At 43.6% G+C, this 72,089-nt stretch overlaps 1 protein-coding gene across 1 annotated transcript; it reads left to right on the top strand.

Moving 5' to 3' along the window:
* The first annotated feature begins 14,464 nt into the window (after positions 1-14,464).
* On the top strand, positions 14,465-57,825 carry LY86 (lymphocyte antigen 86). The gene is made up of 5 exons (XM_045006622.1): positions 14,465-14,756; positions 44,528-44,614; positions 45,701-45,829; positions 51,708-51,760; positions 56,362-57,825. Exons 1-5 carry the CDS (start codon positions 14,636-14,638, stop codon positions 56,443-56,445), a joined length of 474 nt encoding a protein of 157 aa, XP_044862557.1. The 5' UTR covers positions 14,465-14,635; the 3' UTR covers positions 56,446-57,825.
* Positions 57,826-72,089: the final 14,264 nt, after the last annotated feature.

Below are 72,089 nucleotides of genomic sequence, written 5' to 3'. Positions count from 1 at the left end.
CCAAGCAGCACTATCACCCTTCCACACTTCTGGGAGATGGTCATCTAATCAGGGTCCCCTCCACTCATGAAGCTGGAGGGAGCCATTGGATCCTGATCTAGCAAAGCATTTATCTTTACATTTGTGAATAGCCCCTTTGACTTCAAAGGGAGAACCTGTGTTTAGAAGTTAGGCATACGCTTACATGTCTTGCTTATCGAAAGCCATCTACTCTCTGACCTTCTGCCTAACTGAGGCCATAAAATTTCACCCAGAGATTCCTGCATCTAGCTCAATAACTTGTGACAGCTCACTGTTGAGCTGAGATGCCACGGCAATGTTACTAACCCATAAGACAATAGCTTGTGATATAGATTTTAAAGCCAACAAATCTTTGGGCCTTGTTCTAGATCTGAGAGAGAAGAGTCCAGTAATTAGGACCTTTTATTTTAACTCTGGCAAACATCCATATATCTAAGGTGCCATTGAGAATTAACATACCAATGTGGAGGCCAACATGACTTTTTGGGGGGAGAAGGGAGAGGAGAAGGGAGTCGGAATTGAGGGAGAAAGAAAGAAAGAAAGAAAGAAAGAAAGAAAGAAAGAAAGAAAGAAAGGGAAACTAAGTTTATAATGCAGCTCAGCTGTAATCTTAATAATGATAAAGTGGTTGCAGCAGCTCTGAAGTTATAATACTTATCTTACAAATGGGGAAGCTGAAGGACACTTTAGTGACTTGCTCAAGGTCATATAGCAAATTAGAACCTAGGCTGCTCACAGTCCTGTGCTCTAACCACTAGACACATTGACTCAAGAGCTATTGCTACTTGAATTGACCCCAGGAAGGTTTCTATAGAATAAGATTGTAGCTTTGTTTTTATACATCTGTATTTATCAATTTAGGAATCAAATAAATTATCCATAGAAATGACTATTTTAATTCCTTCTTTCAGGTCTGGTGACCCATACACACACTGAGTAGTATCTTGCTCTGTGAGGTGTCCCATTTCTTTCAAGGTGATGAGGGTAGCAGAATATGGCCCTGCGACAAAGTTCCTCCTCTATCTCGGTGGGTCCTGAGCTTATTGGCGGATTTGCTTGCCTCAGAGATTTACCATGTGGGTCGGGGAACAGCCCAGAGACCTTCCCCTCTGGTGGAACCCACAGTCCAGGTCAACTCCTCCTGTGTCTGATCAGGAGTTGGGAGATTTGGGGGCAGGCCCACCCTCTACTCCAGGTTCCAGCCCAGGGCCCTGTGGACTGCAGCTGTCTATAGTGCCTGCTGGTACAGCTGCGTGACAGCTACAACTCCCTGGGCTACTTCCCCATGGCCTCCTCCCAACACCTTCTTTATCCTCACCACAGGACCTTTCTCCTGGTGTCTGATAATGCTTGTATCCCTCAGTTTTCCAGCAATATGTCTTCTCACTCTCAGCTCCTTGTGCCTCTTGCTACCACTCCTCACATGCACACTACAAACTGAAGTGAGGTCCTTTTTAACTTAGGTGCCCTGATTAGCCAGCCTGTCCTAATTGATTCTAGCAGTTTCTTCTTAATTGGCTCCAGGTGTCCTAATTAGCCTGCCTGCCTTAGTTGGTTCCAGCAAGTTCCTGCTTGTTCTGGAATTGCCCCTGTTACCTTACCCAGGGAAAAGGGATCTACTTAATCTGGGACTAATATATCTGCCTTCTAACACTCTCCTCTAGCCATCTGGCCTGATCCTGTCACAGGCCCTTAATTTGCAAAAGAGAAAGTTACAGCACAGTGTATCAGTACTAACCAGAGAAATATACGCCTGATTCGAGGAAAGGACAAAGCCATGATCTCCAAAATACTATTAATTGAGTTTTAATACGTTATAAGTTTGTTGAGCTATTCTGGAGGTTTCACCTAGAAAATCAGACTGGTCCCTTGCTTTAAGAATTATAGAATAGTTGGACTGGAAGGGACCTCGAGAGGTCTTCTAGTCCAGTCCCCTGCACCCAAGACAGGACTAAGTATTATCTAGACCATCCCTGACAGGTGTTTCTCTGCTCTATTTGTGGAATCTCCATCATTGGAGATTTTAAAGAACAGATAGACAAATAGTCTGTTTCCCTTTCCTCTGCACAGATTGATTAGATTTTTATTTCACTCATCATCATGAAAGAAAAAGGTCTTTTAAGAAGGCCAGTAAAAACCACAAAGGGCCCTTAGAGGATCTCTCCCATTTTCACACATTGCCTGATTTTATTGTATTTTAATTGTAAATATTGGCATAACACACTCAGCCACTTAAGTTCTATAGTGGTGCTATTCTCCCTCATAGAAGCTGGCGCGTGCCTTGAGGAATGTAATAATTAACAATACTTTGCACTTATAACAGCACCTTCTACCCAAGACTCGCAAAGTGCTGAACAAACATTAATTAGGCAAGTCTCACAACACTACACACAGGGTAAGATGAGGCAGAGGGAGGTTACATGACTTGCCCAGAGTCATTCAGGAAGTCACTGGATAAGCTAGGATTAAAACCCAGGGGTTCTAACTTGAGAGTCCATACTCGATTGCCACGGATTATACAAATGTTCAAAGTATGATCCTTTGTGCTGTGCTCCATAAGCTTGGCTCTTGCTCAGCACATTCCTGTTGGTAGGGCTCGGACTATGTCTACACTTAAAACACTAAAGCAGCACCACAGCAGCTGTGACGCTGTATTGCTTCAGTGTAGACACTTACTACAGTGACAGGAGGTGTTCTCCCATCACTGTAGCTATTGTACCTCCCCAAGAGGCAGTAGCTAGGTTGATGGAAGAATTCTTCTGTTGACCTATAGTTGTCTACACTGGGAGTTAGCTCGACTTAACTATGTCTCTCAGATCCAAACCCATGAGAGACATGGCTATGCCAACGTAACTTTTCAGTGTAGACCAGCCCTAGGATACCCTACTGGATTCCTTTGGCTTGACTCCTTTTTGACTGGAGAAATACAAAGTTCTGGTCTACACTAAAAAATTAGGTCGAGCCAGCTATGTTCTCAGGGGTGTAAAAAAATCCACACCACTGAGCAGCATGGTTAACCCCTGGTGTAGACAGGTCTAAGTCAACAGAAAAATTCTTCCATTGACCTAGGTACTGCCTCTCGAGGAAGTGGATTACCTATGCCAATGGGAGAACCCCTTCTGTCAGCATAGGTAGTGTCTACATTGAAGTGCTCCAGCAATGCCGCATTTCAAGGGTAGACTAGCCAACCCACTTGTAATTTCAAAATGCGATGTTCCTCAGAGTAGATAGTGTAGCCCTTGATAATATCACCCACCCTCTCCTTTCTTCCATTTGATCAACAGTGTTGACATTTAAACTATCATCATTAGGCATCAAAGTTTAGTCATCCTTTGAGATGAATAGGGCAGTTCACACTTCTCAGAACTACTGTAGGCACTGTGCAAACTCAAGCAGACATTAACAAACTACATTCACCCCACCACCTGCTGTTGACCTCGCCTCGCTACATCAGGATAAAAACTGATAAGTAACTTCCATTAGCTCTCTTGATATAAAAACACACCTTTTCAGCAGTGAAGAGAAACATAGGGCGGGTCTACCCTAGACATTTACATCGGCACAGCTGCACCAATGCAGCTGCACTGCTGTAGTGCACCTGGTGAAGATGCATTAAACCAATGGGAGAGAGCTCTACCGTCGGCTTAATAACACCACCTCCACAAGAGGCGCTAGCTATGTCTGCAGGAACAGCTCTCCTGCCCAGGGGTGGCTCTAGCAATTTCGCTGCCCCAAGCACGGCGGCACGCCGCAGGGGGAGATCTGCTGGTCGCCGGTCCCGCAGCTCCGGTGGACCTCCCACAGACGTGCCTGCGGATGCTCCACCGAAGCCGCGGGACCAGCAGACCCTCCGCAGGCACGCCTGCGGGAGGTCCACCGGAACCGTCTGTCGCCCTCCCAGTGACCGGCAGAGCGCCCCCCACGGCATGCCGCCCCAAGCACGCGCTTGGCGTGCTGGGGCCTGGAGCCGCCCCTGCTCCTGCCAACATAGCGCCGTCAACACCGGCGCTTAGGCTGGTATAACTATGTCACGCGGAGGTGTAGTTATACCAAAGTCATTTTGTAGTGTCAGCCAGGGTTTAGTTTTAGAGTCCAGCATTATCTCTCTCCAGCATGCACATAGAAATCAGAACTGAGACTGGACCTTAGAAAGCAGAATGTCTGTTCATTTTATCCAGCCAATTTAAATAGACTCCTCCCTTGAGTGGTGCATACTCAAGGAAAAAATAGCTAGACTCAAGCCTGGGAGAAAGTGAAAATAAAAGGTTTTCCTACATTAAAAAAAAAAAAGATTTATCTCAATGTCCGTAATTAGTACATCTGATGAGAGAAGCAGCAAGGAAACAGCTTCAGGTTGAACGCATCACTTACTGACTCATTGCCATGAAGCTACGCTTCAACAGAATTTCTGGTGAATGGCTATGAAATATTCATCAGCTCATATTTGCAAATGGCTCAGCAACATACTGACTAAATGACCTCCGATGAAGCGCCCACATTAAAATGGAATAGCAGCCTGCTGAAACAAGGGAGCTACAAACTGCACGTGTTTTGTCAGCATGGACAAGCAGCAAACACAAACAGAAGGAAATCTAGTTGGAATCATCATACTGACAGTGAGAAACAAATGAGGAGAGAGCCTGTTTATTTCAAGGAGACCGACTGGCAGTGCTGCCTACTGCAGCCATGAATGTGGCTACCTGGACTCATGTGTTCAGTCATGTCCAGGTTTTATTTTCAGCCTTCCCTCAACATCAGAAAATTAACACAACAGGGAGGGAGCATTCTATAGTTTGTTCTCCTTTCTGCACATTCATTGGTCGATCTTATTAACACCAGTGCGTGACACACCTCATGCACGTAGAGACCACAGATCAGTGACTTCCTAATACAGGATGCGATCTTGTGAGATGACCGAAGTTAATAGGAATCAGGGTGGTTCAGCACCTTGCAGTATGGGCTCAGCTCTTTGCAGGATCAGAGCCATAGTTTGCATTCCTTCCCTTTGCATTTTGGAAGCTCACTCTTCTTCTACACACTCCTTGGACATATCAGACCCATAATTAGCATGGATGTCTGCCTAAATACCTCCATCCATGCATTGGGTGCTTCTGAAAGAACACTGATACAGAGGAGTGCTTAGGGATGCGGGTTGTGAGAAAGTGGATTTTACACTGGCATTGTTCTTCATCAACTGTCTTCATGCACGCTGATCATTTTGGGAATTGCAGGAGGCAGGGGGTGGATCCTCTATCGCCATTTAAGTTCCCATTAGTATTCAGGAGGTGAGATTTCCAAGGAGGTTTCCAGCTTTGCACTGAATTGCTAGTGACGGTTACTGCTTGTACGGGAAAGCTCCACATAGGAAACTGTGTGGTGAATGCAAAATAAATTGGGAAAACCTGCCAAGTGGTGTCAACACTCCACAATAGGCAGAGGCATCAGGGCTTGTCTTGTCTTTTTCTAGGTAGGTTCTCAAAAATCAAACTTTAAATAACCTTTGATTCCTTGCCCTAGGCTTTGCAGAAAGGTGAGACACTATAGCCCGAGCCCGACTGAAGACACAGACCTTCTTTTTTTTAATTAAATGCATTGTGTTAGGGAAGATTTACATTCAGGTCAATAACTCTGTATTATAGCAAGATATACTATACACTACCATTCAGAATTTAAACTAACAGTACCACCTGGCGGTTGATATAGAAATAGCTTTTCTTCAGTGTTTTTTTTTTAAACACTAGTAACAACCTTAAATATTTATATCTAACGTTATTGTACATTCTAGTAACAACCTTAAATATTTATATTTAATGTTACTGTACATTGCAGCCCACCCAGCTACACACCATCCACTTTAACAGTGGAAATGCCAAAGGGGAAGAAAAAGTAGTCTGAACAGACTTCCAATATTGATCCCAATCCAAACCTATTGCCACTGGCATTTTAATCTAGGATTTAAGAATGAGGGGCTTGGGAGACTAACCAGTGTCTAAAAATCTAGGAGGCATTGCTGGAGTTTATTTTTCACCGTTTATTTAAGGAGGTGAGAAAAGGAGAGGGACACCACATTCCGGCACAATTAGGTGCTGTTTGACTAATGACAGGCTCTGAAATGACCTGACTCCTTTTAGACTCCCAGTTACCTTCTCTTGATGTCCACAGATTTGGTTTAAAGAACACAAGATTGTTCCCACAGTGCAGTTGTGATCCATTGGTAGACATAGCCCCATACATTTCCAATGTGCTCGATTGCATGTACAGTAGATACTGAGGCAGCAGTGTCCAATACTTAGAGCAAGGAACTGGGAACATGGGGGTTCTATTCCTGGCTTTGTGACCACCTTGGCCATGTATCATGGGGTGTATATACTCCATCCTGTCCCAGCAACCAAGCAGCTAATGCAGATACTGCCGGCCAAAGCTGACTGGCAGACTCATAGCAGCTGGGGAGATTAAAAGAGCTGGGAAGCAGAGGGACAGCGTGGATGCCAGAGGAGCAAATGGGCTGAAGAAGGGAACTCCTGCCAGCAAGCTGCTGAGAAGCCACTCAGAGACAGCATGCTGAGAAGGGGCATCTGGGCCAACAGGCTGAAAAGCCTACAAAACCCAGAGGAGATAGGAAGGAGCTCAGGGCACAGTGAGAGCTGTTGAGTCCCAATTCTGCCTGCTGGCTTAAGGGCTCTGAAATGGAACCCAATGGAGTGGGTGCGCCTGGGTTCCCCTACCAATCCCTGAGGGACTTAAGAACTGAGGGGGTTTCCAGGCCCCCTGGACACCTGGACCAGTGGACTCTGACAAGAATAAGGAGAAAACCCACATACCCCAGCAGGACCCGGGCAAGGCAAACTGACTGACCGCTTTGCCAGAGCAAACGCTGGTGTAACACTCCACCTGGCCAAAGGGGGTGCTTTTGCATCAGCATACCAGCCTCACACCATCACCACCTCGATGCCTCAGTTTTCTCAACTGTAAAATGATTGGCAATAACTTACCTACCTTTGTAAAGCACTGAGATCCTTGGATGGAAGGCAATGAAGAAGCGCAAAGTATTGTGTTATAGTTCTAAAGTTACTCCTGCAGTACTGCACTATTTGCTCTAGTTGGTGGGCTGTTCCATGACCATTATACTCGATCCCAGGGTACAATCCTGGCCAGTTAATATTAGGCCTGGTCTACATTTAAAATTTAGCTACAATGCTCAGGGGTGTGAAAAATCCAGATCCCTCAACACCGTAGCTATACCAACCCAATCCCCAGTGTAGATTCAACTAGACTGACAGAGGACTGCTTCCATTGACCTCACTACTGTCACTTGAGGAGGTGGAGTTCCTACAGCAATGGAACATCCTTCCCTCACTGTAGACTGCATGTACACTATGGGGTTATGCCAGCATAGTTATGGCACATAACAGCACTGGGCCACTATAATCCCCGCAGTGTAGACATGGCAGTTGATTTCTTTATAAAGGATTTTAGAAAGATATTGAAAGAGGTCCTTTAAAGAGCATCTTCCAAGCAAGGGAATCGTTAAGTTAGATGTTTTTTAAAAGGCTTGTCTCATGCCACAAGTTGTAAAATCTAGTAAGGAAAAATATCTTATTGTGTTCACAAGTAGAGCTAACCAAACATTTTTTGTGGAAACTCTTTTTCTGTGAAAAATGCAGATTCGAGTTGACTGAAACAATTTGTGTCAATGTTGTCAAACTGTTCTGGTAAAAACCAAACCAACCCAAAATCAAAAAATGAAACATTTCATTCTGAAGTTTTCAAAACAAAATGTTTCAGTTTTTTTAATTCAAAATGACTTTTTTTGAAATTCACCTCAATTTCATAGACAATTTTTTAAAATATTTTTAAAAACCCAGCTTTTTTTTTAAACTTTTTGTTTCGAGGAACATTTTTTTAAAAATTGTTTCAGGTTGACCAAAACTAACCTATTTCTTTAAAAAAAATCAGTACTTTAAACAAACTGAAAAATCAGTTATTCACACCGCTATAATAAATTTAAGGGAAAACTCCTCCACAAGTATTTATTTTGGTTTTGTTTTTTTCTACTCAGACGTATTAAAAGACACCTAGGCTAAAAGTTTCAGCTTTGGATGTCCAAAGTTAGATGCCTAAATATGAATTTAGATACCTAAGTGGCCTGTTCTTCCAAAGTTCTGAGCACTGTAACTTATATATAAAGTATTGATTTACGTGTCTACCTTTAGATCCTCAATTTTTAAAATGTGTGGCTTAGGTTGAAAGCCCAGATTGGCCATAATTAACACAGGATCACTTCACTGTGAGTGATCATGACCTCCTTGAGCAGCTGCATGACCCCTTGAAGAATGGAACTATCAGCATCAAGAATGAAACTCGTTTACACAGATGACACGGCCATTTTAGACAATTTTCCCTCCTTGTGGATGTTTATCCAAACCAAACCCAAACCTTGCAAGGGTCCTCTCCAGTAACTGTGTGACTGACTGGATAGAATTTCATATGATTATACTCAAGGTATGTCTACTCTGCAATCATGGTGCGTGAGAGCAGTTCGTGCAGACATCCCTCAGCTAGCTTTAATGTAGGTAGCTCTCAGGTACCAGTAGAAGTGAAGCTGTGGCAGCACAGAATTCAGTGTGGACTGTACAAATCCGTCCAGAACCCTAGGTAATTACTTGAGCAGCGTCACTGCTACTTTACCCAGGCTAGTTAGATTATTTGGGCACCACCCTGATTTTTCCCACCACCTGCCCCTCTTTCTCTAAGTCAGCTATAAAGAGAATTTGATCCAGAACAGAATTGACATTCCTCACATCGGAAAACTACTAGGGCACTACTGACTCTGCTTCATTTCTGTCAGAATGTCTCAGTAAGTATTATTAAAGAGATACCTGTCTGCTTGTATATGTATTTCTTAGGCAGCGAGTGGTGCTGAATTTACTCCATGGAGGCAGCCATTCCCCCCTGAACATACAGAAAGTTCAATTAGCTAAAATGGAACCAGACTCCCATTGATTTCACCTGGAGAAGCAGTAGACTGCAATGAAACACAAAACAATATGCTTTAGTTCATCTGTCTCTGCTGTGGGAAGCTGTCATTTCTTACAGTCTAAGCAGTGCTGATTCACATTGATCCAAAGTTGCACATCATTGCTGCAATGTTGGCAAACAAATATAGTCCACCTGGTAGGGTGAATGGGTTTTAACAGAGGCATTGATCCACTGCGGTTTTGATTCCAATACCAGTTTAAACACAGTGGATTGCCAAACAGCTGCTCTAGCTCATGAGCACACGGTCATGAAGTCATTGCAGAAGAAACAGACTCCTGACATAATGAAGCCCACAGAGTGCATTGAAAGCCAGAGGCTGTTTTCTTAGCTAATTAAAGATTGCTCACCAGAATAATTTCACACCACATCACTACCACCAACATGCACAGCAAGTCAAACCACTGAGTGTTGGAAGGGGCAATGCAGGCACAGTGGAAGATCTGACAAATATTGTAATGACTCCTTCCAGTCGGTAAGAGTGCTCCAGAGATGCCAGCAAAATCTTTCTCACTGGGATACAAAATTCAGAACAGGAGAATGTTTTTTCTATTTGCACCATTAGCTGTAAGTTGTTACTTTCAGCATTAGGAGAGCTTGAAAACCTGCATGACTCAAAGGTAAAAATTTCATTCTGGTCTTGAGCCTGTGAATCTTTGCATTGTGAGCAACCAGAGCTGACAACCGGTGACCACAAGTTAAATTTATGCATTTGGTATAGTCTCTGCACTGAGCAATAGTAAGTCTCAATTTCCCTGCCAGCCTCTTCCTTTATTCACAAGGGCACAAGGTAGGAAGGCTGAGATACCAGCAAAGAATGGACGTGTCTGAAGACACTAATTCAAAATGGCACCTTCTTAACGTCTCAGTTCCTTGAATATATAGTTCATATAATTCATGGTGGCTAAGTCCATAAATGGCTATTAGCCAGGATGGGTAAGAATGGTGTCCTGTGGGGTTGCATCTTCCCTATGCTGCCTTGGTGGAAAGTTACGGCAGCGGACATCAAGGACAGTGGGGTGAGATAAAGTTGTTGTGAGAAAGTAGGGAACTGCCAGAGGAAGGCAGACGCCAGGTGGCCTAGCTGGGATCGGTTTCAAGGTGATAAACAAGTCCATAAATCAGATGAATTGCATGGGAATTGGAAAATCAGTAAGCAAAGGGCCATGCGTGTGAAAAGCGTGTGTATCAGACAAAGAACCAATCAGCAGCAATGTAATGTTGGTGGGTCTGACGTTTGCTAATATGGAGAAGCCTATATAATATGATGCATTGTACATAATAAACGATTCTGCTTGCAATCATATTGGTTGTTGTGCTTTATCCCGGCCCGCATGAGATGCACTGAGATGCAACAGTGTCCCTAGCCTCTATTCGTCAAAGGATGGAGATGGATGGCAGGAGAGAGATCACTTGATCATTGCCTGTTAGGTTCACTCCCTCTGGGGCACCTGGCATTGGCCACTGTCGGTAGACAGATACTGGGCTAGATGGACCTTTGGTCTGACCCGGTATGGCCGTTCTTATGTTCTTAGTTATCTCTGCTCATTTTAGTCACATCACAAACCTTGCGCTCCAAGTACAAGATGCACTTTTTTGTTGTTGTCATCTCTAATCTAACCACATAGCTGCATGCCCATGTAAAAATACAAAACAAAGCACTACCTGCACACACAACTCTCATGCTGGGGAGAGGATGAGAGAGAGAGCAAACCAACATGAGAGACGTTAGTCATATCATTTAACAAGCTACTGGAAGATGCTCCATACTACAGTAATGAGTGACAGTGCAAGAATCTATACAGAACAGAGTAGCGACAACTGTAAGTTTACTACTCCTTACTCCTGTTAGTGGTGTTGGCTCTGCAAGGCTCTCAGAGGGAAACCAAGGGTACATCCACATTGCAGCTGGGGGTGCAAATGACAATTTGTGTACCCAGGCTAGCTATACTCACTGAAAATAGAAGTGAAGATGCCGTGGAGCTGGTTTCAGCACCATCTGCACAAGCCCACAGAAACTCCTGGGTACATACTTGCTTGTTTGACCAGACACGGCTTCTCATCCCACAAGTCACAGAAGTCTGGGAGGGCTGTTCATGTTTGAAGGAGTAGTCCACAGAGGAGATGGGATTGGTAGTAAAACTCTTTCTAGGAGGGTCAGCGTGTCCCTTCCAGGATGTTTGTCTATAAAATACTTGTTATTTGGTACAACCTGGTACATTCCAAAGGCACCTACAAATGATTTTCAGATATAACTGTTAGAGCCAGTGACAGGACAGTGTCAGAAAAGGGTGACTTTGCTTCATCTAAAGAGAGAAGGACTGTTTTGCCACATGGTCCCCTGTGCACAGTCTGAGTTCCCTGAGCTCATCAGCAAAGCCCCTGTCCTACCCCGGCCACATTTAAGTCTCTGGAAGAACCACTTGTCATCCTGCCTTCTGTGAAGCAGGATGACTTGTACCAACAAAATCTGTGCTTGTTGCTCTGCTTCCCCCAGTCTGTTGATCCATGGACTGTGAGCTTCTCAGTGCGGGGACCACCCATCCTTGCATGTCTGAAAAGCACCTACTGTATTACAGCACTGCCATGAACAAAAATAATTATTGCATATCCCACTTTGGCAATAAATCCTATAATCACAACCTTGACCCAGGAGACTAAAGAATAAGCCCTCTGACTAGAGACGGTTGGGAATTGTTTGATGAAATAGTTTTTGATCAGAAAATGCTGATTCATCAAAAACAAAAAATATTGTGGGAACATATCAGTTTTGATAAAATTTCATCAGAATTGTTTCTTAGGCCCATGACAGAATTTATAGTCAGAGACAGAAAGAGATTTCCCCTACCCCAGAATAGCCTGCAACTGGGATGTGAGACACACAGGTTCAACTCCCTGATCCACCCTCTCTCTCACGTTACTACAACATGCCAGGTGAGTGCCCTGACCATTGGGGCGGGGGATCTCTCTCACTCTAATTTTTTCACACAAAAAAGCCAGACAGCCTGTGGAATGGGGAATTTTTTTTAATCTGAAACATTTTCACAGGATGGGAAAACCATTTCTGACCAGTTAGCACTCTGATCCTTTTCGGAATACAAGCGAGAACACCAGCGTTTTGAATTAAAGAATGAAATCCAGGACCAGCACCATTATGATCATTCATAATGTTTGGCTTGAGAAGTCATGGTTGTGCTTTAACAGCTTCTATCCATGACACTTTGCAAATTGCAGTAGCACTGAATATACAGGGACACTCCCAAGTTTCACCTGTATGTAGTTGTTAGTGAGCAGAGCATTTTATTTTGAATGGTTTACATTGATTGTGTTATAATCAAAATTAAGCACAGCCTGTACACCAGTAATTCCAGATACAGTTTCCCTATCACGTTCCCTGCGTAATTTCTTTTGCTTTAATCAGACATCGCTATTGGGTGTGTTTGATCAATTGTTCGATCAAACCAAACAGATCTATAGCAACCCCGCTCTTGGCCAGGGTGCATGTTCTGCATGAAGCACAGTTGCCTGGGTTCTGAACCTGACCACAGAGTACATGCTTTACTATTATACTAGTGCCTAAAGAATGCAAAACTAGACATGGGCCTGAACCACATGATTCAGATCTGGCTTTCATGGGCTGTATGGGGAGCCATAACACACACGAGTTTTTAACAAAGGACAGTGCCAGATAACTGTCACCCTTACTTGTACATTAACATTAGTGTATATTTTAAAGATTCTGTCCACAGTGAACGGGACTGGAAACTTTCTTTAAAGAAAAAAGCTGTGATTAATCCCCCAAAAATTAGGGCAGGCAGAGGGTGGCATAACACTGGAGTTGCAGATCTTACTGGCCAGCTCTGGTAATTGAAATGTCGGGTTTTAAAAAAAAAGACACCAAGGTTCAGATCCTGGTCTGATTGAAGTCAATGGGAAAACTCCTCTTGACTTTAGTGGGGCCAAGATTTCACCCCCCAGGAGTTGCGGAACCGAAGGGCTCCCGTTGTTAAGTATTACTTCCCAATAAATTGTTGCGTGCATTTTTGTTTTCTCAACCATATATGTGCTTCTTTTTTGTTCCTCCTGTAACTCTACTCAATGGCAGAGTGACAGACAAAGGAGAGAGCCACTTTTCTAAAGGCATGTGTCATTAATCTAACACACGTGCCACCTTGCAGGATTTGAAATAGAGAAAATACAGTGAGTCAGCCTAATATTTTACCAAGCCCATCAAACCACGGGGCCAGCTTCAGCCTTGGCTCAGCTCCGCCAAATAGACTTGCACCTACCTGCTGCAGGGCTGAGTTTGGCCTGAAGGTTTTTCCCAGTTATGCTCCAGTCCAAAAAATTCCTGCTTTAGCAACTAAATTTTGAAAGCCAATTGAAAATCTTGATTCTCAAACCCAACAGATGTTTGCTGGAGCTAAAGCAGCCCTGGTATCTTTACTGTGTATTCCTCACTGTCTTCCAGAATTGCTAGTTTACACATGCCACATTGTATGAAACAATCAGCCTGGATTACAAATGTACAACTTCAGTTGTGTGCATGTATACAGCCAGTACATATGCAGAAAAATCCAGAGCTCTGGCTTAAAAGAGAGGCAGAGGAGGAACGTTCATCAATGCAATGCCAAAAATAATTAAATCAGGACTTGAAAGGTGAGTCATCATTGCACACCTGAAATAATTTTTAGCACAGCCAAAAGTAACGGAATGCTTCCTGAAGCTGTGTTCCTAAGACTCAGGCTCCAGGGGAATCAAGTCTACTGAACAACAAAGCTCTGTTCTCTTTAGCAAAGAAACTCACTGCTAAAATAAATGTTGTGACAATCAAATTCAGAAAGTGGAGCTTACGTCCAAGTGGAACTTAAACTCAGTGGAGAAGAGTGCCAGATTAGGGCATTTTCTACCTCCAGGTGTCACATGAAGCCAGCAACCCTTACTCACCTTGAGTAGTACCTTCCTTTGCAAACAGTCTAATTGAAAGTAAACTGGCAACTCATACAGCAAGGTACTACTCACTGTGAGTAAGGGTGGAAGAATATAACACTTAGTCCTGTCATGAGTGCAGGGAGTGGACTACAAGACGTCTCAAGGTCCCTTTCAGTCTAACGATTCTATGAATTTTGCTTACAGTGTTTTGCAGCCTGAAATGTCAAGTTAAGATTGTCTTACACTCTGACCCCCCAAGTGCCCAACTACAGCATGAGAATGGAAGGTGGGGAGATTAAATAGTTATCTATCTAGTTCAACAAAGAATTAAGGCTGCGGAGTGGAGCTTTTCCAATGAGAAGGTGTTAGTAGATCATTCATCATTAGCTTAAACTAACATGAAACAGAAAGCAGAAGTCTGAACACACGGAACTAACACACTCAGAATTCTGATTAGCCACTTGCTTACACTACGTTGTTTCAAGCTGTGAGCCTGTATTGGATCATTTAATCCTGGTGCAGGCGGTTAATATAGTAACCTCTTACAGTTGTCACAGTCATTGGAGAGAGGAAGTGGAAAACTACCCTCCTCGCCTTGGTGACAAGAGAGAGAAATAATTACAGAGACCATCTCACCATCACCACCATGAAGATGCTTAATGCTGCCATTCTCATTTTAGTCCTGTTTTATCCCAGTCTCAGCACAAAGTGGCCTACGCACACAGTCTGCAAGGAGAACAATTTGGAAATATATTACAAAAGTTGTGGTGAGATCTTTAAAATTCCATTTTATATTTACAAAGAAAATAAAGTTGTTATTGCATACCAGGGAGGGTTCCCATTCCAGGTGATGAATGAAAGGGTTAAGTTTCTGAGCAAGCCCTGATTTTCTAGTTGGAATGAGCTTAGTCGTTCAGTATTTTTGCTTCATAAAAACCTCCTGCTGAGATCAAAGATAACAGGGAGAAGAAACAAATCATGTACATTCTCCAAAGATTAATAAATAGCTGCCAAAAATAGAGGTAATTTGGCACAAAAAGGTTGTGCAACTGGGATTTTTATCTTGAAGTTAGACAAAACCCTTTAATCTTCATCCTTCTTACCCCTCTTGTGAAATCGAGGCAGGAGGCTGTCATGGCATAGATCTACTGTTTTCCTAAGGTAAAGTTTGGCTGTGGAGATGCATGTTTTCTCTTCCCCCACTTAGAGTGACAAGAGACCCGGTGTGACAGTAGGAAGGAATCAGGCTGTGGAAAGCTGCTACCATGCTTAGCTAGACTGCAGCAGACATGCTTAACAGAGGCATTTCCTGTGGACTGTAGGTTTGTTCTTTAAATCTGTTGAAAAGGAAAGGAGCAAACGGCGCTGAAATAGCTGAAAATGAATTCACTGAATGGTGCTTCCTTTTCAAGTTGGTTGCTTTGCTGGCCTTGCGTCTCTTCTCTCGTACTGATCTGCTTTACTATTGGGACAAAGGGAATTAGATTCACAGACGCCTCATTCATATTACGCACGTGATGTGAAAAGTGATTCATGGCAAATGAACACCCTAGAGTTTGTTTTTCCAATTCATCCAGACACAAAGGGTTCCCCATGAGGCTTTTTCTCCCCTGCAGCTCTCCTGCAGCTTTGCAAATCCATTAAAAATAAAACCAGCAAGTGGCAAGAGGAGTAAATAAATATTTGTAATAAAATCCTTAACCAGCCCATTCCTATGAGAACAAAATCAGGCATCACATATTATAAATGGATCTACTGTTTTAGGAAAAATTTAATTAGATATTGGATGGAAGCTTTACCATTACCTTTATTTTTACAATAATTCCTTATGTGAATTAATTCCCTCCCCCTCCCCGACATGTCTCCGTTAACAAGTAGCGGGCTTTACAGAGGCAGTGGGCTAAATTTCGAGTAGCTTTAAATCGTGAGAAGAATTGCTTGCTGGGTGTATGTCAGTCAATGATTCTCCCACCCAACTCAGCTTATTAGCCAAAATGTGTTGATTTAGCGCATACACCTCAATTGCTGTTTCCCCATACACAGATACTTTCAGCCAGAATAATTATTTATATTGAGAACAGCAAACAAGAAAGAACATAATTAAGGTCCCCGTGACAAAGCCCTATTCTGCTCTCACATCCGTGAGAATCAGGCATAGCTTTAGAAGGCAGTGGAGTTACACAGGTGTAAAACCAACATAAGAGCTAAGGGCACATCTAGACTTCGAGCTACGGGTGCAATTCCCAGCTCAAGGAGACATCCCTCTCGCTAGCTCTCATCAAGTGAGCAAACTCAAAACAGAATGTCGCTGAAGTAGCATGGATGGCAGGAGGAGCGAGCCACCCCGAGTACTTGCTTAGGGTCTCAGACAGGGGTGTACTCAGAGAGGCTCGCCCCTCTCGCTGCTCGCACCGCCATGTCTACACTCTTTTCTTAGTGAGCTAGCTCAATCCAATGTCTCCTGGTGTTGGAATTTACAGGACCAGCTCAAAGTGTAGATGTACCCTAGGTCAGCTCCAACATGTATGAGCTTGATTGTCCTCTCACTGACACTGGGGCAAACCAGGACCAACTCCAATGAGAGTAATGACATTACTCCGATATAAGAGACTGGCATTGGGGAAAGGAGAATTGGGCCTTGTGTCTCCACTGACTAGAGCTGATTAAATATATATATAAACTTTTTTGGACAAAAAATTGATTTGACTAAGATTTTTCATTTTAGTCAAAAGTTTTGGGGTTCTCAACAATAGACTACTCCAGGGATATACTACTGGTAATGCAAGAGGCAACCTCACTTTTCTACATGCAGCTGTAAAGGGAGGGGGGCTCCCTCACCCTGGATTTCTCTTTGCAAGCAGCCCTCGCATACTCTTACCCTAGCTTACTTTATATATAATGTTTTATGCAGCTTCATGTTATATCATCATAAAGTTTTTCCCAAGGTTTCTCATAGGGTGAAAGGGTGGGAAGAGAGGTCTCACTACTCTGAGATTCTGGACTTCTTTGCCCTTCCTTCCAGCCCTCCTCTTTCCATTCATATCTCCCATTTAACAGGCCCCAGCTGACGAGATGAATCCCCTTCTTAACTGGTTGATCACTCCTAATCAACTGTCTCCCAACTTGGCCCATGCAGGGATGCTTACAAAGTGCTTAGATTTGTGAGCCCCCCACCCAAGCTACTCCCACTGTGTCAAAAGCCCCTTCAGCTATTCTCATCTTTCATCTGTGTTGATAAATTGCTTTCCCAACGGACCTTCTGGTGCTAGGTCTAGAATATCTTTCAAGCCAGGCAACTTTGCTTGTTACACTGCATAGACTGATGAGATATTTCAAATGCAGCAGTGCCCAGAAACCACAGGGCTGCTTGTCATGTCAGAAGGATAGCTTTTCATGGTGTCAGTGTGAGGTCAAAGGTTTGGAATAAGAGCTTAAGTAGCTGCCTAGCCCAGAAATCCTGGACGTTGGTGGAGTGGGAATAATAATAAGTACTGCTGTACATGACAGGCATGTTCTCCTGAATGGCAGAAGAACATTAAAGGTGAATTGCAAAGCAAAGTGGAACATTCATTTTAACCCCACAAATCCAACTGGGAATATTCAGCCCAGAAATAAATGTTAGCCAACCTCTGTAAAACTCTTCTCCCTCATTCCCTCCCAGTCTGAAAGCCTCAGGGTACTTCCTCTGAAGAAATCCCAGAATGCATCATTCTATGACATCAGATATGGGTTACAATATGGCTATTAGGGTGAGATCCTGGCCCAACTGAAGTCAATGGAAAAACTCTCATTGATTCAATGGGACCAGGATTCATCCCGGCTATTAGTGATTTTACATCCTGGGATATTGACAATGCTGGAGGAAAAACGAAGTGGATTTCAGGAAGTGATAGAAATTTTTAACTAAATTAGTCAAGATTTTATTTCTGTGCCCAGTGCCCTACACAGCCTGATTAGTGGGGCTTAGTTCCAGCATATAAATCTGGTATTAAATGTTCGTTTTTGCTTTGCAGTTCACCAAGATGGCAACTGACTAAAGCCAAAATAAGGTCAAATGTTACTATGCTGAGTGCAGTGTAAGACCTAGACAGACAACTGAAGATAGGTAGAAGCAAAGAGCATCTCAATTAATGACAAAGAGCCATGAACTGCAAGAAAGGCACCCAAAAAAAATCCTGATCAGTAATTCCATAGTTAGCTGAGAAAGCTGTGGCCCAGAGAAGTAAATAGGCTGCTACATTGTCTCCCAGATGTAACACCAATACTGTGAGCACGTGGGATAACTAGGGATAACTATAGAGTCTACCAGGGTATAAGTGATCAAAGTGAAGGAAGATCTATCATGACCACAAATCACTTCAGAAACCTTGGAAGACATATTAAGATAGAAGTAACACAGGCCATCTTCTTGAAGATCCTTCCAATGCCAAAAGCAATGAAGAGAGAAGAGTTATACGGAGGACCAACTGATGGATGTGCCAGGAGTATAGAGAGATTGATTTTGCATTTATTAGAATGTGGAACAATGGCAGATTGTGTTCAGCAGGATTTACTAAGTCAAAAAGGATAGCTTTCATATATCTCAAGTGATTTGGCATTCACTTGCAACATATGAAATAAGGCAAAAGGAATTAGGAAAAAATTAAATGTTTTAACAGGCTCAAATGCCTCTGTCATATGTAATATATATTCAGTGTCTACAGAAACACAAGACAGGGATGAGATCCAAGGTCCATTTAGTTTTGTATCCTGTCTCCGACAGTGGCCAGTACCAGATGCTTCAGGAGAAGCTATAAGCGTGAGGCAGGAGGCAGATGTGGGATAATTTGCTCCCAACATTAAATCTCATCCCACTCTCCAATAGTTTGAGACTGGCATAAACCCTGAAGCATAGAGGTTTAATATCCCTTCCACAAGTTTTATCATTCATTATATATGAAACATCTAAGACGAACTCAAAGTTATCAAATGTGAAGCTTCACTGCCAGTTTAATCACTTGTTTATTACTTCATAGTCTGTCTGAGTGCCTGTTTTATACAGCTTTTCAGGAAAATCAGGCTAGAAACATCATAATATTTTAAACTCTTTGACTAAGTGCCTGAGTGAAAGGGCAATTTGACAAAGTGACTAAAAGCTTCAGTCATTTAATCAAGTGGTTTGTTGAACAGAATAGGCCAAATTCTCTCTCAGATTCCATGGGGATGGGCACATCAAAGAAATAGAGTTAAGGCCATCCCTGGTGAAAACTTCATAGATTTCAGGGACTTGGATTAATTTAGTCCAATTACTGTAACATCGGTCTAGTCTCCAAATAGCTGAGAGTAACTAACGTACCCTCTTTGGGGCAGGGTACAATAATACCATTTTTATTATTTGTATCTGCCTTGTGATTGGAAGATTAACTGCATTTTTACTCTTGGTCTCCATGCATATATTCCTGGATATTAGACAATATTTTGTTTAAGAAAGGGATCACCTCCACAAGGGAGAGGGCTTCCAAGAAGCAAACTGCCTGGCAGACAAATATAGTCAAGTGATTCTTACATTGTTAACACCATTTTGCTTACTAAGTGAAAAAGAGGAACCATAACAGGAGAGTTTTATCCAGAGATATGAAAGGAATCTGCAACACGAAAGTTTGACTCCGATCCCTTTGTACTTCAGAGTGACCTCTACCATAATAACGTTCTTGATCTCTTCAGTTTACATTTTAAAAGGTAATTCTCTGGGGGAGGGGAGGAGAAGGTAATGTAGTTAAGTGCCCTGAGCAGATTTCAGTGCTATTCAAGTGTCATGCTCCTACTCTGAAAGTGCATGCAAACAAAGCTGATGGAGCATAACTCTGACACACCCATCAGCGGCTGCTTATAGTGTGTTTATATAACTGTAATTTGATTAGTTCATGTTAATCAGCATTCTCAAGTGTTCCAAGGACACCGTCATCAGAGAGTACACTAGGCACTTGCTGCTGTAGATATCCAAGGGGGTAATGTATTTACCAAGTGCTTTTATAACATAGTTTCTTGAAGAGTCTTATGGGTAGTCAGTGTTTGTACAACTGTTCTATGTTGGTGTCAACACTTGGAGACAACTAGTTTCAGCTGATTGAACAGTCCCTCCTAGACATACATCCTCAACTGATTAACCAAAATCCCAAAACCAAGGTCCAGATTCCAGAGAAAACAATAATAAAAACAAATGATAATAATAAGTAAATAAAAAGATTTCAGAGTTCATTCAAAAGCATCTGGCAATCCAGATTTGGCCCACAGTCCACTTATTGACTACCCCTGTTCTAGAGGATGGGATAGAAGTTTTTAACAACCCTCATCTCCAGCTTGGAATCTGGAGGCTCTCTGGAAAATAAAGAAACGAGTATATCAATTATTGAAGACTTCGCTTCCAGTACGTATTGAGCAACTACCAGGGAATTTCAGGGAAAGCTTCAAAAGGGATGATACAAAGCCTTTATTTGGGTTGACATCTGGAGGGAGACCCAGACCTTATAGAAGGCCATCGGGCCCAACTTGGTTTTCTCGCTAGCAGAAAGAGTGTTTAAATAAGAAGCTGATTTCACACCTCATATCTGTCTTTTTCTTTAATTTTTTCAAGTCAAATCAGGCCCAATGTTCATGAACTGAAATTTCAGGAGAAGGGTAAACAAACATATATATAACCTTAAATTCAATAACCAAAATAGTCAAGTGGGCACACTTTATTTGCAGCACTCAACTGACTATCTGTAGGTATACCATTAAAGCACCCCCATATTTAGGAATATGAACAACCATTAGCTTTAGTTAGGAAGAGAAGTTATTGCTCTCCTCTTCACAATTTCTAAACTACTATGGAGGACTTAAACTGGAAATATTGGCTGGGAGCTCCAGGGGCTAGACATGGCTTTTGGGCTCTATTTTCACATAGCAAATTTGCTGCCTATGTTTAAATGGGAAAAAGTAAACCTTCATGTAGCTCCTCAACTCTTTATGCAGGAACATGCCAAACTTCAGGCAGAAGGATTTCTACAAGAGTAAGCTTAGTCCACTGCTGTGCCCTAAAAGGTTGCAGTTTTGTACCCTTTGTTATCAGTTTTCACTGGATTAGAACCACGAATGGAAATACTCTCTCAGATTACACTGCATTCCTATAATCTGAGTGGGACACATTCTGATTTGAAAGGGTACAAAACTGTAACCTCTTAGGAGTGGACTAAGGACTCTTAGCAGTGGACTAAGCAGACTGTTGTAGAAAGCCGTTTGCCTGAAGTTTGGTGTATTACTATGTAAAGGGTTGAGGAGGAGCACAGTGAAGTTACAAGTAACTCTACTGACTTCAGTTGACCAGTGTAACACTAGTCAATAGAGTTACTCTGGTATAACTGAGTTCACAGTCTGGCCCATTGTGCCCCAAATAGTTAAAATGAACTGGCACATGAAATTGCAAGCCCATTAGCAAGAATTTTTAATGAATCTGTAAACTCAGGGGTTGTACCGTACGACTGGAGAATTGCTAACATAGTTCCTATTTTTAAGAAAGGGAAAAAAGGTGATCTGGGTAACTACAGGCCTGTCAGTTTGACATCTATAGTATGAAAGGTCTTGGAAAAAATTTTGAAGGAGAAAGTAGTTAAGGACATTGAGGTCAATGGTAATTGGGACAAAATACAACATGGTTTTACAAAAGGTAGTTCATGCCAAACTAGGTAACAGATTTTTTAGACAAAGGAAACACAGTGGATCTAATTTACCTTGATTTCAGTAAGGCATTTGATATGGTTCCACATGGGGAATTATTAGCTAAATTGGAAAAGATGGGAATCAATATGAAAATTGAAAGATGGATAAGGAACTGGTTAAAGGGGAGACTACAACAGGTCATACTGAAAGGTCAACTATCAGGCTGGAGGGAGGATACTAGTGGAGTTCCTCAGGGATCGGTTTTGGGACCAATATTATTTAATCTTTTTCTTACTGACCTTGGCACAAAAAGTGGGAATGTACTAATTAAGTTTGCAGATGACACAAAGCTGGGAGGTATTGCCAATACAGAGAAGGACCGGGATATCATACAGGAAGATCTGGATGACCTTGTAAACTGGAGTAGTAGTAATAGGATGAAATTTAATAGTGAAAAGTGCAAGGTCATGCATTTAGGAATTAATAACAAGAATTTTTGTTATAAGATGGGGATGCATCAGTTGGAAGTAACAGAGGAGGAGAAGGACCTCGGAGTTTTGGTTGATCACAGGATGACTATGAGCCGCCAATGTGATATGGCCGTGAAAAAAGCTAATGCGGTCTTGGGATGCATCAGGTGAGGTATTTCCAGTAGAAATATGGAGGTGTTAGTACCGTTATACAAGGCAGTGGTGAGACCTCATCTGGAATATTGTGTGCAGTTCTGGTCTCCCATGTTTAAGAAGGATTAATTCAAACTGGAACAGGTTCAGAGAAGGGATACTAGGATGATCCGAGGAATGGAAAACCTGTCTTATGAAAGGAGACTCAAAGAGCTTGGCTTGTTTAGCGTAACCAAAAGAAGGCTGAGGGGAGATATGATTGCTCTTTATAAATATAGCAGAGGGATAAATATCAGGGTGGGAGAGGAATTATTTAAGCTCAGTACCAATGTGGACTCAAGAACAAATGAATATAAACTGGCCATCAGGAAGTTTAGACTTGAAATTAGATAAAGTTTTCTAACCATCAGAGGAGTGAAGTTCTGGAACAGCCTTCCAAGGGGAGCAGTGGGGGCAAAAGTCATATCTGTCTTCAAGACTAAGCTTGATAACTTTATGGAGGGGATGGTATGATGGGATAGCCTAATTTTGGCAATTAATTGATCTTTGACTATTAGCGGTAAATATGCTTAATGGCCTGTGATGGGATGTTAGATGGGGTGGGATCTGAGTTACTATAGAGAATTCTTTCCTGGGTGTCTGGCTGGTGAGTCTTGCTCACATGCTCAGAGTTTAGCTGATGGCCATATTTGGGGTCGGGAAGGAATTTTCCTCCAGGGCAGATTGGCAAAGGCCCTGAAGGGGTTTAGCCTTCCTCTGCAGCGTGGGGCACGGGCAGGGCCGACTCCAGGCACCAGCCGACCAAACACGTGCTTGGGGCAGCACCTTGGGGCAGGGCGGCGATCGAGTTTTGTTTTTTTGGGTTTTTTTGTTTTGGTTCGTCGGGGCAGCGCTGAAGGGGTTTTTTTTTGTTTTGGCGGTGGGGCACTCGGGGGCGGGGCTTCGGGCAGTACAGCACTCGGGAGGGCAGGCGCTTGGCACAGCGCTGGAGGGGCGGGGGCTGGCGCAGTGCTCAGAGGAGGGGCGGGAGTTTGGGGCAGCGCAGCGCTTGGAGGGGGCGTGGCTTTGGGCGGCGTGGTGCTCGGGGGGTGGGGTTTCGGGCAGCGTGTTGCTCGGGGGGCGGGCCTTCAGGTGGCGTGGCACTCGGGGGCGGAGTTTCAGGCAGCGTGGTGCTCGGAGGCGGGGCTTCGGGCGGCATGGCACTCGGGGGCGGGGCTTCGGGCGGCGTGGTGCTCGGGGGGCGGGGGCTTGGGGCAGTGCGGCATTCGGAGGGGGGGCAGGGCGCGGAGCTTGGAAGGGGCAGGGCTTCGTGCAGCATGGCACTTGGGGGGCAGGGCTTCAGGGGCGTGGTGCTCAGGGGGTGGGGGGGTTGGCAGCACAGTGCTCACGGGGGGGTACAGCAGGGCGGCACTCTTCTTTTTTGCTTGGGGTGGCAAAAAAGTTAGATCCGGCCCTGGGCATGGGTCACTTGCTGGAGGATTCTCTGCACCTTGAGGTCTTTAAACCACAATTTGAGGACTTCAATAGCTCAGACATCGGTTAGGGGTTTGATACAGGAGTGGGTGGGTGAGATTCTGTTGTGCAGGAGGTCAGACTAGACCAGGGGTGGGCAAACTTTTTGGCCCGAGGGCCACATCGGGGTTGCAAAACGGTATGGAGGGCTGGGTAGGGAAGGCTGTGCCTCCCCAAACAGCCTGGCCCCCGCCCCCTCCCACTTCCTGCCCCTGATTCCCCCCCTCAGAGCACCCGACCCATCCAACCCCCCCTGCTCCTTGTCCCCTGACCGCCCCCTCCCAGGATCCCTGCCCCAACTGCCCCCCGGGACTCCACCCCCTATGCACCCCTCCTCCTAAGCCCCTTTCAGAATGTGGCCCTGCAAACATGGGTGGAGGGCTCAGGAGGAGCAGGGGCAGCTGCACAGCCGGAGAGAAGCAGCAGTTTCCCCTTCAAAATGCCACTTTTCTCCGGCCGGCTGCGCGGCCGCCCGGTGCTCCTCCTGTGTCCTCCAGCCACGTTCCCCATGCTCCCACCATGTATTCCGAATTGCATAAGAATTCTTCCATGAACTTAACTACCATCTCTTAGGGCTTGGCTACACTTGCAAGTTAGAGTGCATTAAAGAAGCCCCAGGCATCCTAACTCATGACCCGTCCACACTGGCAAGGCACTTAGAGCACCTGGACTCTGCAGCTGGAGCGCTCCTGGTAATCCACCTCCACGAGAAGCATAAAGCTTGCTGCGCCCAGCTGAAACACCCTGGCATTAGTGTGAATGAGGTGTTGCAATACTGCTCTGTGATTGGCCTCTGGAAACATCCCATAATCCCCTGAAGTCAAGTGGCCACTCTTCTCATTGTTTTGGAACCAGCTGTAGGAATGTGGATATCCCCTTTCAAAGCTCCATTTCTGACATCAGGCATATTTATCTGGGACAAAGCAAGCCATTTCTGACATCAGGCATATTTATCTGGGACAAAGCAAGCCATTACTGTGGAATGTTGCTGCTGTGAGTGTGTGTGCGAGCGAGAGGTGGGGAAGGGGGAGTCTGCTGCTGTCTGAACTTACAAGACAGCATGCTGACACACTCTCAGCACCCCAAAAACCCACTCTCTCTCCCCCCACATACACACAACACACTGCCTGTCTCACTCCACACACACCCCATTTGAAAAGCACATTGCAGCCACTTGCATGCTGGAATAGCTACCACAATGCACTGCTCTCTTTGGTGTTGCAAGAGCTACTAATGTGGCTATGCCAGCGTGCTTGAATCTGACAGTGTAAACACATGGCAGCAGTCTCCGAAGGCTGGTTTAACTCCCAGCGCTCTACATCTGCAAGTGTAGCCATGCCCATAGAGAGGTAGATTTACTACAGTGAGGGTATATCTACACTACCCGCCAATCCGGCGGGTAGTGATTGATCTATCGGGGATCGATGTATTGCATCTCATCTAGATGCGATACATTGATCCCCGAATGCGCTCCCCGTCGACTCTGGAACTCCACCAGGGCGAGAGGCGAAAGCGGAGTCAACGGGGAAGTGGCAGCTGTCGATCTCATGCCGCGAGGACGCAGAGTAAGTCAATCTAAGTTGATCTAAGATACGTCGACTTCAGCTACGCTATTCTCGTAGCTGACGTTGCGTATCTTAGATCAATCCCCCCCCCAAGTGTAGACCAGGCCTGACAGACAAACCACTGGAGTAAGTGTCTACACCACAGAGGCACAGCTGCAGCACTACAGCTGTGTTGCTGTAGCATTTCTAGTGTAGACATGCCTTTAGTGGAGTCCAGGTCAGTTACTCTTCTCATCCCCCAAAGGTCTTTGCCATATGAATTGAAGGCTTCCTGAGGACCAAATATACAGTGTTTACAGCTCCACTTTTTTTTCTTAATAGAAGCAACAACATGAGCTGTCAGATATGAAGCAGATCTGTAAAGCATGGGATCATATTTTATAAACCCAGAATGACTATCTTTGATCACTCAGTAGTACCATGCTAACGGGTTGTCTTCTTTATTAATCTTTGCAGTAATTTTAATTTTACATAACACCAATTTCTGCTTTTCCCATCACCCCAAGTTAAATCAGATTGCTGGTCTCTCTCCCTTGGTGTATATGTTATCTGTACATGGACTCTCTTTTTAATTAAAGGAAATAAGCTTGCTGGGAGCTTTAGCTGTTAGGGAGAAGTTAGTGGGTGGGGAAAACTCTTGTTTCCTGCTTCTACAGGGTAAATGTTAAATCATGCACTTGATAAAAGAAGGATCTCTCTCCATTACTCATTGTTTTATGGCAGCTAGATTGAGCCAGATGCTTCATAATTATTTATTTATTTATTTTCCTCAAGCAGTCTCCTGCAATTGCTTTTGTTCCTGAATTATTCAAAGCCACATGAAACAAGCTCCCCACTGGTCTTTTCTAGCATCGATTCCTAATGGACAAGAATCAAAGAACTAGAGTTTCCCTTGAAAATGTTTTAATTTGCGCTATCCAAAATACCTCAGTGTGACAGTTTGAATGCCCATCTGGCTCTTGATCCCCAGAGAGATGACTGATCGCATGGTGTCAGTCCTTCCTCCTTATTTCTAGTTGCTATATTGCATTAAAAGATAGTATTTCCAACTAACTCCTTTCCAATGTAGGCAATTGCTGTCGCTGCCACAGGGACATTAAGGGATCGCAAACAGTAGGGGAAGTAGTCCACAAGGCAATTAATATTAAGATATGGTTCCCTCGATGAAAAGCCTGGGACTACCCAGACATAATTAAACAATGCCAAAACAGTATTCTAAATTATATTTACAGAGTACAATGCATCAAGAAGAACTGTAAGGAGCCTGTGATTTTCTTAATTATTAAGACATGCAAAATTGGAATATTTTATGGAGGACAGGTTTAGTATTAAATAGGTGAGCCAAAGTTATACCAGATATCTAGTAAGACCTTAAGATTAGCTCTCTTTGTTGTGTAAAGTGGAGGTAATCAAAAAGCACATCCACGTCATATGAATGTTAAAGACCAAGAACTGAACAATGGTGTTTTGTGAGCAGTCTCATGGTAAATATACTGTTTAGGTGTACCACAAGATACACCTTCTAGAGACCTCCATTCTACCTCATTTAGAGAATGTTGCACATATAGCCATGCTTTAGTACAGCTCTCAACCCTCCAGAGACACCTTCAGTTACCATAAGAGCAGGGCTTTCTAAATGGGAGGTGGGCTCCCCTGGCAGATGTACAATCAGTTTATAGGAACCGTCTAAAATAATCCAGAAAAAAAACCTCTCTAGGCTCTGATGTCTTCTCATCCAGGAGGAGGATGTGATTCACCGCTGTGATTCACTGACTTCAGTGGGAGTTACAACCGCATAAAACTGTAGTAACACAGTGCTAATCAAGTCTGCTTAAGGAGGAGATTTTAGTGATGCTGACCCTGCTAAGCACTAAACAGCAGCCTCTCCTGGATGTTACTTGCAGAGTCAAGAGAGCTTCTTATTAGAGATCTGAAGAACCGCCACAAAATGAATTCCATATACTGGCCTTCTTTTCATCTGAAAATGAAAGACTTCCGTGAAATGATTCAATGGCAGGTAGTGCAGCAAGTCAAAGCAGTTTCCTTAACGGTCACATGGTGCTGATTACAACTTATTGCCCCACCTCTGTGGCTGATTTCAACCCATTCTGGGAAAATGGGACACATCTGGTATATTTACATGCAGCCATACACTGTTGTGCGTAATTAGCAATAAAGTCCGACATCCAGAGTGCTGTACACATTTCTAGCCACAGGATCCTTTGTAAGAGTCTTTGGTTCTATTTCATACATGAAACAGGACTGATTCCCAAACCACTATGGCAAGCATTGATGGTCAGTGACATACAGTGATACCTTCCATGTGTTCATTAAACAACATGACTACATATTTGTCATGTGTGATTTATTCTCTCGTCTGCTCCCCAGAGGGAGAAGTGTGTGGAGTGGAGGTTCTAGTTTTGGCACGGTGGTTTTGTTTAATATAAATACACCTTTTGCTGCATGTTTATGTTAGAGAAGGCAATGTCAAAGAAATGGACCTTGCACTTGGAACAGCGAGTGATGCAGTTTGTGATGGTCCTTAGTTCATGGGGGAGTTTGTTCCACAGTCTCAAACCACCCCCCAAGGAAGGTTCAATCTCCCACACTGATGAGCTTTACTCTTATTGTTGAGAGTTCCATTGTGCCAGAGGAGCGTAGTTGCTGACCAAGTTCTTTGTCCTGGAACTTTGGACGAACCTTAAATATTGGGCCCAGGCCATAGAGAGCTTTGGAAGTAAGGACTGAGTCCTTGAACTTCATTCAAAATTCTATGGGAAGCCAATGTAGCGAGTGGAGGACACATTTGAAGAATCCTTCTGTCAACCTAGTTACCATCTCTCAGAGAGGTGGATTTACTACAGTGACTGAAGAATCCCTTTCTTCACTGTAGTAAGTGTCTATGCTGCAGCTGTGCTGCTGTAGCGTTTCTAGTGTAGATATACCCTTAACCTCAAACCTGTTTTTTCAAACTTTTATTGGCAACAATGAGGTCTAGAAACTTTCCCTTTTTCAATGCTGATATAATCACTTGACTCTGGGAGCTGGGACCTCAGGCATAAGCCTGTAGTGTCCACACTTAATCCAGCCCTTTTGTACATAATTGCTATTTGCAGTATTGCCAACCCCAAATGTTTGATACTCATGAGTCAGACTGAAAAAAAATAATGACATTAGCTTAAATATCATGAGCTTTTAAAAAAATACATTTTTTAGGATCTTCTGGGTTTGAAACTTTCAATTGCACATGTTCAAACTTTTCTCTGCAACCGGAATGAGGGCTAGAAACCTACTCTTTCAGAAATGAAAGCTAGGATTCACACATAATCACTTGTCTCCAGGAGATGGGGCTTTAAGTAATACACTAAATATCACACGAGTTTGCAGCACTATTGCAGCAGGGTGCACATGTCCTTTGCAGCCCCAAAGACATGTGACATTCCTCCCACTCCACATCTATGATTCCTACATGAGCCAAAGTGTTGTGGGGTTTTGGAGACAAAACCCAGCAGGAATTCTGCACTGGGTTTCAGAGTGCATCCCCGAGCTAAGTGAAATGCCAACCTGCACTTGAAGATTTAAGTTAGCAAACTCAATGTTGACTGTGACTCTGAGGTCAGTGTAGACCAGGACAAAGTGTTCTCAGCCTGGAGTCAGCTAATCATGATTAAACCCTTTCAGTTGCAGAGCTACCCAGGGTTTAATCACCATTAGCGGACATGAGTTTATACAATTTGTTCTGCTCTACAGTGAATGCAAAGGCACCATCAGCACTGCGTCAGCTAACTCTGTTCTTCACAACCATGTTCCAGCATGGTCCAGTTTTGGAGTGAAGACAAGTCCTAAACAGAGGTTCATCAAATAGAGTGTACATGTGCATAATCTGAGACTTTCATTATGCTTCAACAGAGACCATCTCAGTTCACTATGAGTGGGCTCCACTGCATTTCAAATCTCTCTCTGAGGGTTCAGGTTAATTTATTCAAATAGACATTAAAAGGGAAGTGTTGAGGGAATGCATAAATTATGGCATCCAAAACAGTTAATCATTCTTTATCTCCTTTGTTCACTTGGATGTTGTGAGGATTAGTTTTGTTAAGAGCTTTGAAGGTGAAAAGTGCTGTTTAAGTGCTAAGTATTTTTTCCCTCATGCTCATTTCCAATTCCTGCAGCACTGTACTGTCCTTATGTGACCCTAATAAAGCCATTCAATACAATTGCATTGTTTATCAGCTCCCAAAAGTGTGATTTTGAAAGGCCAAAAGGTACCAGAATCATACTGGAGAGCTTCTGTAATGCTCTGAGTTGTGCAGAGATGTGAACTCTGTCACACAAGCTCCACAAAGCTCATGTGATTGCTGCCTCTAATCTGCTGCACTCATTTATTATAATGACTTAGAAGCAGTGGTATTCTGAGGCAATATCAGATTACTTCAAGGTGAAATTGAACCCAGAGCAAGGTCAACAAGAGGGGGGAAAAGACAAGCACAATTCTAGAACAGACCATCAAAATTATTAGAACAGACCTTTTTCCACTGTGACAGTCCAGTTTCTGCAATGCTGCAGGAATGCTGGAACAATTTGTATAGTGGGGGTGCAGAGAGCCATTGAACCAAACTGTAAACCCCGGATATGATGGAAACCACTTCATGCCAGGGGGTGCAGCTCCACCTATGCAATGTTGTGTTAGTCACACTGATGTGAGGCCTGCTAAGGAAAACAAGAAAAGACAAATACATCTTTTATTTAAATGTATCAAGTGAATTTCTTTGAAACTCCTACCAACGGTATTTTTTGGATGGTCTCAGAGGTGAAAGTGGGCCGGTACGGCGTACCAATAAGAAGTGGCCACCGGAACCAGCCCGTACACAGGCCACGTTAAGCACAGCGCTTTAACATTGCTGCCCCTTTTGCTCCCACCCCAGGGCTGCCGATGGGGGGAGGCAAAAGAGGCAGCTGCTCCAAGGCCCGGTGTTTTAAAAGGGCCCGGGGCTCCTGGCCACCACTACCACGGCAGCGGCCAGAGCCCCTGGCAGTGCGGGCCAGGCAGAGTGGAAGGGCTGGCTAGGGGAGGCTGACCCCTACCCCTTCCACTCAAGGCCTCACCCCTTCCAGGGGCCCGGAGTCAGGCCCCCATACCAGTAAGTAATTTATCTTACTTTCACCCCTGGATGGTCTACTCACTATTCCAGAATAATCCAATAGAATTCACCTACCAGCTACAAGGAATGTCAAACGAGATTGAAGTCCAGCATTATGGTGCCACTGCATGCAATGTGCCAGGCAATCTATATATAAATACGGACTGCAAGGAATATCCCTATAAACATTCAGGAAGTAGTGAAATGAGAGAAGTGCCATTATATCTGATTTGTCAGATCAGTGGGTAGTGTTCCAACTGATGGCTGATGAATAGCAGAGAGTCAACAGGGGTTCCAAATTCTAGCTCAAAAAGAGCAGTGCGGCCCTGGCAAAAGCTGCAAACTCAATGTTGAATACAATCGAAACCTCAGTAGCATCCGTGGGTCCTATTATGTTCAAAGAAGGGGACAGAACTTCAGCTGTAGTCAACCATTCAGACCAGCTGAGGATCTAGCTGAGCATTTGTACCTGAAAGTAGTCGCGTGAAAGTAGTCAGAACTAGAGATAGGCTTGAACCCAAACCGCAGATCTAGACACCCCTATGCCTTGAGGAAATTCAGCTCTAATTCCTAATGCTGGGACTCAGACCCATCTCAAGCAAAAATATAAAGACATAAAAATGCCTATTTTTCCATTAAGCATTTACTTGCAGAAAAGCTAAATGTTTTTGCAAAATTTCAATCATCATTTCAAATGTTGGTAACATATCAAAGCTGAACTGGAATAGCAAACTATCTGAAACCTGAAGAAGAGTTTCTAGCTTTAATTATGGAAGAGATAACAGATTGAAGGAGTGGGTGGAGGAACGACTGGGATCTGGGAACATACAGTACTGTGCACTATGAAGTGTTGCAGGAAAGGGAATCATCATGTATTTTATAGTCAAAAAGGTAAATGTTTTTGCTTTGGGTATGTGAAAGACATAACGTAAAAAAAAAATTCAGTCTAGATGAGCCACTTCTGACTGAGGGAAACAAGAAAGAACAAGTATAAAGTCTCCATGAGACAAAATACATTGATTCACTCTTGGAACATTGTGCATCTGAAAACCAAAATGGCAGCTGCTTCACAGTTGCTCCTGTAGGAGAAAGGGGATTCCTCCGCATTTAAAGGGCCAGTACAGAAAAAGCAGAACAGACTCTCCTTTCAGCTACATAGCTACCCGGGCACAGTAAAATTTTCAGACATCTTTATTTTATCTACTTTGGGTTCTCTAAGTTCATTTAGCTGCACCCACTCTGCCTACTTCTCACTGGCACTGCAGCTCATCCTACCTTCCCCTTACTCAGGAAGAATTGCTACCAAGAGGTGCCATCTCCACTACAGAACTATCATGTTGGATTGTAAAGTCCTAAACCGATATATCATAGAGAGATGGTCAGAAATGTGTGTTCCCACCCCCAGTGGAAAGTTTTGACTTTTCAGCAAAAAGTCAAAAGCCATAAAATTTCTTTTGGGAAATTCCCTTGAACGTTCTCATGTGAGCTGTCATTTGAGTGCCTTATACCTCCATTCTCCTCTCCTCTACAGCCATGGTTTCTGGACAGACTACATCTTGCATGATGCACCACAGTCTCGCCTCTTGTAGAACCACTGTGGTGTCTCATGGGAGTCCCATGGCCAAAGCACATCATGGAAGATGTAGTCCAGTTGGGGAACCCAGTCCATGAAGGAGAACAGGGGCATGCGGTACTTGAACTGCAACTCCCATAATTTCAATTTTTCAACAAAAAGTCAACCTTTTCCAGAAAAAGCAGACACCTTTCACGAAGAACTTCATTTTGTCAAAAACCCAGTTTTCCACTGAAAAACAGTTTTGACCAAAAACTTTTGACCAGCCTTTGTGCCATGATTCAGTTAGATGGTTACAAAACAGACCAGTCCCATCTAAAAGAGCAAAACCAAACTGTATTTGTTGCGATATCATTTTGTAACTGTGTCCCCCTATGAAAACTTCAGTGTTGGAATTTTTAACCATTCAACCATCTGTAGCTCTTATGCAAGCTCAACATGTTACAGAAAGCAGTGGCAGCAGCACCTAGAGTAATACTGGTTGATACATTTGAGCCACTGACTCCTGATTAGTCCAAAATCTGAGCAGCTGCTTCCTAAACTTTATCATCACACTTTGCATTAAATACAGAAGTGAGAGATTCACTTGCAGAAGCAAAGAGGAAACCAACCCCTGAGAGGGGACAGAGAAAAGTGGGGAGAGGGCCCTAGGTGCTTTAGAGAAAAGAGAAGTCTAAAACCATATTTCCCACAAGAGCAAGAAACGGCTCTTTTCACCTCATTGCAATGACTTTTGAAACCAAAGTTGCAAAATAGGAAGTGACAGAAAGAAAAAAAAAAAACAAGCCATCAGGTCCCTCTGACTCTTGTGTAACTTTTAAACTGCTCCCTTGGCACCATCCTCCCTTTCTAGTCTGTCATATAACTAAAGGGACTCGTTCATTGAAAGAAAAAACAAAATGCAGCTCACTGGCATGAAGCCTTGGGCAAATATCATTGCCTTTTTTGTCTCACTGCTTTATTTTATGGTTATTTTTAAGAACAGATATTAAGTTTTGGGTGGTCCTTAGGAGAGCTTACATGCTTCCCTGGTCTAGGGTTGTTTGGGGTTTTTTTAGGGTACTCACCCATCTTCTCTTTACCGCCTCTTGCGTTTTCCTTTCCATTTGTGCATTTGAGTCACCAGACTTCATTGCTTCAAGGCTCCCTCCACACTTTCATCCCTGCTGGCCCCACCTTCCAGTCACACGTATAGTTTAAACCTGTGGGAGGGGGAGGACCATTGTAAAGACAGCATTCAAACTGGAACACAATGCACTGCTGCCACATCAACCCAGACTCACAGAAGACAATCTTGACTCCAGTTTGGGGCGCCATTTCAGATTTTGATGGCAGGGGTAGGGGGCAACTTTAACCCTGATTCCAGGGCTACTTAGGCACCTGAAAACTCTAGGGGTTTTTTGCAGATAATAACTTAGAAATTAGCTGTACCTAATTCCTATATAAAAAAGAGAATTAAATATTAGACCAGGGGTTGGCAACCTATGGCATGTGTGCCAAAGGCGGCATGCGAGCTGATTTTCAGTGGCACTCACACTGCCTGGGTCCTGGCCATTGGTCCAGGGGGCTCTGCATTTTAATTTAATTTTAAATGAATCTTCTTAAACATTTTAAAAACCTTATTTACTTTACATACAACAATAGTTTAGTTATATATTAAAGACTTATAGAAAGAGACCTTCTAAAAACGTTAAAATGTATTACCGGCACGCGAAACCTTAAATTAGCATGAATAAATGAAGACTCGGCACACCACTTCTGAAAGGTTGCCGACCCCTGTATTAGACCCACTTAGCTCTAATACTAACATGTTCTCACATCTTATGTCAAGTCACTTAAGGGACACTTGTTAGATTTAATATTTTAATGTATATTCTTAATTTGTTATGAGGGCTTGTCTACACTATGACATTGTCGACAAAACTTTTGTCTTTCATGGGTACTTTAAAAAGTCACCCCACTCTCCCCCCTGCAAAAGACAAAAGTTTTGCCGACACAAGTGGCAGTGTGAATGCAGCTTTGTCGGCAGCAGAGCTCTCCCATCAACAAAGCTAACACAGCTCGAGGGGCTGGAAGTTTGCTGACAAAGTACCAACATAGAGCATTTACACACGCTGACTTTTAGCGACAAGGGTGTGTCAACACTGCCTTGTCGCTAAAAGCTGCGTGGTGTAGACAAGCCCTAACTCTTGATTACAACAATTGAAACAATTGTAGAATAATCTAGATTATTTTCAATCACTTTTTTGCAGTTCACCAAGCTTGGAATAGATCATTTAATTTTGGAAACATCCTAGTAGGCCAAGGCCCTGTCAGTTTATACTGCACCTGCCTGGGGCAGGTAAAACACCACAGCGGCCCAACACTGTAGCATTTAATTTCAGAAAGGGGAACAACACAAAAATGAGGTGGTTAGTTAAACAGAAATTAAAAGGTACAGAGCCAAAAGTGAAATCCTTGCAAGCTGCATGGAAACTTTTTAAAGACACCATAAAAGAGGCTCAACTTAAATGTATAGCCCAAATTAAAAAACATAGTAAGAGAACTAAAAAAGTGCCACCGTGGCTAACCAACAAAGTAAAAAAAGCAGTGAGAGGCAAAAAGACATCCTTTAAAAAGTGGAAGTTAAATCCTAGTGAGGAAAATAGAAAGGAGCATAAACTCTGGCAAATGAAGTGTAAAAATATAATTAGGAAGGCCAAAAAAGAATGTGAAGAACAGCTAGCCAAAGACTCAGAAAGTAATAGCAAAAAAAATGTTAAGTACTTCAGAAGCAGGAAGCCTGCTAAGCAACCAGTGGGGCCACTGGATGATCAAGATGCTAAAAGAGCACTCAAGGACGATAAGGCCATTGCGGAGAAACTAAATAAATTCTTTGCATCGTCTTCATGACTCAGGATGTGAGGGAGATTCCCAAACCTGAGCCATTCTTTTTAGGTGACAAATCTGAGGAACTGTCCCAGATTGAGGTTGTCAGAGGAGGTTTTGGAACAAACTGATAAACTAAACAGTAATAAGTCACCAGTACCAGATGATATTCACCAAAGAGTTCTGAAGGAATTCAAATGTGAAATTGCAGGACTACTAACTGTAGTCTGTAACCTATCATTTACATCAGCTTCTGTATCAGATGATTGGAGGATAGCTAATGTGACACCAATTTTTTTAAATGGCTCCAGAGGTGATCCCAGCAATTACAGGCAGGTAAGCCTGACTTCAGTACCGGGAAAACTGGTTGAAACTTTAGTAAAGAACAAAATTGTCAGATACATAGATGAACATAATTTGTTGGGGAAGAGTCAATTTGGTTTTTGTAAATGGAAATCATGCCTCACCAATCTACTAGAATTCTTTGAGGGGATCAACATGTGGATAAGGGGGATCCAGTGGATATAGTGTACTTAGATTTTCAGAAAGCCTTAGACAAGGTCCCTCACCAAAGGCTCTTAAGCAAAGTAAGCTGTCATGGGATAAGAGGGAAGGTCCTCTCCTGGATTGGTAACTGGTTAAAAGATAGGAAACAAAGAGTAGGAATAAATGGTCAGATTTCAGAATGGAGAGCGGTAACTAGTGGTGTCCCCAGGGGTCTCTACTGGACCAAATCCTATTCAATACATTCATAAATGATCTGGAAAAATGGGTAAACAGTGAGGTGGCAAAATTTGCAGATGATATAAAATTGCTCAAGATAGTTAAGTCCCAGGAAGACTGCGAAGAGCTATAAAAGGATCTCTCAAAACTGGGTGACTGGGCAACAAAATGGCAAATGAAATTCAGTGTTAATAAATGCAAAGTAATGCACATTGAAAACATAATCCCAACTATACATATAAAATGATGGGGCCTATATTAGCAGTTACCACTCAAGAGAGAGTTGTTGGAGTCATTGTGGATAGTTCTCTGAAAACATCCACTCAATGTGTAGCAGCAGTCAAAAAAGCAAACAGAATGTTGGGAATCATTAAGAAAGGAATAGATAATAAGACAGAAAATATCATGTTGCCTCTATATAACTCCATGGTATGCCCATTTCTTGAATACTGTGTGCAGATGTGGTCGCCCATCTCAAAAAAGATATATTGGAATTGGAACAGGTTCAGAAAAGGGCAACAAAAATTATTAGGGGTATGGAACTGCCATATGAGGAGAGATTAATAAGACTGGGACTTTTCAGCTTGGAAAAGAAACAACTAAGAGGGGATATGATAGAGGTCTATAAAATCATGACTAGTGTGGAGAAAGCAAATCAGGAAGTGTTATTTACTCTCATAACACAAGAACTAGGGGCCACCAAATGAAATTAATAGGCAGCAGGTTTAAAACAAAAGGAAGTATTTTTTCACACAACGCACAGTCAACTTGTAGAACTCCTTGCCAGAGGATGTTGTTAAAGCCAAAAGTATAACAGGGTTCAAAAAAGAACTAGATAAGTTCATGGAGGATAGGTCCATCAGTGGCTATTAGCCAGGATGGAGAGGGATGGTGTCCCTAGCCTCTGTTTGCCAGAAGCTGGGAATGGGTGACAGGGGATGTATCACTTGATGATTACCTGTTCTGTTCATTCCCTTTCGGGCACCTGGCATTGGCCACTGTCAGAATACAGGATACTGGAGTAGATGGATCTTTGGTCTGACCCAGTATGGCCGTTCTTATGTTCTGAAATCATCACGTATCCACTTGACTCCAGGAGCTGGGGCTTTAAGGAGAACAATAATTATCATGAGACTCATGACAAAATCATGAGAGTTGGCAACATTGCTTTTATTTCTATTTAAAGGCTAGTTACTTTCTAAAAGTCTCTTAAACACAACACTACAGTGATTGAGTTGTAGTTCTCACAAGAGAATATTTAAAACCAAACAACAAGAAAATTCCACATTTTAAAGATGAGAAAAAAATTGAGTCTTCTGAGGTTTATCAGGGCCACTGCCGGCTGGAAAGGAAAATAAACAGGCACAGGAGCTCTGGGGAGCTCTTCCTCTCGAAAAAAAGTTGTAGGATCAAATCTTCTACTCCTTAATCCAGTAAAACTTCTATTGCCGTCAGTGCTCCACTCATAGATATCAATGTGTGCTTAATAACTATATACTTCATACTTCAATATCTGAGCCATCTTATCCAGGGCTACACATTTTATACACATTGGCTCAGGGACTACATTTTCTGACATATTCTGAACAGTGTTGAGCACACAGATGGTGCCCAGTGAATAATACAAATCATGATAATAATAATCAACTTTATGGATTCTGTGGATTAAACTTCTATTCTTTGTTCTGGAATTGGCCTGGATACAGCTAAAACCCTAAGATTTGAGGCATAAATACATCTGATACTTTTATGACACTTTCTGATTCCTTCCTTTTCTCGAACTCGGAACAAAAAAAATGACAAAACAAAATGGTTTTCAGTTAAAACGTAAAATTGCACAGCAGCCATTGCTCTACAACCCAGCATGGGACAGAACCTGCTACCTCTTGGGAGTTGAGTGATCTCCTCTCATCTGACTCTCATTCTCCATCCTTCTTGACCTCTGTGCTGCTTTTCATGCTGTCAACCAGGGCATCCAGCCTAACCTCCTGGGACCATTTGCTGGAGTCTCAGAGAACTGGCCACCTTGGTTTTGTTCTCATCTATCAGAGGCCTCTTTTTTTGGCAGCATGCAACAGAGAGATAGGCTTGTCTGCTGGATAAGGAGCTTTCTCTGAAAGACCTGAGTTCTACTTCCCCATAGACTTCCTGCATGATCTCAGGCCAGTGTGTTAAGGACATAGTTTCAAAACCTTTTCGGCACCCAAAGATGCAGCTAGGCATCTAGTGGGGTTTACAAAGCAACTAACCTTCTAGGCACTTTTGAAAATCATACTAGGTGCCTTTGAAAATCTAGCCTTTAGAATGAGTGTGCTTCAGTGCCCCATCTGTACAATGTACAGCACTGCTCTACCTCACCGAGGGGATGTGAGGAGAAATAGCTTAGACCTTGTGAGGCGCTCAGATACTACGGTGATGGGGCCACATACAGATAGAGTTGGAACTTCTCTATACCACTGCTATCCCTTCCCTTGGTTTTGGCCCCTTCTTTTCACATACGTCCCAAAATCTCCCCCTTTCTGAATGTAACCTTGGCTCAGAGGGCTTGGCTGTATTTTTTCTGAGTCCCCTATGTTATCTCTAAAACAACCTTCTCCCTCCCAGCCACCCACTTGCCCAGGGATTCCTGTTTTACAGGCTAGGCTTCCAGATCCTTAATTTAATCACCAGCCCTTCCTTATCTTAATCACCCTCCCTCTGTCTGTAAACAAAATGCTGACTCCCTGCCCCAGGGGCACATCTCCTCTGCAGAGCTTACATTTCACACTAATGCTGTGCTGTAGCTAAGGGTATGGCTACACTGACGAGTTGCAGCGCTGGTAGTTTGCAGCGCTGGTCGTCCAGCTGTGCAGGGCCAGCGCTGCAGTGTGGCCACACTGACAGCTACCAGCGCTGCAGTGTGGCCACATTGGCAGCATTTCCAGCGCTGTACTGAGAGGTGCATTGTGGGCAGCTATCCCACAGAGCACCTCATCCCATTTTGGCGCCGTTTTGGCGCTGAGTATTGTGGGAAGGGGAAGGAAGTGTGTGGGTCATTCCGCTTCCTGTTCCAACGCCCCGTGGTGCATCGCTTCACTTCCCAGCAGTCACACTTTCGCCGTCCACGTTTCTTGCCATTGTGAGTGCAGCACGCTGTGAAATGGAGCCTGAGCTGCTGAGGAATTTGCTGCTGACTGTCGCCAGCACATCACGTTTGGCAGTTGAGCTATTCCTTCAGCTGCAAAGTGACAGTGAGGAGTCCGATGATGATATGGATTTGCCAAAAGCGGGTGACATGAAATTGCTTGTGGCGGTAACGGAAATGCTCAGCACTGTTGAACGCCGCTTTTGGGCTCGTGAGACAAGCAGTGAGTGGTGGGATCACATTGTCATGGAAGTCTGGGATGACGAGCAGTGGCTGCAGAACTTTCGTATGAGAAAAGCCACTTTCATGGGACTGTGTGCTGAGCTCGCCCCCACCCTGCGGCGCAAGGACACAAGATTGAGAGCTGCCCTGACGGTGGAAAAGCGGGTGGCTATTGCAATCTGGAAGCTGGCAACTCCAGACAGCTACCGGTCGGTCGGGAACCAGTTTGGAGTGGGAAAGTCGAGCGTTGGAATCGTGTTGATGCAAGTTTGCAGGGCCATTAATCGCATCCTGCTAAGGAGAACCGTGACTGTGGGGAACGTGCAGGACATTGTGGATGGCTTTGCAGAAATGGGTTTCCCTAACTGTGGAGGGGCAATAGATGGGACGCATATTCCTATTCTGGCACCACCCCACCTAGCCTACGAGTACATTAATCGCAAGGGGTATTTCTCTATGGTTCTCCAGGCGCTTGTGGATCACCGTGGGCGTTTCACTGATATTTACACAGGCTGGCCTGGAAAAGTGCATGATGCACGCATCTTTCGGAACAGTGGCCTGTTCAGGAAGATGCAGGAAGGTACACTTTTCCCAGACCGAAAGATCACAGTAGGGGACGTTGAAATGCCCATTGTGATCGTTGGGGACCCCGCTTACCCATTAATGCCTTGGCTCATGAAACCCTATACAGGGAAGTTGGACAGGAGCCAGGACCGTTTCAACTACAGGCTGAGCCGATGCCGAATGACTGTGGAGTGTGCTTTTGGCCGTTTAAAGGGGCGCTGGCGGGCGCTTTATGGGAAGCTAGACTTGGGGGAAAGCAGCATCCCTGCGGTTGTATCCGCGTGCTGTACCCTCCATAATATTTGTGAAGGGAAGGGTGAAACATTCAGCCAGGCATGGAACAACGAGGTGCAAGTCCTGGAGGCTGAATTTGCACAGCCAGACAGCAGGGCTACTAGAGACGCCCACCACAGGGCAACAAGGATTAGGGATGCCTTGAGGGAGGAATTTGAGGCAGAAAGCCAACAGTAATGTTTTTTTGCCTTGACCAGGAGTGATGTGCACTGGTTACAGTGCTTTTAAGTGCCTGTGTTTTCCTTGATGTTTGTTACCTGTGTTTTCATTGGGGTTTGTTATCTTTCACTTTATGTAGTAATAAAAACTGTTTTATAATCAAAGAAATCATTTATTTAAAGAGAAGGAAGTACACGGGCAGGGGGGTTGGTTGTTCAACTGTACATTCATAGTTTTGCATATGTACTGCCAGGAGTGCTGTGCACCTCAGGATTGTACTGTTGCATGGTGATGGGGGTTGAGTGCAGAGGGTAAGGGTCGTAGTTCTCTGGGCTCATAGGTGACCGTACAGGTGTCGGGGGCAGCTGGTGATGGTGTAGGTAAGAACCTGGATGCTGGGGAACGGGACTTGGAGCTGACATTGGTGCATAGGGGAAAGAGGTTTGGGAGGGTGGGGGTTTTGCACGGTAGTGCTCTGCCTGCATTGCTACCAGTGACTGCATACAGTCTGTTTGGCGCGCAATGAGGTTTATAAGCTGCCTCGTGGTTTTCTTCTGCGTCAACGCCTTTCTCCTGCTTTCTGTTTCCCTCCAGTGCTGCATCTTTTCTCTCCATTTCTGCGCATTTTTATTCTCTGCTGCACACTGGTTCATAACTGCCTTGACCAAATCTTCTTTGCTTCGGTTAGGTTTCCTTCTCAGGTTCTGAAGCTTTCTTTCAGTCACTGATAAGACCGGCCCAGGACTACTCAAGGTCACTATAAAAATACAGCAAATGATACATTTTAAGAGAGCTTGCATTGTGTATAATCTGAAGTCTCACACAAGCATTCCTCAGACATTTCAGCAACTGCTAGAGAATTCACAGCCTCCCAGAAATGGTAATGGTAATTAACCCTGGGGTTCCTGCCTGCCGCGGTCTGCTCGAGCAGGGTGCTTCAAGCTTCATGGCTAGACTGCCTGTTTTTGGGCTGTGTTAAACGCAGCACTGCCATGTCCCTCAGGAATTAACCCTGGGGTTCCTGCCTGCCGCGGTCTGCTCGAGCAGGGTGCTTCTTGCTTCATGGCTAGACTGCCTGTTTTTGGGCTGTGTAAAACGCAGCACTGCCATGTCCCTCAGGAATTAACCCTGGGGTTCCTGCCTGCCGCGGTCTGCTCGAGCAGGGTGCTTCTTGCTTCATGGCTAGACTGCCTGTTTTTGGGCTGTGTAAAACGCAGCACTGCCATGTCCCTCAGGAATTAACCCTGGGGTTCCTGCCTGCCGCGGTCTGCTCGAGCAGGGTGCTTCTTGCTTCATGGCTAGACTGCCTGTTTTTGGGCTGTGTAAAACGCAGCACTGCCATGTCCCTCAGGAATTAACCCTGGGGTTCCTGCCTGCCGCGGTCTGCTCGAGCAGGGTGCTTCTTGCTTCATGGCTAGACTGCCTGTTTTTGGGCTGTGTAAAACGCAGCACTGCCATGTCCCTCAGGAATTAACCCTGGGGTTCCTGCCTGCCGCGGTATGCAGTTGGGGAAACCAGCACTGAAACACTCCCTCCATTTCCCACAGGAGTTAATACTTGAAGATATCTCCCTTCTGCGGGTTACCAAAGAAGCAAGGGAGGGTCTCCTACAACAATGTGGATTCCGCCCGGGTCCTTATGCAGCATGCCTCTGTGCAAGCATGGTTCCCCCACCCCTCCTGGAACAGTGGCGCGGACGCGTTAGCCTGAATGGGACAGGGACCACAATGGCTCTCCCTTTAAATTTGGTCACGCTAATTGCCTATGCTCTTGCAGAAACTTTTGAAGAGATTACAGAGGCAGATTACTGCGACGTGATAGACCACATCAATGGGATATTCCATGTCTAGGCATGCAGGCATGCAGCCATACCATCCCCCCTACTCTCCCAAAACCTTTGCATTGCAATAAAAGCTGCTTACCTGGGACCTGCTCCTGTGATTCTTCTGCACCAAGTTCCAGGGGCTGCGACTGGCTAGCTTCCTCCTGGCTTGAGAAGAGCTCCTGACTGCATGCCTCCTCCGGGGTGTCTTCCCCCACCACAGTAGCCTCACTGTGTGCCTCCCCCTCCCCCTCCTCTACCGGCTCTGAACTGTCCATCGTGGTCCTTGGATTTACAGAGGGGTCACCCCCATAAATCGCATCCAGCTCCTTGTAAAACCGGCAGGTCGTGGGGGCACTGCCGGATCTGCGGTTCCCCTCACATGCTTTGCAATAGGCACTCCGCAGCTCCTTTACTTTTACCCTGCACTGCAGCGCGTCACGCTCATGGCCCCTTTCCAGCATGGCTCTCGATACCTGGGCAAAGGTATCATAATTCTTACGGCTAGAGCGCAGCTGTGCCTGCACAGATTCCTCCCCCCAAACACTGATGAGGTCCATCAGCTCGCCATTGCTCCATGCTGGGGCTCGTTTGCCACGTGGAGGCATGGTCACCGGTAAAGATTCACTGATTGCATTCCATACCTGGCTGAGCAAACAGGAAGGGGATTTTTAAAATTCCTGGGGCATTTAAAGGGCGGGTCACCTGAGGCCAGGGAAGTAGAGTCTGAACTGATGAGCAGAGTGGCTGAACAGGCATTCTGGGATACATCCTTATACCCTGGAGGACAATCACAGCGCTGGTGTGTGGCCACACTTGATGACCAGCGCTGCAGAACCAGCGCTGGAATCCTTATTCCCCATGCCAAGTGAGGTGTACGGCCAGCACTGCAGCCAGGGAGTTGCAGCGCTGGAAGTGCCTTGCAGGTGTGGCCACTTACTAATTGCAGCGCTGGTGGAGGCTTTCCAGCGCTGCAAATCGCCAGTGTAGCCATACCCTAAGACTCCACCTGGGAGCTTGCACACCTCCTGAATGAAACTCAGGGGGGGGCTTCCGCCCCACTTTGCCCCCCAAATTGTGCCCCACTAGAATTGCAAAGATGTGAAACTGTCCCTATCCCACCATTTTCAGTTCAATAAAATGTCACCTACAAAGCTTGGGCTAAGGTTTTCAAAAATAGGAGCATAAAGTTAGGCTCCTAAGTCCTTAGCTAGGCACGTAAGTGACCTGATTTTCATTCACCAGGCAACTTCCCCTGAAGTCACCCATGGTTTCCGAAATGTTCAGAACAAATTTGTTTTGGTCTACGCTAGGGGGGTCTCAAACTTTATTGCACCGTGACCCACTTCGAACAACAAAAATTACTACACGACCCCAGGAAGGGGGACCAAAGCTTGAACCTGCCCAAGTCCTGCTGCCCTGGATGTGGGAGCCAAAAGTCAAAGGGATTCAGCCCCAGGCAGGGGGCCTGTAACCTGAGCCCCGCCACTGGGGCTGAATGCAAGTCTAATGCCAGCCCTGATGATCTCATTAAAATGGAGTCGCGACCCACTTTGGGGTCCTGACCCACAGTTTGAGAACCGCTAGTCTACACTTGCAGTTAAACCAGGTTCGGCGCTGGCTCAGCTGCAACTGTTGTCGACACCCAGCATCAGAAATGGATATGTTGACAAAGCCTTAAAGTATTAAATAATTTAAGGACTGGCCAGGTCCTAATGGCTAGAAGGCAGGAATGTAGTGGGAGGGAGAGGATTTGAATTTATACAAGAGTCTGGTCAGTTTCATGCTGCTATTCACTGATAGGCAGCAGTAAAACTGACAAGAATCATGTCAATTTCAGACAGCCCCTGCCTGGGTTTGTTGTACCCCAGCTCCCAAGCATCCATCTTGGAGGCATATTTAATTTCAGAAACATCATGTTTCAATGGTGAAAAAACAAACAGATTTCAATTCCGGGGAAAAAATGAGTTTTTGGCTTTTTGTCGTGATTTGGGATGAAAAAATTTCCAAAAACTTTCACATACCTAAATTAAATTTCCCAGCCAGCTCTATTAGGCATTACTGCAATACAAATAGAACAGTAAATAATAATTATATTATTTATTATTAAGCACAAGTCACTGTGATAGAGGGAATGAGAGTTTAGGGCAGGGCTACCCAGATTGGGGGGCAAATGGGGCAATTTGCCCCAGGCCCCGGGCCCCGCAGGAGCCCCCACGAGAATATAGTATTCTATAGTATTGCAACTTTTTTTTATGGAAGGGGTCCCCAAAATTGCTTTGTCCCAGGCCCCCTGAATCCTCTGGGCAGCTCTGGTGTAGAGACCCTGGAAAGTGCAGCTGTGCAAGGACTCTTGTTTCAACTGAGTCCTGACTGCCAGCCCTAAACTCCCATTTTGAGTGGTCTCTCCCCACAGCAGGTCCCAGCCACATTCCTGCTGAAAGCGAACGCAGTTGGGATTAGCGTGATGTCGGTGAAATAGGCACAGAGCAATCTAATCCTCTAGCCACACGATGTCGGAGTTTGGGGATTATGTTTGGAAGGATTTCAAAGAAAATGTGTGACTTGATTTTCATAAGGATTCTATTCTTTTATCATTATTTTTTATGAAGTAGAGTTCCCATGCATTGGAAATAAAAGTAAAAATCAATTGCCTGTTACCTTTTGGCAGATCCCGTGCAAGATTTTGCTCTTAGCATCGACGGTTGTTCCAATATCTTAACGAAAACTTTTAACATCAGAGCTGCAATGGTCTTAAGTAAGTAAACTGCTGTTTTTGAGTGTTACAAATAAGATAAGTCATTGTGCATGTGTCAGTGTTAAGGAGGGTCTGATGAATAATAACCAAGTGCTTTTGACAAAACATGAGCGGGTTTATCACTCTCATGCGAGGGTCCAGGGGCTCAGACACAGATTGGGCCTCAGGAGGCATAGATTCTATTCTCAGCTGTGTCTCTGACCTACTGTGTGACCTTGAGTAAGTCACTTCACCCCTCTCCACCCCGGCGCCTTTGTTTCCCCTCCCACCCTTTGTCAGCCTGTTCACATTGTAAACTTGTTCTGGCAGGGGGTTGTCCTTCGGGTATTGTCTTCGCTACAAAGTTAACTCAAGTTACTCCTCTTGAGTTAGCCTAGCTAGAGAGTGAGAGGGGCCACACTGCAAAATAACACTTGAGCTGCTGTGGCTACACTGGCCCTGCACTCACTCGTGTGCAGCACTAAGACTTCTCGGGGCATGTCTGTTTTCGGGGGTCACAAGCGAGACAAGTTTGAGGGTTCTATTACAATCCTTGCACATGCTTGTTCACAACCCCTGACTGTAGGGTTTGAATCCAGTCGCCTCAAAAGCAGGGGTTCTCAAACTTTTGTACTGGTGACTCCTTTCACACAGCAAGCCTCTGAGTGCGACCCCCCTTTATACATTAAAAACACCTTTTTATATATTTAACACCATTATAAATGCTGGAGGCAAAGCGGGGTTTGGGGTGGAGGGTGACAGCTCGCGACCCCCCATGTAATAACCTTGTGACCCCCTGAGGGGTCCCGATCCCCAGTTTGAGAACCCCTGCTCAAAAGGAAGCTACTCTTCATTCACTACATATCTTGTTATCTACCACCAGGAACAGTACAGGGCAATTTCTGTATCACATAATGTTCTATGGTTTCAGGCCAGGCACTCTCAGTGGAATTGGGGCCTAAATAAGAAAAGAATAGGATCTTTTTAAAATAAATAATAAACTAATTATTTAATTCATTTAATGAATAAATTCATTATAAAATAAATAATAATAGCTCAATTTCCAAACAGTTCTCTCCCTGAACTCATCTTCTGTTTTCTGCGTAGGACACAACATCAAGGAACTGTCTATGAACATTAATCTCATCATAAATGGGAAGAGTATCCTCACCTACTCACAGAAACTCTGTGAGCCGAATGGCCGAAGGTTTATTTTCTGTGGAAAGAAAAAAGGAGGTAATTTTACCTAGCACACTAAACACTTGATGGGTGCTGAACACTGCAAGCAGGACACACCGCTGTGCTGCTGAATGTGCCACTACTTCCTAACATTCTGTTTACTGCAACAGAATGTTAGTGGATGACAGAAACACAGTAGGAGAGCGTCCTTTTATTTTTAAAGACTTCTTTTTGCATAATGGGCTCACTAGCTTGTGTTTTAATGGCACAGAGGTCTGAGTGCTATATACATCAGTGTTCAAGGGGGATTTAGAAGGATAATCTATAACTCAATATATAATGTAAATAAGTAGCATGGGCCTATGCCCCTTATGTTCAGTAGCAGTCTTATTTCAGCAAGACTGCTTGCATATCTGAGGACTATTGCAGGATTGTCTCCTATTTTTGTAAAAGCAAGGGCTGAGCTAATGAACAAGGTTACTTGAGAAATGTCTCCTATCTAAAAAGTTGTTTTTCCTGTTCACTGATCCATAATCCTTTCATAGAAGTTGCGCCTGAGTAAGGATTAAAGACTGCACCTAGGGTGACCAGATGGGATGAAGAAAATATTGGGACACATTGGGAGGAGTTCCCCCGGCGGAGCAAAAAAAAAAAAAAGGCAGAGAGAAAAAAAAACAGAGTCCCAAACAAACATCAATCGGGACGCGGGACAAAGGCCTAAAAATCAGGACAGTCCCGATTTTATCGGGACATCTGGTCACCCTAACTGCAGCATTTGGACCAAGATACATTATGGTACCATCTAAGGTGTTTGGTTTTATTTAAGGATCTCTAAATTCTTACTCTTCCTGATGCCAGGCTCATTTCTTTGGGCTGATTTGAAAAGAACGGTGGGTGGAGGGCAATTTCCCAGGGAGTTAAGAGAATGGCAGTTCAGTAAGTTAGTTTTGAAAGCTATTTTTCCCCAGTCACCTGCATCTCCATCAGCACTACAATAATTCATTTGCTGTAGGGCTGTGGGTTTTGTGACCGCACACTGCACTGTGGACAAGATGGCCTTGGGGGAATTGCTAAGACATTTCACACAGTACAGAGATATCAAAAAGAATAGCAGAGAAATACTGCACGAGCAACCAATTATGTAAATTCTGCAAGCCAGATAGACAGAAAAATTAAATTCAGAGGCTTTCTCAATAGTGTATTGAATTAAAGAAAAAATAAGACACCCACAGACCTACTGGAAGACTGTCTTATTCTGACAAAGTGCTTAATAACACCCTGTAGAAAACGCATTAAGGAGAACTAGAGTCGATCCTGAGCCCAGCACAAGCTGCTGTTTACACATTAAGCCACACAGCCAAACCCTTCTGGGGTACACTGGCCCTTAATCTTAGCCTGGCAGGGAGACTGTTTTCACTAATTGAAGTACATCATGATATAAAACAACACTTGATTATTTAAATAATGCCATGTATCTTCATTTAGAAGCTGCCCTCAGTGAATGACAGAACCTTATCACACAGTTGTTAATAGAAGCCATGTTGTTTAATAGCCACCTTCATTGGGTAGTCAGGACTTTCCCATGCAATCCACAGAGGGAAGGGGTTAAGTTTGCTAGATGATGGGGCTCCAAAATGGAGATGTGGTATTTCTAGATAGTCAGTGTACGTTTTTTTACACTATATTATAATGCAGTTTGGTCTCCAGCCCCACATGGAGCAGCTCAGCACAGCCACGTTTGAAGGCTGTGTCTACACTAGCACTTTTGTCAATATAACTTATGTCACTCAGGAGTATGAAAAAACAACCCTCTGAGCGACATAAATTACACTGACAAAAGCACTGGTGCGGACCGCACCATGTCAGTGGGAGACACTCTCTTGCCAACATAAATACTGCTGCTCGTTGGGGGTGGTTTAATTATGGTGACAGGAGAGGTCTCTCCCACTGGCATAGAGCAGCTACACGGGAGACCTTACAGCGGCGCAGCTGCAGCGGTATATCTGTGCCACTGTAAGGTCTCTAGTGTAGACATGGCCCGGTTGTTAGCATTGGTGTTAAACTTGACCATTGCCCTGTGTAGCGAGGGCCATAATTTGAGCTGTCAAATATGAGGTGAAGGAAGTGTGAAGATGGCAGACTGTTCTCTTTTTAGGGCTGAATTTTGTCAATTAGACCCCCATCTTCATTGCATGTTGAGTAACATTTGTAAAGCAAATTTTATTTGACCTCAGTTTAAATATAGTTGCAAGCAGGTTTTGGTTGGCCACTGTAGTGAGAACAAAGACTGTAAAGCTTTCTCCTACCCCGCTCCTAAACAAGCCACAGGCTTTATAGTTCGTTCCATTTATAGATCTTGTGGATCTTTTTTGAGAGAGCTAGGAATATACAGGGCTGCGAGACAGGAGGGTGTCGTGGAATGTAATTGAGGAGGAGTCAAAGGTGGCTAATAGAGAACATTTTCCTTCTTCTTTTATCTTTTACTTCTAGATGAGCAACCCATGATTAGAACTGTCTTGTCAGAACAAACATAGATGGATGTTTTACCAACATCTTCATTTCAATTATAGTATTTGTTACCTATCTTTTTACTTTTATTTAAACAAATTGTATAATGGTCACAACCAGACTAGCAAAGTTCACAAGGGATCTCAAACATGATTCCGAACAACTTATGTCTGTTTCTTTGAGATCTAAACGTATTTATACTCTCTTCAGTTCCAAAGAAGGCAAAGAGGTGAACTTTAGCAATGATTTTTTTCACTACTAGAGTCTTTGTGGTATTAAGTTTAAAGATGAGCTTCCTCTCTCTAAGGAGGAATTTTTCTGATCGTCGTTCATATCCCACACAAGAAAATAGTTACATAAGAGTTAGGATTGCTCAAATGTACTTCCCATCAACGCAGTCACAAAAAACAGAAAAAACACCCATTCTGGTAACTTTAGGATCCACATCCAGCACAACTCAGAGACCTTACCCAATTAATGCCCAAACACACTCACAGACTTTGCGGCTGCACAAACTCACTTTTTCACATCCAACATAGGACGCTCAAAGCACACACCCAATTTCTTGCAATCACACTCAACAAAAAAACCTTAACTCGGACCTTAGTTACAAATGAACATACACATGTAATGGCTTGTGTGTATAATGAGTTACACTTGCAGAGTATAAGATGTGAAGTTAGGTATTTCTTTTGAGTACAACTGTGAGGAAATGGACATGTATTCTCAGCAAGCAGCTGCACCACAGAGCTGGGTTCTGGTCTGATCTGCCATATGACCTTCAGTAAGAAACTCATCCTCTCCACCTCAGTTTCTCCCACCCGTAAAGTGAGTTAATGATACTCACCCAGCTCCAATATTTATAGATGAGCACTGTTCAGATCAGTTCTGAACCAACAGAATTCATAGCAGTTGTGCCATTGAGTTGAATGGGTGCAGGATCTGGCCCTAGAAGAGCTAAGTATTACTGTATTATTACTCACACAGAAAAAAATAAAAATTCTATAAAGGTTTAAAGCCCAGAAAAGGAAGAGGTGGGTGTAGATGTACTGGGGCCTTTATATAGTGTAACAAGTGTGAGAATGTTCAAAGATTTTCAGCCTAAGAAAGAGTTGAGAAAGAGGCGTCAGAATTTCATTATAGGTGTTTTGTCAGAAATGAGAGGCAACTTCACAAGAACAAGTAACTTGAAGTAATTCTCAGGAAATTCTTACCTGCTCCACTTCCTATTGTAAATTGCTAGAGACCTGTTGATGGCAGGGAGGAGTAAATTACTTTTGTTAGGAAGTCAGAGTGAAAAGAATCCACAAAATAGAAAAGAAAGCCCGAAGTCAGCAGTACCTAGAGATCTTTTTATGATGTTCTGCAGAAAACCTCTTCAGTCATGTTAGCCCTTAAGAGAAGGGTTGAACATGGAAGATAGTGCAAAACAGCCAACGTTCTTGGGACATAACAGATGCTGTGACTTATTAGTATCTTGCACATATGAAGATGGGGGAACCTTTTGACTGGAAAGTTTACAATGATTTGTGAATTGATCCCATAAATAAGATCAATCGTTCACACTATATAACCTATGTGAACTCAGACAGGAAAGTTCCAAAGAGGCAATACTTTCCATTCAATGCACAAAGCTAAGTGTTTATCTTATTTATAATTACTGCAACTAATTTATCTCATTTGCCCCCCACTGATAGGTAAATGCAAGGGTTTAGGAAGATGTACTGTATTGAGAATACTATGTTAAACTCGAATCCCAAAAGCAAGACATGCATTCAGTTGGATTCAGCCTTGGGAGACACTGTTTTCTGCTGTAGCCCCAGCTTTGTAAAGTCCATGGAGAGGCAATCACACTGGTTTCAGAGACCTGGTTTAAACAACACAGCCACCAAAGTGGGTGGTTCTGGTCAGCTAGGGGTTTGGTCATAAAACACAGTAGACCTATTGATTCAGAACATCTCCTGGGAGCCTCCAGTAGCTGAAGATTAAAGCTGCTCTCATCCCCTGCAGCAGAAGCCCACCTACTGGTACAGGGGAGAAGAGTCCATTTCCCCATCTGTGAAGTGGGACTGATATTCACTCAGCTCACAAAGGAATAGAACTCAGGGGTGCACAGCTCCTATCCCCTACTAAATTCCAGATCAGCTCCCCCAGATGCCCCAAAGAATAGTACTGGTGGTGGCGGTAGTCCTAGGAATAACTCCTACTGCTACCACCTCAAGCAAGAGTGTGGCCACAATGCATGGGCAGGACTTCAGGGTCTCCTAATTGGGAAAGTACATCTACAGCCCAGGATTGCCTTAATCTAGCCCTGGTGGGATGGTCAAAGTTGATTTATGGTGTAGTAGAAAAATTAGTATCTACCTTCACCAGGGAGATACTAGCATCCCCACACATTCAGAAGCATGTGTGTTGTCTGATCTTGTCTAATTCAGTTTCAAACATAGGTTTTGCAAAGCTAGGACACAGTCATTTCACTTTTAATCTCTTGCCAGTTCTGAAATACTCCAGGGCTGACTCCATTGACTCACGTGACCTGTGAAGAGTCTCTATCTCCAACTGTTAGAGAAGGATTCAGAGCTCATACTTCCTCCACTTTTGTCCTCTGCTGCTGTTCAGGACTTGTTGGGCAGTTTGATCCTGGTTCCAAGCTGCCTGTCCCACTTGCTGCATTTTCCTTCTCAAACACGGCCCATTACAGGAGATTCTACAGCAAGGGGTTGCTTTCTGCACTGCACTGTCCACACCAGCACTTTAAAAATAGGACCGCTCCCATCTACACCTCTGCTTCTGCAAATGCTCAAACCCCACTTTTTTTTTTTAATAAAAGAGGAAATGAAGGCAGAGAGGACTTGCCTAAGGGGCCCAAAATGTCGACATCAACACTGGGATTAGAATTCAGGATATTTTAGCTGTTGACCCTAAATCCAATTCACTAGACTACAGCTGGCTCATGGCCTGGACTCTCCAGCTGCTTCACCTGTGCCATGGGAAGCATTTTCCTTTTCAAAGAGCTGTTGCCATGGTTGCTCACTTCTGTGCATGAAGCAGGAGCCTTAGAGTCTGAGGCTTCTCTGCTGTATCGAGTAATGACTCAAAATTTTAAAAATACTGCAAAACCCAGTTCTGTTTAGTTTTGCTAGATCCTAGACAGGAGTTATAGGCCTGGATTCTGCAGACATTGAAGCACCTGCACAACTTTACTCAGATGGGCAGTGATGACACTGGAACTCTTCATAGTCTCTCCTACACTAGGAAGATGGTCCATTCCTTTACGCTTCTCTCAGAGAGTTGTTGTCCATAAAGCTTTTTTAAGTCCTAGAGCACTTGTCACTGAGAGTTTCAAAGTATTGCTATAAAACAGTGCATACTATCACCTCCTTGTTTCCTTTGTTCATTGCACAATCATCATCCATTTGTTTTTCAGAACATATCTACTATGAAGGGCCTGTCACACTGGGAATCCATGAAATCCCCCAAGTAAGTTCCCTGCGGTTATGTCCTGAAATCTAAGAATTACCTGACTAAGAGCAAAAAGCGCGATAATAATGTGTGATTTCAACTATTCCCATATTGACTGGGTAAATGTCACCTCAGGGCATGATGCAGAGATAAAATTTCTAGACACCAACAATGACTGCTTCTTGGAGCAGCTAGTCCTGGAACCCACAAGGGGAGGTGGCAATTCTTGATTAAGTCCTAACTGGAGCCCAGAATCTGGGCCAAGAAGTAACTATGCCTGAATCAATCAGTAATAGTGACTGTAATGTACTTACATTTAACATTCTCATAGAGTGGATAAAAGCCCCCCAAAACCTACTACGGTAACATTTAACTTTGAAAAGGTGAACTACATAAAAATGGGGATACTTGTTAGATGGAAAATAAAAGAAGCTATCACAAGGGTTAAATGCCTGCAAGTAGCAGGGGTACTATTTAAAAACACCATAATAGAGGCTCAAACTAAATGTTTACCCTCAACCAGAAAAGACAATAAGAGGACTAAAAGAATGCCACCATGGCTAATAATCAGAGTGATGTTTAGAAAGACATCTTGAAGTCACTGTGGATAGTTCTCTGAAAACTTCAGCTAAGTGAACAGCAGCAGTCAAAGAGGCAAACAGAATGTTAGCAACTATTAGGAATGGGATAGAAAATAAGACAGAAACTATCATAATGCCACTCTATAAATTCAGGTGCCCCCATACCTTGAATACTGTGTCAGTTCTGGTTGCCCAACCTCAAAAAGAATACAGTGGAACTGAAAAATGTTCAGAGAAGGGCAACAGAAATGATCAAAGATATGGAATGGCTTCCATACGTGGAAAGACTAAAAAGATTAGGGTTCTTCAGCTTAGAAAAGTAATGACTAAAGGGGGATATGGTAGAGGTCTCTTAAATCATGAATGGTGTGGAAAAAGTGAATAGAGAAGTGTTAGTTACCCTTTCCCACAATACACAAATGTGGGATCATCGTATGAAATTAATAGTCAGCAGGTTTAATACAAACAAGAGAAAGTACTTTTTCACACAATGCACAATTAACCTGTTGAGCTCATTGCCATGAGATGTTGTGATCGCCAAAAATGTAACTGGGTTCAAAAAAGAATTTGGTCAATTCATGGAGGATAGGTCCATCAATGGCTATTAGCCAAGATGATCAGGGATGCAACCCCATGTTTGGGATGACCCTAAACGTCTGCCTGCCAGAAGCTAGGAGGGAAAGATTCAACTGCCCTGTTCTGTACACTTCACCTGAAGCTCTGGTATGGACCACTGTTGGAGACAGGATACAGTGACAGACGGATTATTGGTCTGACTCAGTATGGCAAGTCTTATGTCCTTAAGAACCATCACATTGTCCTACCAGAATGTCCCTAGTACAGAACAGATTCACTCTTCTAGTACTGGAGGCTGGGGACATTCAGCACGGTTGGTTTTCCCCATGTTTGTAGTTTGTCCCTCTAGTACACTGCCCTGCCCTGATTCTTGCATTGGTAGCAGGGGAAGCAGCGCCTCCTGGTGATTCCTAAGAGGAAGGTCACCTCTGCAAGGGCCCATTAGCACCACTGGAGCAATGTTTCTATACCAGTAGTTGCTGCAAGGAGCTTAAACTCGCTGAAGTCTTAAGATGAGAGTCAAGGGTAGTGGGGAAGGGGAAGAAATGGAGAAAGGAAGAAGTGGAGAGGAGATGAAAGGAGTTTAGACTGGAGGACACAACCTCTCTCTCCCCTCTTTTCCTTCCTATCAGTCCTTCACTTCTACTCTCATTGGCCTATTTTACCACCTCCCCTTCCCTGCTTATCCATTATGTCTTTGGAAGTAGCATACTCCATACTGAACCAATCTCCTGCTTGAATTTCAGCAGACAGGCACACAGTGCCAGAGATGCTGAAAGCCTCCTAGCATCTGTTTACCTGCCCAGGCACAACTAAACGCTGTCCTCGGCCAGGCAAAGACACCAACCATTTGCCAAAGAATTGAGGAGGCCAGTGGAAGGGAGCACAGGGGTCTAGATCAGAGTGGCCATTGGTTAAGAACTTGCAGGTGGGGAGAATCATGGCCACCAAAACTAAAGTGTACAATCCCATTAAGCAGTCAAGGACCTACTACCGCTTCATTCTGCTCATGTTGACTAGTATATAATTCCATGAGACACTGATAAGCAACTTGGCCCATAAGTAGTCCCACTCCTACAATAAGGTACTTAATGTGAGTAAGGATATATATTTCACAGATTTTTAAGGTCAGATGGGACAATGAGATTATCTAAGAAAACCTTCTATAAGAATCTGGCCCTGTGAGAGTTAGGGAATCCAGACCTAAATAAGAAAGACAGTCATTCTTCTCAGATTTTTTTATTTATAAGAATTCAGTTTTCCAAATTATCAAAAAGTTATAATAAAATTTAAAGAAATCCAGTCATTCGAGAACAATTGGGACAGGTCACAACAGCCCCATATCCAGGCAAAAGACTATATAGCACTGAAGAATTACTAAATTTATAAATAACAGAACAGGAAACCAACCTCAATTACCTAATAAGGGCCAATTCTTCCACTCTGACCCATGGGGAATAAGGTACTACTCAACATGTATATGGGTTGCAAAATCTGGCTCTGATTATTATAAACATTGATCTAATATCAGCAACCCCAAGAGAGTCCAGAGGCGACACATGGGGAGAAGGCATGTGGGGTCACATGCCTCCCCAGATTTCTGCCAAGGTTTGCAGGCCCCGCACAGTCACATGGTGTGGCGGAGCCCATGAGCTGTGCCCCATGGGGAGAGCCAGGAGCAACAGCAAGGGAGCCGCAGGGAGGGGCTGCTGCTTTCCAGGCAGGGAGACTGAGAGTAAGGGGGAGGGACCTGCCTCAGGGGGAGGAGGGCAGTGACTCGAGCTATTTCAGGGGTGGCCAAACCTTTAAATTTTGCCCCTCACTACCACTCACAGCAGATATGAGTTGTCTCTGAGAGACTCTGTTCAGTGGAATCCAACATAGGCGCCAACTTTCCCCGGCGCCGGTGGGAGCTCGCGCCTCCTCGCCCCTGGCCCTGCCCCTACTCCAACCTTTCCCCGCTCCCATTCCAACCCCTTCCCCAACGTCCCCACCCCAACTCTGCTCCCTCCCTGCCCCATTGGACCCTTCCCCAAAATCCCGCCCCAGCCCCGCCTCTTCCCTGAGCGCACCACATTCCCCGTCCTCTGCCCTCCCTCCCAGTGCTTGCCGTGCAAAACAGCTGTTTGGCGGCGCAAGTGCTGGGAGCTCGGGGGAAGAAGCAGGTATGCAGCATGCTCAGGGGAGGAGGCAGAGGCAGAGCAGAGGCGGAGGCGAGTTGGGGAAGGGGAGCAGGGTGGGGAGCTGCCAGTGGGTGCAGAGCACCCACCAATTTTTCCCCCTGGGTGCTCCAGCCCCAGAGCACCCACAGAGTCAGCATCTATGGAGTCCAGTACAAACAAGGCTATATACTCAGGAACCATGTTGTCATGGGGTCTCCTCTAGAACCTACACTGTACTGTCCCCAAAGAGAGGTTCAAGGGGGAAGAGGCCAGTTCCTGTTGCAGAAATCCACATGGTACAGAGAGGAGAATCCCCAGGAAAACAGTCAATTACTAAATGCACACACCCACCACCTCAAAGCCAGAGAGCTCTTAACGCCCAGAGAGGTTTCTATGGGCTCAGGCCAAAGGCAGCACTGCTTCTCTGAGCCTCCACATTGCTGGCAGGTTTCCTGCCCAGTTTCTGCAGAGAAGATCAAATGTGGCTCAAAAATCCAGAATTAAAACAAATTTCTGTGTTAAGTCCTCCTCTCAATCTCTGAAGTAAGCTTAGCCTCCTGACTTTCCCAATATTTCTGACTGTTAGGAGGAGAGAGATATTTTGACCTATGAAATTAAGATGTTCCCTAAGCCAAGGTCTACACATTTGAACTGTGCATAGTTTCTCTTTTACATTGTGCAGAGTGCTGATGTGAAATTGCCCCCGAAGGAAGCGTTATTGTTACCACCTGTTTTGCTGGAACTAAGATACAGCAAGTTCTGTGTCTGTGTCACGTGTTTCTACAGATGATGCTTTTTTTTAAAATACCCAATTAATATGTTATCATCTGTGAAAATTCATCTGAAGTTATAATAGTGCAATATTTGAACAATAAGATTAGAGTGGGATGAATCCCAGTCAAAAGAACATTTCTCCCACTCTGATTATACAGCAGCTGCAAAGTAAAGAAAAAGCCTTAATAACAAAAGCCAAGGTGCAGTTGTTTCAGAAAGAGCAAGAAAAGCTGCATGGACCTGAAAGGAATTTTTAAATATGAAGAGTTTTATTTCCCTATAGAAGCATTTACAGCCATGTTTTAATTTTGAATTTGCTGTGCTATCAACATTTGACATCTATGAAGAGGGGCATTTGGCAAGAAAAATGGGCCACACCTTTTACCACCATTGAAACATATTTGGACTGAAGAGCTTTCAGGAGGGGTATAACAATTTTAACAAAAAAGGGGACTCTCTTCTATGAAGAGAGGCAGTTCTGTACTATTTGTGTGCTAATCTAATGTTTTGCTTTTGTTTCACACAGGGAGAGTACACAGTCTCAGTGATGCTGTATAATGAAGATCATCTCACTGTTGCTTGTGCTGATTTTACCATAAAAAATAAATAATTTTTCCCCATATAAAGCAAAGAAGCGATCAGAAACAGTTCATTTAAAGGGGCAGGTCACCAAAATAGTGCAAGCTTTGTAGCTGAGAAAGCTAGTTATATTCTACAGTGATATTGAAGGAAATAATTCCACTCAGAGGTTCGGGTGCTATTCTTGTTTATAATCTATTGCTTTTAGGAAGTCACTAGAACCCCAAGAGATAATTTATCCTATGACATTCACTGTACTCCATTTGTTTTTGTTTCTATAATATATGGCTGCTTTAAAATAGCAAGAGTTTTAAATGCTCAAAAGCCTTCTAGTCCAGTAACTGCAGAACTGAATGAAACAGGCATTGCCCAGTGAGCTGTCTAGCAGGAGGAGATCAGAGCTTTTTTCCTGGGCTACTGGAGGCAGGAGGGGACTTAGCACAGTGGTTCCCAAACACAGGCATGCCTGCTAGAGCGATGGCTTTTGTGATTGACACTAGGCAGGGAGCACCAACCACAGAATCCTTTCCTACCTGAACTTGGTGCAATGAATGTCTGTATCATTTTACACATGCTCATTTTACACAATGATAGACTTGGGTTGTCCCAGATTTCAACTTTGTTCAGTCTGACATGATAGGGGATTTGGAGCAGCCTTAGTTTAACTAAATGAGAGGCAGGCCAACATTATACCAGAGGAGAGGAGTTGCAGTTGCTGCATTAAGAGAAGAGGGCACTGGCACTGCCCAGGTCTTACTCTTAGAAATTGATGCCTTGGGAAACACTATACTGCACTCAGTCTCTGGTGGGGAGGAGGGAGTGCCTCACATTATCCCTTCCAAATTCAGTATAGTTCGGTACCTAACACAGGGCCATTTAAAAAAAAAAAGCTTCCAATATCTTACATTGGCTATTACAATATCAAGGTCAGAAAGGCACCTACCCCACAGTTAAACTCTCAGCATGCATTCAGTATTGTGCACTTAACATTTGCAATCAATACAATGTAATGTTACAAAAAGCTGCAGATACCAGCTCATTTATTAATGGTAAAGAAAACCAAATTATTTATGTTAAGGAAGACATACGGAAAGTAGGGGAAAGGCCTACATGATATGGAAGCCTCTTCAGACATCCTGATTGCAGCATTCATCCACATACTTTTATAGAAGCTATAGCATAACCTCACTGTAGCCCTGTACTCTCTGTGACTCTTTTTAATAAACCCATGAAAGAGAGACCCAAGAATGTGAACAGAAGTATTCCACCTGCTATTTGAGCAATCCTTGTGTCATATCTGTTCTCTGGAGTAACAGCACTCCACTCTTCGATTTTTTGGATTTGCTTTTTTGTTTTTTACGTCCTTTCTAATGACATGTGAACGATCCTGCTAATAGGCTATTATGGCCATCTGCTTCTCAATAAAGTCATATGAAAAAGAGTCTTTTATGTTCTTTTTTCTGTTTAGGTATTTTGCCTCTAAGGTCCACCCAAAAGGTAAAGCCAAAAACTCATAGAAAAAGTTACCATTTCTTGCTTGAGACTTGAATATCCTCTCCTCCCTGGCTTTAACAATGCAGAGAAATATCAGGATAAGAGATATAAGCTATCTTCAGTTCTCTCAGAAAGAACCATTCCCCAATTGTTGCCCCGAGATCTCATCAAAAGAATGCATCTCTGAACGAACAGTGCCCCCTGATAAATAACTATTGTGTTCCGAGATGGTCCTCCATTTCCCATCCATGCAGTGGACCTGTTAAATCCAGTTTCACCAACTGTGTTCAAGTCTTCAGGGACCTGATCTATACTATGAAGTTTTACTATGACTGAATATAGTTGTGAATAACCATGTTAACTGACAGTGTTCAACACAAATTAACAGGCAAAGTATAAACTCGGACAAAACATTCAACATACTGACAACTAATTGTGATTAAACCTTGCTCTGATCAGGGTTTAAACATAATGAGCTGACGCTATATTGAACACAGTTTATCCTAGTTGCCTGCTAAACAGTACTCAGCATCATGTTAGTTAACTCAATGAGTCAGAACTGCGCTCAGCGACAAGAAAGCTATACAGGGTAGACCTCTGAGGAAGTATGGGATATCAGCCCACATACAAACAGTTAGGCAGTATGGTCCATGTGGATGTGCACACAATGACTATGTTATGGAAAAGCCACCATGGAGACTCACTTTAACTCTTTGTAACCTGCCCAGAAGAAGGTATCACAAAAATGGATACAAAAATGGATACAAAAAATCTCAAAAGCTTGTACCTTCCACCAGAAGTTGGTCCAATAAACGATATTACCTCACCCACCTTGTCTCTCACAGAAATTTATAGATTTTTTCCCATAAATTTAAGCCCTCTCTACAAGACTCCTAAATGGTTACAAAAGTCAGAACAAACTGACATGGAGAAGAAATCATCAAAATCACATCTAGCAGCATTAGTAGCACACGGAAATGTTCCCTAAGTCCAGCTCGCTTCATGACAAACCTTGCCCCTAAAATCCTATTGGATGGCCTTGCCTTCAACCAACTGACCATACCAGATGAAAAACAATCCCAAGGGCCTTCAGTAGTTGAAACACCTCCAACTAAAATAGGTGTCCCCTACGACCTAGACATTGCCCGGGCAACCTAGTTCTTCAATCCAGAAGCATACCTCCAAAAATTTCCATTACCAGAGAAATAAATAAACTGGTCATCTCTTACTTAAGGTGTGGTACTACCCGTGTGCTGTGGACAATCAGTTACGCAATAAACTACACATCCGAGCAACAAAACCTCATCTCCAGAAATCAGACTTCTATCGCCTGAGCTAAAATAGATCTCCCTTTGGTGTTAACTGTAGCAGGTCCCTTAGGATATGTTTACACTGCAATAAAACACCAGGTGTGGCTGGTCCATGTCAGCTGACTTGTGCTCACAGGGCTCAGGCTGCCAGGCTGGAGTCTGGAGCTTCAGCTGGAACCTGGGCTCTGGGACTTTACTCCTTCCAGCGTCTCCAGAGTTCGAGTTCCAGCCTAAGCCCGAATGTCTACACTGCAATTTTACAGCCTCACAGTCCAAGCCCCAACTCGGGCCAGCCAGGGGTATTTAATTCCTGTGTATATATAACCTTGGCCTCTTGATGGACCTGCTACTAGAGGATTTCACACAAATACACATACATAAAGCCAGTATATCACACCAAGATCAGCTGAACAGTCCTTGGGTTCCTAGCACAAACACTGCTTGTCTCTTGCTGTCAGAGAGAATTAGGTAAATGACTAAAAATAAACCCAAGTTCTTACTCCCCACATAAAACTGGAAACACATTTTATTCCTGGTGGTGTACTCAAACCCTTTGCTCAGTTATTTGCTACCTAAGAGGCTTCCCTCGCCAACCCTGCTCCACATCTTAGCAGCCCATAGCTTCATCTGCTTCCAGATTAAAAAGTGGCTCAGTCCCTTCATCCTGAAAAGCCCCTTGGCTTAACCCGGCTTCTCCTTTTATTTCCTGCTCATAATCAGCCTCAGCTGGGCCCCTCCAGGCTTGGCAGTTTGGGCACTTTCTGCAGGACAGGGATTTTTGTCTTCTCTGGTCCCAGTACAGCATGTTAACCCCTTCATGGCCCAAAAAGGTGTGGGGCGCAGCCACACTGTGATGCCTGAATTAGAACAGATTTAGCAATTACAGCATTTGTCTTTCCAAAATAGCCTTAAAAAGCTAAATAAAGCTACCATAGCAACAAACAAGTTCTGATTATAGCTGGGCTGTGTTAGTGTGAGAGCACATCCCCTAGTGATTCACAGCTCTAGAGAGGAGGAAGGATGCTTTCACAGAAACAAGGACCTGTGAACTTCCCAATCAGCTCTCCTTGAAACCAGGAGGAGGAGGCAGAAATGAAACCAATGGCTAAATTCTGTGCTCAAAGACTTCCCTGAAGGAACTGTGTGGGTTGGAAACAACTTTGGGGATTTGTGTAGTCTTCTGTTGTCTTCAAAGGTGCTATTCTTTCCTCAAAATGAGTGCATGTATTTTTAAGAATCCTTTTTAGACTCTTGAGTGTGTCTCTAAAGAAGGCTCTGGCTGCTCCACTTTATTCTTTCATTGGGTTCTCTGGGACGCAGTGGCGGGGGAGACTTCAGGACAATGGCAAATTAAACCATGAAGTTATCTTCGTCCTAGCCCTATACACCACCCAGCTCTCATTGCAACAGAATAGCACACACATATGCCTGACGAAGGATCCATGTGGCACCTAGGCCCCAGTCTTTAAGGAACTGCATGGGAGCAAACCTGTGCCCGTGCGGAGCCTCACTGAACTGAAAGGGGCTCCATGTAACACAAAGGTCCAACCACATGTGCTCCTGCAGGACTGGGGGCCTGGAGGACACTGTGATTGGCACATTACAAATGCATAAAATGAACAGATGACGTGGATGTGGGATCTCCATGTCTCCAATGTTGTAAAGCACATTCCAGTAGGGAACCCCAAAGCAACAGAAGGACTTCAGAGAGCGCGTCTGCACTTTGAAGAATATCCCAGCAGACAAAGCTGAGGATTAAAGGACACAAAGGTCTTGTCTAGATGGCAAGTTAGTGCATGACAAACTGAGGAGTATATCTTTACTGTACTAGCATTCATACACTAACTGGCTGTGTGGACCCTGCTACCACACACCAGAAGTTCCTTGGTGCACTTTGACCTACTCCCATTTGAAACAGGAGTAGGGCAATGGCTGGAAGAGCAGTCATCACCCCTCTGTGTCAACTGCATAGGGTATTGGGGCCACTGGATCTGAATAAAGGACTCCCCTACTGCTACACCAACAGTTACCTGTGCAGGAAGTAAGTGGTACAGAGGACTTGGGGTGCCCTTTCCATCACAGTTGATTTTAGTCTATTTTGCAAAAATAAATAAATAATTAAATATACTACTTGCCCCCAATGCTACAGATGCAAAACCTTCCCCTGCATGGCATGACAGAGCCGGCTGGAGGAGGTTATACACTGTCTCTTGGGTTTGCTGAGAGGGGCCCACATGAATTGTTTTGCAAGGGTTACAAATTTGTCTCAACTTCCTGAAGACCCCCTGCTACAGTGAGGCTTATAATTAATATCACAGCATGGCTGTTGGGCAATTTGGGACCATCTCTATATACATATTGTTTAAAAAACAAAACATTGTGTCATCTAGATTTTATACGATTTAGATGTGACTCATTGCACCATCACCACTTGGCCATCTTAGCCATTGTTTGTTCCACTTCCTCTAACCCTCCATCTGTCTGTTTTGTCTTCTTTAGTTTGTAAGCAGAGCTGGTCAAAACTCAGCATTACTGTCTCACAGAAAATTTTCACATTCCAAATTAGACCGAAAACAAATCTTTACAACATTTCCCACAAAATGGAAATTCAGAAAAAAAAATGTTTTGGAAAAATTTGTTTTTATAGGAAATGTCATCAAAATTAAACACAAATTGGACAAATTCTGAAGCACAGTGAAGCCTGAGGTGCAAGACCATGCTGGACTGACAGAGAAGTAAAATGTGAACAGCAATGACAAAAGAAACAAAGGGGACAGAGTAAGTTAATGCCACATTTGTTATATGAAATGAAAGAAAAGACATTTGTGTTTGAGGTGGATAGAAAGATCATTATTACAAGCCTTTTCTAAAAGATATCCATCATCATTACTATTACCTAATACTAGAAGTTGGCCCAGGTACTAGAAAACTCTTGAGATCAAGAGAAAAAAATCACATTTTCACCAGTTGAGGGCCTCCCACATGTAAAACTAACTAGCCTGAAAGGATCGGAGACAAGCAATTAGTATCAGCCAGCAGACAATTGCCAGGGTGATTTCAAGCATCTTCAAAACGCCTGAACAAAGAGATCAGACGTACAAGGCACATTAAAAGAGACCAGGCTCTTGCTTAGATGGATTTCCAGTACAGTGGCAGCATTAGGCACCTGCAACCCATGCAATCGTTGGAGGCCCCAAGGCAGCCCCCTGATAATGGTAACTGAGTTACAGATTAAACGCAAGCCAAGCCCAGCACGATGATGCAGGGACGCAAGCCCACCCAGCGTGATGAGTGTCAACACTTGTAGGGGTCCAAGAATTGAGCTCTGCAGGGGCTCACCATGAGACAAATGCCATCCCTGTTCCAAAGGAGTGTATTCTGTTGGCAAGGGCCCAACTGCTATTTGGTCAGCCACTCATGAATATACAAGATGGTGAAACATCCTTTGGCATTGTCATAATGTATCCACTATCTGGTTATACAATAATCCTGAGGCTATTTTAGAGTGAGATGATAGTGGCTGGTTTCAGAAATTCAGTTACCACTGACTCACACGCTGAGCAGCCACCCATGGGCTTTTCTTTTTTCCTCCTCTTCCCACTCTCCTCACTCTGCCCTGCCACCATCAATCTAACCACAGGACAGCATGACGCTGAGTGTGAAACAAGCGGAAAGGGGCTCAGCTTGATCACGAGAATGGCACTGCTGAGAGCCAAAACAAATATTTGCCAGTAACCCTGTGTCTTTTGTTTGCTTGCACGGCTCCCATTTACTAGCTTTCTTACGGTAAATTTTACAGCTGGAGTTAGTAGAGTGACAAGGTGGGCCTATTGCTTCTCAATGCGCTGATGGTTTCTCCCTTATTTAGTATTTAAACACTTGTATTTAATATATTGAATGTTCTCCGTCCCTTCCAAGACTAGATTGTCACTTGTTTTCCCTCCCTGCCCTCCCTTTATCATGTTGAGAGCTGTCAGCCTGAAAAATTCTGGGAGAAGGAGAAGTGGTGGGGAATGGTACACACATAGCACTGGTTTTCAACCTGTGGTACACAGATCCCTGGGGGCCCGCAGACTATGTCTAAGATTTCCATCCAGAGGGATCCGCACCTCTGTTCAAAATTTGTTAGGTGTCTGCAATGAAAAAAGGTTGAAAACCACTGATATATAGGGTTTAATTATGTAATGCTTGCTATGCTTTGGTCACAATGCAGCTGGCTCTGTCTGACCCATATTAAGGATTCTTCTGTCCTCTCACTACTGAGCTAGATCCCAGTCCTGCAAAAACATAAGTGCTTAACTTTGCCTTCAGTGGGACTATTCATATCCTTAAAGTTAAGCATGTGCATATGTGCAGGATCAGGTCCTTTGTCCCCACATCAACCACATGATGCCAGTAACTTTCCTCCCTCTGTCTCCCTCCCTCCCTCTCTCTATCCATGTCTGAAATGGAAACAGCAGTGGCTGTTGCAGTCCTTGTTATTTCAGGCTGGGAAACACTGCACACAAGTTCCCTGTACTCTTTCATCTCGATTTATTGAAGTTAAACCCCAGCTATTTCCCATTCTGAACGCCAGAAAGTGAAGCCAACAGAAAAAGTAAGTTTTAAAAAATGAAGACATCCAAACTGATCTTAATGTTGGAGAAAAAGTTCAGGCTTGAATCAATTAGCTGGAGACACTATTGTTTGTAACCAATTAAAAATCAAAGCAGAACCAATTTACCCATTAATGGGGGTGTTGTGAAAGATGAAGAGGCTGTCAGTAGCTCCCTAGTTACAACATAGATTTTCTATTGCTTTGCAGAGGACAGATAAATTACTACCAACGTTTTATTACTGATTCTATGAATGGGTAAAAAAAATCTGGTCATGAAGCTTGTATTTCTTCGTTACAGCTTGGGCTGTTCTCTAATAACATCAAATTCAATCATCCCCAAACTTCAGGGAAGTTTGGATCCAGATCACAAACAGGTGGTTCTTTTCCATCTCTAATTATTTTGTTAACACCCATAAATATAACCACAGAACTGGAGAAAATAAATGCAGATCCATTTAAAAACAAATACGTATCTTGTACGTAATGTTTAAAAAGAAAGGTGGTTAGCCACTTTGCTGCAGGTCCTAAATAGAACTTCTGTGCAGTAATGACGGAATGTGGCAGTGGAATGCCAGCGCATTCCCTACAGTGTCAAATTCCTCTGGAATATCTCATTATCTCCAAGAGTCACATCTTCCTGTTCATCCATAGCTGCCTTACAGCCTTGTCTATATTGTGGATTTGCCTTGATTCCAGCACTCAATGCCAGCAACCAGCATTGGTGTAAACTCCAAGTGCAGACAAGGAAGGCAATTATTTGTACCACTGGAGCTTACCTTGGATTCAAGCAGAACTTTATGTAATTTTTAGATTATAGGACCATGCTTGTATAGCAGTACCCTCTCTAGCAAAACAGCTCTTTCCAGCCCCAGCTAGAACCTGTGAGGAAGGAAGTGCAGCTTCCCCTCTGAACCCTAGCTGTAGTGAGGCTTTGCCCACACATCTAACACTCAAGAAAACGAGGCCCACATCTTGATAACTTCCACTGACAGAGCCTTGCTATCCTTTTTTTCACTCTGGTGTCCAAATCACCAGACTTCTTAGTCCCAGAACTCAGGTGTCCCCTCACTATCCAGTGAGACTCAGGGGTAGGAAGCGATGAGAGGGTGAGTGACCGTAACTGTTCTTGATCATAATGAGAGAAGGGAACTCCAGACTTTTTCCAGCACTTAGCTAACCTGACATCTATAAGGGGTCACAAATTTTCTGACTGAATGTTTTTTTCATCAGAAAATGCTGATTCCTCAAGAGCCCAAAGTTTGCCAGAAAAAAAGTGTTGATTCTGATTAATTTTCATTTTAGAAAATATATAAAATACTGAAACTGGAACAAAATGTTTTGATTTTATCAAAACAAAACATTTCAATTGACCAAAACTAAAATCAGAATTTCATCCCGCAGGTAATTTCACATTTTTTGTTTCTATTCCATTCAGGAACAGAAAAAAATTTCACACTCATTGAATTTCCCACGAAATGGAAAATTGATTCCTGCCCAGCTCTACTCAATTCAATACACTAAAGCAGGGGTAGGCAACCTATGGCACTTGTGCCAAAGGTGGCATGCGAGCTGATTTTCAGTGGCACTCACACTGCCTGGGTCCTGGCCACCGGTCCTGGGGGCTCTGCATTTTAATTTAATTTTAAATGAAGCTTCTTAAACATTTAAAAAACCTTATTTACTTTACATACAATAGTTTAGTTATATATTATAGGCTTATAGAAAGAGACCTTCTAAAAACATTAAAATGTAAAACTGACACACAAAACCTTAAATTAGAGTGAATAAATGAAGACTCGGCACACCACTGCTGAATGGTTGCCGATCCCTGCACTAAAGTTTTTTTCTGGCTGTTCTTCTGACTAGTACTAGACACCTTTTCTTCCTCTTTACAGCTACATACCATTCAAGATCCAGTACCTGGGTGTGGAAGACTTTTAAGTAACTTATAGGATTCTACATCTTATGCTATGTAAAGATGTACACTCTGTATTCCAATCTGGTAACATCCACATCCTTATGTTATACGCTATTCCAGTAGGTGGCAGTGTTAACCTAGGAGTCACTATGTATATTTCTTGTTTTGCAAGATTCTTCCTGGATATCTGACTTGGAGATTGTGAACGGGATTTACAGTTTTAAAAATACAAATAAGAAATAAGTTCTTAACTGCACAGTGGTTTTATCATGGCCTTATCATTAACTCTGTCTCTTGCACCAATGTTTTAAGGGCTTCCTAATTGATAATGAGAGATGTTTTATTAAATGTTATTTGTTTTTACACTCATTCTCCCCCCCCCCCCCCGGGTGATTCTAAGAACTTTTGTTTTGTTTTTAACCCTTTAATATCTGGAGCCAGCCTTCCCAGAGTTCTGTTTATAATCACATCCTCACGGCACCCAAACACAATACATAAAAGGTCCTCTCTTCTCAAGTGGATGTCTGGTGAAAGGGTGATTGCATGTTCCATGTGGCGAAGCATCTTACATTCTCAGTTAGGTACCATGACAACATGGCATAGTTACAAGTTTCCGGCTTTACAAGCAAAGGGTCTCTTACTTCTCTGTATCCCAAACTCACACAGAGTCCGTGTATAAAAAAGTGCTGTGAAAAAATAGCAAAAGTGATCTTGAAATCCCCTTACACCTGACCTTGTCAGACTTTTTCATAATATAGCCCAAACCCTACTAGACAGTCTTGTGGACCACTTCCTCTCGCACTCACCATCATGGGGCCCAACACTCCCCAACCCTCATTCCACTGAGCATCACAGGGACCGCCTCTCCATTTCATTCTCCATCCTGGGGATCATCCCCCATCCAGCATTGTGTGGACCACCTCCTCTCTTGCTCACCATTCCAGGGACCACCTCCCATTTGCAATTGCACAGATCATTTCCCATCCCACTGGCAAATAAAAAGTATCTTTGTGGTTACTGCTGCTACCAAGTAGTGATATTGGGAACACATTTAATGTATTTTTAGCTTCTTGTGTATGCAGTTTAGTAGCTAGAAACAATGGGAGGAAGGAGCTAGCACCATGTGACTCACTAGCTCTCCTAAGAGACCACTAGCAAATGCGCAGTGGACAACCAACAGTCTGGATCACAGAATGGGAATCCCCTCTCTACACTAATTCTGTTTTCCAGGGCGTCAACAATTCTACAAATGACACTAACGTGTCACTTCTTTTCAGCTAAGTGGGAATGTTGTAAATGGTTCAGCAATTACTCAGCCTGCCCCTTTCACACAGCGACCCAGATATTATACAAATCACAGCAAAGATTGCAGTGCCTACATTTTCTTTTATTTATTTTAAAGTCCCCATAGTCAGTCACTCTCCCTGAAACCTGGCCTCTTCCTCCCCCATGTCCTCTTTTCTACCACAGCAACAGAAACGACCAGTCTGAGGAATTGCAATCTACTTGCTGTAATTTACCAGTACAGAGTCCTTGCCCTGGTCTACACACAGCCCCGGGGTCGAACTAGGGTACGCGAATTCAGCTACGTGAATAACGTAGCTGAATTCGAACTACCCTAGTTCGAATGACTTACCCGTCCAGACGCCGCGGAAGCGAACTCCGCGGCTCCAAGGTCGACTCCGGCAACTCCTCCTGCCGCGGTGGAGTACCGGAGTCGACCGCGGCGCTTCCGGAGTTCGAACTATCGCGTCTAGATCAGACGCGATAGTTCGAACTCCGAGAAGTCGAACTCGCCGCGTCGACCCGCGCGGTAAGTATAAACGTACCCCTTGGTGATATCAGAAGTGTTCCAATTAAGAGACCATCCTGACTATCAGAGACTCATAGGAATATAATGTGCTGGGAGATATTTACTATTAAGGCATTAATTACTTTAAATCTCATCAATGTACATAGCATTAAGACATTTTCAAGTTGGTAAAAGAAGAGGGATTGTCCGTGGTGTTCTGGCCAAAATCCAAGTCAAGGACAGTAATTACATTCTGCTTACTTAAAATACCATCTGCAGTTTCATTTCAATACACTAGTTGGGCCTGATCCAACACTCATTGAAATCAATAGAAAACTCTCTCATAGACTTCAATAGGATCTGGATCTGAGTCACGTTTACTCCTTGGCCTAACCTAATGTTAAGTGTTGTCGAGCACTGTTTAATGGCTGTTGTGTGCTGCCCTAGAATGACTGCACTTCAGGAGTGGATGAAACAATACCTAGACGTCCATTACCTTCCATAGAGAAATGGGAGGAAGCTCAATTAGCTAAAGAAACATAATCCAATAGATTAAGCCCAAAATACTGGTTTTCTTGAAAAAAAGTTGATAAGGAACCTGAGGTCCTAATTCAGATAAGCTTCTAATGACTGCAGTGAGTGTCTCCCTGAGTAAGAACCAAATAAAAAACTGAATCAAATATGCAGTAAGGATCTCAGGAATTGGACCAGTGTTAATATATATTTTCAGAAAGTTTAATTGTGTTAGAGTTAGTTATTAGAATTAATATAGTATCGTTATGGTCATTTGTATTACTGCAGAGCCTACGAGTCTTGGACCACGACCTCACTGTGTTACACACTGTACAAACAGAACAATAAGACATTCCCTGCCCCAAAGAGTTTGCAATGCAAATATAAGGCAAGCAACAACAGATGGATAGACAGACAGGAGAGTACAAAGAAACAATAAGACAATGTTGGTCAGCATGGTAGGCAGCGGTCTTAGCACACCAGCAGCCTAAATGTTGTCAAGTCTGTGTTTAAAAGTGATCTGTAAACCATTTATTTTTAAATTGGGCTTATACTCTTTCTTCTTTAAGATGGGTATAGGTGGCCTGAGAGGTTTATGGAGGTATATTTTGTTGTTGTTGTTTTGTTTTGTTTTTTTAAAAAGAGAGTGTAGAAGCTTGCTTGTTTTTTAGTTTAGAAAAATCTTTCTCCAACAAGTTTATTAGCCACCAGAGTTCAATAGTTTAAACAAAAACAAATAGCATCTTACATCAGTAGCTCTGAAAGCACTTTACAAAGAAGATCGGCATCATTATCCTCATTTTACAGAAGGAGAAACTGAGGCACAGAGAGGTAACGTGACCCAGCGTACCTGTGATAGAGTCAGGAATAGAACCCAGGTCTCCTGAGTCCCAATCTTATGCTCTGATCCAGAAATCAAGTTTCCCTTTAGAATCTAAAAGTATTTTAGGATGCACAGGTGAAAGACACCATAACAGTGTAGAAGTTTTGAGTAGTGTAGCAGCTATTAGAAGCAACCTGGAAGACTGAATTGTACCCAGTCCAGTCTGAGTAAAAGCAACATGTACCTGTGTTGCTCCAAGAGCAGGACAGCAATGGGAGAACTCCTCTCGTCAGCATAGGTAGTGTCTACACTGAAGCGCTACAGTGCTGCAGCTGTAGCATTTTAAGTGTAGACATACCCTCAGAGTCACAATCTGGTTCTTCTTTCCCTGTTACCCCAGGGGGAAATTATTTGTGCTTGCCCTTCTGCTAATGCAGATTACTTCTACCTCTGCACTCGCTCCAGCATGCAGTTGGCTCCTAGTGGAGGCAGAGGGAGCCCAGCAGCCACTACTGTCCCTAACCTATGCAGGATCCAGTGATGCAGGTAAGTTCTCCTTTGTCCTTAACCTTCACCCACCCGCCCACCCCGGTTCCCTGTGTGAGTTTGCAGGATTGCTCAAGTGAACAAAGACTGTACAGTCAGATATTTACGTCAGCAAATACCAATTTCTTACCCAGTCGCCGCTTGAACAGACAGTAACAGGTGTGCCAGGTAACCAGACAGGTGTGGCTTTTATCGATTGTACACAGCCATTGAAACGAATTGCATCGAATCAGTTCCCTGGCAGTTATCCGAATTGTGATACTACTTTGTGTTTTCCATCTCAGCATCTCAAAGTGCTTTAAAAGTCTACACTAGAGACTTCAACTATTCCTAAGGATTTGTCTAGATTAAAAGGGGTGATGTTAGGTCATGTTAGCTGGCTTGATCTAACACTTTCTAAAACCTTAGTCGAGACAAGCAAGTTGTACTTTATCATGTGCTAGCAGGTCAAACTAAGTCCGGGGGGGGAGGACGGGGCGGACTTGCTTTGGGCAGGTCTAAACTACTGCTTACGTCAATCTAACTTACCTCGCTCTGGGGTATGAAAAAGACACCCCTCTGAGTGACGCAAGTTACAGCAACCTAAGTGCTGTCCACACTGGCACTATGTTGGTGGGAGACGCTCTCGCCTTGACATAGCTTCCGCCTCTCACAGAGGTGGAATAATTATGCCGACATGAGAGCGCTCTCCCATCAGCATAGAGCATCTTCACCAGATGCACTGCAGCTGCACCGATGTAGCACTTCTAGTGCAGACCTGCCCTTTGTCTTGATTAGAGCTTAAGAATGGGTTAAATAAGCTCAATACAGCAGCTAACAGGATTTAATAACATATTGTATAGTACTTTTAAACACTATTCTAGACAAAGCTTAGTTGAACCCAGGGGTTGCCCTGCATCTGGTTTAGCCTTATATGCTAGTGCAAATTGGGTACAAAATGTGCCGTTCTAGTTTGGCAGAATTTTACACACATTTTGCACTTATGTAAAGGACAGATCTAGGGCAATGATGAATCAGGTCTGCACACAGAAGCAGCACCAGTTTAATTAAAACAGGTTTACAAATTAGAGCTGGTTAGGAATTTTCCAACAAAACAGTTTCTCCATCAGAAAATGTCAATTCAGTGGAACCGAAATGTTTTGCAGAAATGTAACAGTTTCAGCGAACTTCCACTGAAACACAGGCAGTCAGAGCTCCACCCTGCCTGCCAGCCAGCAGTCTGAAAGCCCTGAGAACCCGGGCTCATGCTGGAGCTCTCAGAGCTTCTTGTTCCCTGCCACACAGCTAGGAGCTTGGCTTCCAAGCTCCCAGATCCCTCACGGCTGCCACAGCTTCAGAGAGCTCGGAGCTCGGGCTCCCAAACTCAGTTTTGTTTCAAAATTTCCAAAATGAAACGTTTCGATTATTTCAGTTCCCCTCCCCCAATTTTCCCTTCCATGGGAAACTTAGATATTTATACTTTTTTTCCCTGAAACAGTGTGAATTTTTTTCAGAATTTTGAAATTTCTGTGGTACAGAAATTTTGACCTTTGACCAACTCTGTTAAAAACCTGTTTCGTTAAACCAACCCAAACCTGTGTGACCAGGCTTATATGAGTTTACAACTGGCTTATGGCAATTTAGCTTGCATCGACTATTTGTAAACCGACATACATGTGGCCATGAAGGTTTCCCCCTGATTTGACTAAGTCAATATTTAAACCAATATTTAATGAAAACAGCACAACTTAATTATATGCTCTTTGGGGCAGAGGCCATCTTTTTGTTCGGTATTTGTACAGTGCCCAAAAGAATGAGGTCCTAGACCACGACGTGGGGTCCTAGGCACTATCACAAAACAAACAAATAAAATAATAATAGTTAATAATAGAAACGCAGCAACAATTCTTGCAAAATATTTTGCAGCTGGTCTCTTTCCTTACTATTTCAACTGCTTAGTGCCTGTGGAGAGTCCATTCCCAAAAGCAGGTTTAATGCTGGAACATATTTGCCTCTCAATCCACAGATCGGTCTGATTTTAGCAAAACACTATGACTAGCTGATAACTTGGTTCCCTTGAAACAGCAGCAGCCAAACACAAGACTGGCATCATCTCCAAGAAGCAGAACACCGTGGCAGCTATTTTTTATTTAAAATCATAATAAAAGAGGATTTTATTCTCCACATGGTATCAACTATAAGTCTGATTCCTTCCGAAAATATGATATACAGAGATCTGAAGCAAGAGAGAAAGTTACAAGCATTCAAATGAGAAGAGAGAACCTTTGGATTTAAACTTTGTAGAAGAGAATGTTTGGCTGCAATGAAGATGAGGCTGCAAACAGGACTACCTAGGTAGACTGGCTCACAACATCAAAGGATTAAAATAGGAAAAGGCCATGTAATCCTGCCCCCACACCCCTACTCAGAATTGATGAATCCACCAGTGTCAGGCATTTCCTTTCTCTAAAATTACCAAACTAGTGATGTCAGTGCCAAACTTTGTAAATATGTGACTTCTGGAGAAGTATCAAATACTTCAAATGCTTCATAATGCCTCAGGGAAGGGTTGTCATCCATGGAAATACTTTCAGTGTCTTTGCACCTGTAATGTGAACAGCTGCTGGGATGCCTTATTACTGTATTGCATGAACTGCTGTTCCCCCGACCACAGGCAACATCACAGAGAAATCACTTTTGTAA

This window comes from Mauremys mutica, chromosome 2 (assembly GCF_020497125.1).
Source record: "Mauremys mutica isolate MM-2020 ecotype Southern chromosome 2, ASM2049712v1, whole genome shotgun sequence".
NCBI classification, from domain to species: Eukaryota; Metazoa; Chordata; order Testudines; family Geoemydidae; genus Mauremys; species Mauremys mutica.
This window is presented reverse-complemented; position numbering and strand designations above follow the sequence as displayed.

Excerpts from the sequence above, each read along its gene's own strand:
- LY86 (XM_045006622.1), top strand. The coding sequence starts at position 14,636 with ATGAAGATGCTTAATGCTGCCATTCTCATTTTAGTCCTGTTTTATCCC. Across the intron at positions 14,757-44,527 it reads AATATATTACAAAAGTTGTG|ATCCCGTGCAAGATTTTGCT; the intron begins GTGAGATCTTTA and ends ACCTTTTGGCAG. Across the intron at positions 44,615-45,700 it reads CAGAGCTGCAATGGTCTTAA|GACACAACATCAAGGAACTG; the intron begins GTAAGTAAACTG and ends TTTTCTGCGTAG.